Source organism: Papio anubis, chromosome 1 (genome assembly GCF_008728515.1).
Source record: "Papio anubis isolate 15944 chromosome 1, Panubis1.0, whole genome shotgun sequence".
Classification (NCBI taxonomy): domain Eukaryota; kingdom Metazoa; phylum Chordata; class Mammalia; order Primates; family Cercopithecidae; genus Papio; species Papio anubis.
This window is the reverse complement of record NC_044976.1, coordinates 103,617,392-103,689,480: the sequence shown is the minus strand read 5'-3', so window position 1 is coordinate 103,689,480 and position 72,089 is coordinate 103,617,392. Positions and strand designations below refer to the sequence as shown.

Sequence of the window (72,089 nt, the reverse complement as noted above, 5' to 3'; positions counted from 1 at the left end):
ATCTAACTTCTAGTTATATCTGAAATCAGTAATTTATTACTTTTAAATTTGTCTATCTAGTTAAATAATACACATTCAAAAATTGGTGTTATATTCTACTTCCTTTTTAACTTCTGGAGAAATTTATAAAAGGATATATACTTTATAAAATCCTAAAATATTTATTATTTTTGGTTATGTACATGAGATACCTAATGCCAAAATAATAAGCAAGATCATATAGAGATGTATAGCTTTCTGATATTAAAAATGTGAAGTTTTTAATATCAGAAAGAATAACAATCTACTTTAGGTAAAAATAGGTAATAATAATCTGTAATTTATCAAAAGTAAATATGCCCTTTATTCAACAATTAAATTTTTATATATAAAATAAATCTATGTGGCTAAATAATGTGTGTGTGTGGCCAGGTCTTGTGGTTCACGCCTGTAATCCCAGCACTTTGGGAGGCCAAAGCAGGTGGATCACCTTAGGTCAGAAGTTTGAGACCAGCCTGGCCAACATCATGAAAAACCCGTCTCTACAAAAAATTTGAAAATTAACCATGCTTGATGGCGGGTACCTGTAATCCCAGCTATGCAGAGGCTGAGACAGTAGAATCACTTGAACCTGGAAGGCAGAGGTTGCAGTGAGCCAAGATCAAGCCATTGAACCCCAGCCTGGATGATGAGAGTGAAACTTCCTCTAAAAAAAAATAAATAAATAAAAGTATGTATATGTTAATTCTTAATATGCTTTTTCAATAAAATGTTATTCTATCTTTATATTTTATTCTTATAATATTTCTGCTGTTTTAATCAATTCCTCTGAATATCAGTTTTGCATAATGTGTTATATATTTAAGCTTAAAAGAGCTAAGTAACAAAAGGCAACCTCCATGGTAAAATTTTTAAATGTTAAAAGTCCATCACTTTGAAGTCAATTCAGATTTAGCATCATTTATAATTCATTACAACTCCGTTTAAACACTGCTTCAAGCATCTCCTAGGTATTTATATTGGAGAAAGATAAAACACACAGATGCTTGTTGCTGCCTAATAAATCTCTTCCATGCTTTTCACTTGCAGTGACAGAATAACCTGACCTTGCAGAAGGGCTGTCATGTAGTGTCTTTATGGAGATGTGAGAGCAGCCCCAACAAGCAAAAGTTAAAGCCTAGATGATCTAGAACTCTTCTACCATTGTTTAATCTTCTTAATATACTAAGACAAATCCTTTTCTTCATTTTTATATTAACATATTTCAATTTTATAACCCAGTTTTTTAACTCTTAAATAGAGCTGTAAAGGATCTAGGAAAAATGCTAGGCAAGCACACTATTAATAGAGAACTCCCTAGCTTAAAAAAGCCACAGGAAAGCTGATTTTAAATCAACCCCAAATTACAGGAGGGAAAGATTAGGATGGCAAGAACAAACCCATAAAACTATAAAGGATGAGGCAATAAAAGTAAAGCAGTGAGATGAAAAGTAATGTTTATTAATTGTCTGGTGACTTTTCTTCCTATTGGGCCTCATCTCTTCGTTGAAAGGAGTCTAAATAAAAATCATAGCATCTGCTTTTATTTTTTTCTTCTTCTGCAGATGTATCAGTGGTGTCATATATTTGCAGTTGCCTTCCTGAATCACAGGTAATTGTGTATCTGGATTCTCATTTGCAACAAGCATGGTCTTTGAAGAAAAAGAGACATTTATTCATCAGTGCTTTTTACAGGCAAAGGCATGATTTTATTTGCCGAGGGTTTAACAAAAAACTTAAACACATTTAGCAGCTTGTTTATTCTATTCAAGAAAAAAAGAAGTCTCAAATATCATAGTCTCAATGGCATTTTTTTTAAATTACCTAGAATGCTTTTGTGCTAATGTTAATATGGCCAAAACATGTATTTTTTTTTAAAAAAAAGACTGTCTCAGTATATTTTCAAACTTCATCCACTAAAACTCCTACATGTTGTTTTAAAATTTTACTCAGTTTAATAGTTCCAACAAATAATAAGGCTGCCTTAAGACTGCCTTACTGAATTTTCTATAACGTGAAAAAAAGGGTATTTCGCAATATTGTACTGTTAAATACTTTAGTAAAGGAGCACTAAAAACCTTTATCATTTTAAAGTATAAACTCATGCTTAAATTCTGTTTATAATGCCTTTCTAAAATTTATGCTGTCAAAATCTCTTGGCAGCCCGTCTACTCTATGGGTGCTCCATGCTTGCTTCAATGCTATCATACACATATTTTAATATCATTTGATGTTAAATAAGGAATAGCTATTCATTTTACACATGGAATAAAAAACAAAAACAGACATATTTTTCATAATAATATTTCAGATAGTATTACATGATCTAAATTGATCTAACCAGAAGGATAATATTTTATTCCTAATTATAAGAAGAATAAAAATAAGTGGTGCATTACCATCTGTTTCTGTAATGGAAATCTATCACTTAGTATTAATTTCAGCTGGAAATAATGAAGATACAAAATTACACGGGCTGAAGCAAGATAACATATTTATATCTTGTATAAAAAGCTGGAAGAAAGCAGTCCAGAGCTAGTATGAGAGTACAATTTCAAAAAGTCCCTGAAAATCCAGGCATTCTCTGGTATTCAATTGGCCATTCCCAAAGTGAGTGCATGCTGCCGCCCAGGTCCAAGGTAATATCTAAAGATACAGCTGTCATACCTTATCTTTGGTAGCAAGATGGAAGATCAGAAAATAGAAAATTAAAAAGACTTTTACATCTGTTGCAGGACGTTCACTCAAGGAGTCAAATAACGCATCTAATTAAACTCCTATAACCAGTATATGATCATATTCACATCAAGCTGCAGGAAGATTTTATCCTGAGTGACCGTGTATTCAGTTAAAAATGTAAGCATCACTTTCCTTTTCACTCTTAAAGTTGGTGTGCACCAGATCTTGGCTTTGTTTCCTTTTTTACCGACAGGCACAGCTTAGTGATCTCATGTTGTCTCAAGGATACACATACTATCTATACTCCAAGAAACATTATATTTATATCTCTAACGTAGACTTCTCTCTGGAGCACCAACTTGCTATATCTAACTCCTATATTAAAGCTGCACTTTGTTGTGTAGTAAATATTTTAAACTCTACATATTCAGAACTGATTATGTCAATCTTTTTTTTTTCCAAAACATAATTCATGTATTCTGTATTTCAGTAACTTGGTCATTGAACCAGGGAACCTTTCTTTAATCTTTTCTAATTCAGGTTAAATTATTTTTGGTCTTTCCTTCTAAATATATCCCAAATGTAATTATTGCTCATCACCTTCAGTGCTACACCTATGTCTGACGCAGAAACATCTTTGACTTGAACTATTGCAATGGTCTTCTATCCGTTTTTTCTTCTTTGAACCTTGTCACTCTGCAAGCTATTCTCAACATATTAACTGAGTAGAACTTCTAAATTGTAATTCTGATAATTTAAGTCTTCTACTCAAAACTCCAATGTGGCTCTTCATTGCACTAATAATTAAAGCCAAACACCCTTTCTAAGTTGCCCCGTCCACTACCTTATTGACATATCTCTCTTTTACAGCTCTCCTTAGGACTCCAAACACACTAACTCCCTTGCTGTTCTGACATACCTTCAATTTAGGACATTTATTCACCTGTCCCTCTGCTTGAATTGCATGTTTTAGCCTGGCTATCCACTTGGATCTGTTATGTCTTTGCTCAGGTACTACTTTCTCAATGAGGACTGCTTTGTATATGTTATTCAGCACTAAAACTTCATCCCCACAACACTTCAGCATTTCTCATTAACTTTAATATTTTTTCATAGCACTTAATAATTTATAGTATACTAAATAATTTATTTCAATAAACTACAGTATACATATGTGTGTTTGTGTATATATACGTATATGTATACACACACACACACACACACATATATATAGAAATGTGGAGCAAAACGATTTAAGCCACCCACAATTTAGTGACTTAAAAACTAGAATACATTATTACTCATAAATATACAGGTTGGCAGTAATTATGCTAATTTAGTCCAGCTTAACTGATCTTGGCTGTGCTTTTGTGACTGCGGTTTCCTTGCAACACCATGCATCCTGGATTGTCTAGCAGGGCCTCTATGACATACTTGGTTGTTGACCAGCTGCAGTCTAGGATTAACCAACATATCATAGAATAATTGACCAATATAACATAGACCAATGTAATGTGGAAAATGCGGTAAATGTAATGTGGTGTTCTAATAGCTTTACTTCATTTAATTCTCAAATACCTTCAAGGTATAGCTGCCATTGTCCTAATAAGCTAAGGCTGCTGTAAAATAAATACCATTATCTGGGCGGCTTCAATAACAGACATTTATTTCTCACAGTTGTGGAGGATGAGAAGTACAAGATCAAGGTGTCAGCAGATTCAGTTTCTGATGAGATCCTACTTTCTGACTTCCCGGTTTGTAGACAGCAGCCTTCTTTCTGTATTCTCACATGGCTCCTGTTTCTTCTTTATTATTATTATTATTATTATTATTATTATACTTTAAGTTCTAGGGTACATGTGCATAACGTGCAGGTTTGTTACATATGTATACTTGTGCCATGTTGGTGTGCTGCACCCATCAACTCGTCAGCACCCATCAACTCATTATTTACATCAGGTATAACTCCCAGTGCAATCCCTCCCCCCTCCCCCCTCCCCGTGATAGGCCCCAGTGTGTGATGTTCCCCTTCCTGAGTCCAAGTGATCTCATTGTTCAGTTCCCACCTATGAGTGAGAACATGCGGTGTTTGGTTTTCTGTTCTTGTGATAGTTTGCTAAGAATGATGGTTTCCAGCTGCATCCATGTCCCTGCAAAGGACACAAACTCATCCTTTTTTATGGCTGCATAGTATTCCATGGTGTATATGTGCCACATTTTCTTAATCCAGTCTGTCACTGATGGACATTTGGGTTGATTCCAAGTCTTTGCTATTGTGAATAGTGCTGCAATAAACATACATGTGCATGTGTCTTTATAGCAGCATAATTTATAATCCTTTGGGTATATACCCAGTAATGGGATGGCTGGGTCATATGGTACATCTAGTTCTAGATCCAAGAAAAAAACAAACAACCCCATCAAAAAGTGGGCAAAGGATATGAACAGACATTTCTCAAAAGAAGACATTCATGCAGCCAACAGACACATGAAAAAATGCTCATCATCACTGGCCATCAGAGAAATGCAAATCAAAACCACAATGAGATACCATCTCAAACCAGTTAGAATGGCAATCATTAAAAAGTCAGGAAACAACAGGTGCTGGAGAGGATGTGGAGAAATAGGAACACTTTTACACTGTTGGTGGGATTGTAAACTAGTTCAACCACTATGGAAAGGAGTATGGCAATTCCTCAAGGATCTAGAACTAGAAGTACCATATGAACCAGCCATCCCATTACTGGGTATATACCCAAAGGTTTATAAATCATGCTGCTATAAAGACACATGCACACGTATGTTTATTGTGGCACTATTTATGATTTCAATATCAAAAATATAAAACAGAATTTTTACATCTATATTTTTGCCATGTTTTCAGATTTTGCATTATGACAAGTAAAGTTACATTCTATTATTTTATGTTTACGTTGTATCTATTTGATAGTTTATTATCGATAAGATTCTAAATTTTAAAAAATAAATGCATGTGTAATTTTGTTAGGTATTGAAAAATCTCCTCCACAGAATTGTACCATTTTGCATTCCCATCACCAAACGTTTGAAAATGTATGCTTATTCAGAGCCCTGACAACAGAGTATATTGTCAAATGTTTCGCTTATTGATAATTAGATAGGTGGAAAATATTCTGTAAGCATATTATTTTCTTTTATTACAAATTAGGTTTAAGCATTTTCATGTGTTTAAAGGCAATTATTTTTGAAAAAATGTTATATATACTTTATTTTTTCGGTATATTTGTTTGCCATTTTCTTTCCAATTTTTGGAAACTTAAACAGAAGTGTAAAAGAATAGTCATTAGAGAGAAGAAATATCATTCCATATGGAAAGTCTGAGATGGGAGAAAACAAAGATGAAAGGGTTTATTCATTGATAAGTTAAACCAGTTCACATGTAGTAGTAATAGTCTTACATATGTAAAGAAAACAATATAATTTAAAATATAAAAATAACAAGAAGTTTGGAATGGTAAATACGTTACCTAAGATGACCTAAGATGATTGTATTATCTAAAAAGAGAACAAAAAATTTAACTTAAATGTACAAATTCAAATATTAACAATGTTTGATTTAAATTTTAGGCTAGACCTTAAACAAATGCAAAGTCATAATTTTCTACTTAGTGGACGGAAAATGAAATATAAGTAGATGCTGGATTTCTCAACAATAATAAGGAAAACTAGAAGAGTGTGAAATGATGTTTAAATTATAAGAAAAGATTTGTCAACCTAATATTGGCTTTGTTGTTAAACAGTCTTCCAAAAGCAAAGGTCAAAAGATACTTTAACAAATAAAAACTGAATATTCACCATCAAAATCTTCTCACTAAAAAAGCTTCTAAAGGTTATACTTTACAACAAAATAAAATGATCCTAAGCCAAAAATTTGCAGTGAAGAAAAACAATTAATGAACATAAGCAAATATCAGTGTATAATACAGGAAATACATCATCTAATTTCTCGCCATTTAAAATTCAAGACAGAAATAAAATATGCAATAGCTTACAAATTAAGAAAATGATCATTAAAATTATACCTAGATACATTCATATTGATAAATTTTATATTTAAATTAAATACATGAGATCAATTTAAGAGATAAAGTAATGACAAAATGCTAATAAATGTTTTGGCAAAATTGTATCTATCAAATAGAAAAAAATAAAATTTATGAAGTGAAATAATATCAATTAACATTAACACTAATCTTTAATACTTAAGATAATAAGGAAAACATACTATGAGAGGTACTTTTTTAATAAGAAATAAAGCAGTTTGAAAAGACAATATAGCAGATATATAGTGTAGAAGCAATAAATATGAATAGATAATATAGACGAAAATGTAAAGATATATCAATGTATTAAATTTGTAATTAGACAAAGCCATAACCTGTGATACAGATTAATTAACGTAACAACGTTATTTATGTGTTTATACTCTTTTTTTCTTTTTCATAAGATGTTGTGGTACAGGTGGTGTTTCATTACATCAGTAAGTTCTCTACTGGTGATTTGTGAGATTTTGTTGCACCCATCACCAGAGCAGTATTCACTGCACCCATCTGTAGTCTTTTATCCCTTGCCCCCCTCCCACCCTTCCATCCTAGTCCCCCAAGTTCATTGTATCATTCTTATGCCTTTGTGTCCTCAATGTGCAACCTTTTTTATTTCAAATTATATAGTTTGATATGGTTTGAATGTTTGTCCCTTCCAAATCTCATATTGAATTGTAATCCCCAATGTTGGAGGTGGGGCCTGGTGGGAAGTGTTTGGGTCACCGGACTGGATCCTGTATGAATGGCTTGGTGCCCTCCACATGTTGTTGAAATCACACAAGATCTAGTTGTTTAAAAAGGAGCCTAGTACCTTCCTCTCACTGTTGCTCCCTGTCTCTCATTCCATCTCTCACCATATGATGAGTCTGCTCCTGCTTTACCTTCCATCATGAGTGAAAGCTCCCTGAGGCCTCACCAGAAGCTAAGCAGAGGCCAACGTCATGCTTCCTGTATAGCCTGCAGAACCATGAGCCAATTAAAAAACTCTTTATAAATTCCCCAGACTCAGGTATTCCTTTATAGCAAAGCAAAATGGAATAACACATAACTGTTTCAAGAAACAATTTTTCCCCAGTTGTAACACCTGCCCTTGTTCCAAATTTCAACCATGTCATTCAGGTATATAAATTATATAAATTAGTTAAAGTTGTAGCCAGTGAACCTTTTGAACATAGGGTTAGTTGTATTGTTTTACTAGTATACCATGTTGTTCCCCCCAGCAGTTAAAATATGTGTTTTTAATTTTTTTAAAGTTTTTAACCTTATATTTATTTCAATTATCCTTCTCTTCACTTTTTACTTTATATATCTATCTATCTAGAATAAATTAGCCAAATTCCCCACAGAATGTGTTGAAAAAACATTGGGCATTTTCACAGGCAATTTACCTTTTTTTTGAAAGGCAATTTACTTTTTTTACTTGATTTATAGTATCAATTTAACTCTTTCATAATCCTCTTCTAAACTTCATGTACTATATGTTCATAGCAAATTGATTAAATTGTTCTTTATTCACTAGTTCTCATGGCATCATGAATCAATGAAAAATAAAATTCTATGTCCATAATTTAAAGCATTCACATTTTATTAAATTGCATATTAATGATAAACAGACTTTCACACACTTTGGACATACACAGATATGATAAATGACACATGTATAAAATAAGTAATTACATGAGAAATCACTTCAAGCATTTCTGTCATCATTTTAAAATGAAAGAAAAAATAATATAGTTTAGAGGCAGACCTTGCTGCTCCATTTTAAACATAATCCATCTATTGGTTACTTTTAAGTCAGGATCAAATCATTTTATGTCATAAAAGTACAATCTGACATGCTTACTACCATTTAATTTTCTCTTTTAAAAACCAATCTTAGATTGACTCTCCAGCAGTAATTTATCTCTCAGTATCAGAAGACAGATATTTTGGTTTAGTGAGAAGAAAAAGTCCCATTGGTAGTAATTTAGTTTCTCTTGTGAGCTGACAGCACAGGAGTATCTACCTGCACTCTGCCTCCCAAGGCAAAAACAATAATTTGTTTCCAGAAAGTTTGGAAAATTGAACAAAGTATTTAAAAAATGCATGTGTAGATGTGGATATATGTATATTCATATATACATACAAACACGTATAAGTATATATATAAGATACGGAAGGAAAATTTACACAAATATAAAGCATATATTCAGGCATGCATTGGAGATAGTACAAATGCAATTCCAGACCACTACACACACACATACACACACAGTTGGCCCTCCTTATCTAAGGTTTCACATCTGCAGATTCAGCCAACTGCTAACTAAAAATATTCAGAAAGAAAACAATAAAAAATAACAAGACAGAAACTTAAAAAATGGAATAAGATGGAGGGATAGGAGGTAGGACTAGCTTGCAGCACCCGCTCAGGCAGACAGAGCAGTATGTGGTGACTCACATCATGAACTTTTGCTCCAATAAATACCACAACAACATACAAGGAAAGCTGAGAGAATCCACAGACCCTTTGAAGAAAGTGGATCACCAGTGCTAGTTCACTAAGATGCCAAACAAGTTGTGAGTCCGCTTACTTTCTCAGCATGGAGGCGGGTGGTCTGGGGCAAATACTCAGCCATGGTCACTGGCTGCCTGGAAATAGACTCCTTGCTGTTGTGGGGGCACAGTGGTAATAAGACCGGACCTTTAGGACTGCAGGCTGCCTGGGAGTTGGGTGAGGGCTGTGATTGCCAGCTTTCCCCTAATTCCCTGGAGACCTGTGTGACTCAGCAGAAGCAGCCAAAATCCCCCTGGCAACATAAATCCATTGGCCTGAGAACCACACCCAAATCCACCCCAGTGGCAAGCCCTGCCCAGGGAGAGTCTGAGCTCAGACAGGCCTATCCCTTCCCCCACCTGGTGTTCTTTCTCTACCCTCCCTGGTTGCCAAAGACAAAGGACATAATCTCTTGGGAGCTCTGTAGCCCCAGCCACCAGCCACCACGTATTCCTTTCTATACAACCGTAGCTGATGTACTTTTCAAAGTGCTACTGGCTGGAGGCCAACCAACACAAAACCAGCATACTAAACACAAATACAATCAAGGACCCTAAGAGAGTCCACTTCACTCCCCTGCTCCCTCCACTGGAGGAAGTTCTGGTATCTATGGCTGAAAGACATGAAGACAGATCACATCACAGGGCTCCTGGCAGACACTCCCCAGTCATGAATGGGTAAAATCAATCTTGTGAAAATGACCGCACTGCCAAAGGCAATCTACAAATTCAATGCAATTCCCATCAAAATACCACCATTATTCTTCACAGAACTAAACAAAATCAATCTTCATATTCATCTGGAACTAAAAAAGGGCTCGCATATCCGAAGCAAGACTAAGCAAAAAAGACAAATACAAAGGCATCATATTACCTGACTTCAAACTATGCTGTAAGGCTATATTCACCAAAATAGCATGGTACCAGTATAAAAATAGGCACATAGACCACTGGAACAGAAGAGAGAACCCAGAAATAAAGTCAAATACTTACAGCCAACTGATGTTTGACAAAGCAAACAACAACATAAAGTGGGGAAAGGACACTGTATTCAGCAAATGGTACTGACTTAATTGGAAAGCCACATGTAAAAGAATGACTGGATCTTCAACTCTCACCTACACAAAGATCAACTCAAGATGGATCAAGGACTTAAACCTTACCTGAAACCATAAACATTCTAGACAATAACATGGGAAAAACTTTTCTAGACATTGGCTTAGACTGAGACTTCATGACCAACAACCCAAAAGCAAATGCAACAAAAACAAAGATAAATAGATTGGGCTTAATTAAACTAAAAAGCTTCTGCACAGCAAAAGAAATAATTGCAAAGTTAACAGACATTATATACCTCAGCCATGCAAGGAAACAAAATAATGGCATTTGCAGCAACTTGGATGAAATTAGACTATAATTTTATGAAAAGTAATTCAAGAATGGAAAAATCAAACATTGTATATTCTCACTCATAAGTGGGAGCTAAGCTGTGAGAAGGAAAAGGCATAAGAATGATATAATTGACTTTGAGATCTCAGGGGAAATTGTGAGAGATTAGTGAGAAATAAAATACTGCACATTGGGTACAGTGTACACTGCTTGGGTGATGTGTAAACCACAAAATCTCAGAAATCACCACTAAAGAACTTACTCATGTAACCAAAAACCACCTGTTCTCCAAGAACCTACTGAAATTAAAAAATAAAACAAATTAAAAAAATACAAATTTAGAATTAATACAGTATAAGAACTATTTACATAGTTAGGTGCTTATTAGGTATATAAGTAATCTAGCGATTATTTGAAGTATACAAGAGGATGTGTGTAGGTTTTATGAAAATATTATGCCATTTTATATAAAAAACATGAGCATCCAAAGCAGGTGTTGGAACAAATTCCCTGAGTTACTGAAGGAGAACTTACACAAATAAAAAACATACATTCAGGCACACCTTGGGGATCTTATAGATTCGGTTCCAGATCACCATAATAAAGTAAATATTGGCCGGGTGCTGTGGCTCATACCTGTAATCCCAGCACTTTGGGAGGCTGAGGCGGGTGAATCACCTGAAGGTAGGATTTTGAGACCAGCCTGGCCAACATGGTGAAACCCCTTCTCTACTAAAATACAAAAATTACCTGGGCTGGGTGGTGCATGCCTGTAATCATAGCTACTCTGGAGGCTGAGGCACGAGAATCGCTTGAACCCGGGAAGCGGAGGTAGCAGTGAGCCAAGATCGCGGTCACGCCACTGCACTCCTGTCTGGGTGACTGAGCGAGACTTTGTCTGAAAAATAAATAAAATAAAATAAAATAAAATAAAATAAAATAAATTAAATTAAAGCAAATATCACAATAAAGCAAGTCACACCATTTTTTCTTTTCCCAATGCATGTAAATATTATATCTACAGTATACTGTAGTCTATTAATTGTGCAATAGCATTACATCTAAAACAATGTACATACCTTAATTTAAAAATACTTTATTGCTAAAAAATATTAACAATCCTCTGAGCCTTCAGTGAGTTATAATTGCTTTGCTGGTTGAGGATCTTGCCTTGATGTTGATGACTTCCAACTATTCAGGGTGGTGGTTGCTGAAGGCTGAGGTGACTACAGCAATTTCTTAAAATAAGGCAATAATGAAGTTTGCCACATCAAATTTGCACTTCTCTTACCAAAAAACAAACAAACAAACAACAAAAAAACAAAACAAAAAATATCTGTAGCATGCCAAGGTGTTCGATAGCATTTTACCCATAGTAGAACTTCTTTCAAAATTGGAGTCAACCGGCCATGCGTGGTGGCTCATGCCTGTAATCCCAGCACTTTGGGAGGCCAAGGCAGAGAGATCATCTGAGGCCAGGAGTTCAAGACCAGCCTGGCCAACAGGGGGAAACCCCAACTCTACTAGCAATACAAAAATTAGGTGGACGTGGTGGCATGAATCTGTAATCCCAGCTACTAAGGAAGCTGAAGCAGGAGAATTGCTTGAACCCAGGAGGTGGAGGTTGCAGTGAACAGAGGTCATGGACTGCACTTTAGCCCGGACGACAGAGTGAAAACTGTCAAAAAGAAAAAAATTGGAGTAAATCCTCTCAAACTCAGCTCCTGCTTTATTAACTATGTGTGGAATAGTCTAAATCCTATGTTGTCACTTCACCAATGTTTACATATTCAACAGGAATAGATTCTATATTGAGAAATCACTTTATTTGCTTATCCATAAAAAGTAACTCCACATGAATTAAAGTTTTGTCATTAGATTGCGGAATTCCAATCTCATTTGCAGACTTCACTTGTAATTCTAGTTTACTTGCGATTTCAACCACATTACAATTACTTTCTCCACCAAAAACTTGAGCCACTCGAAACCATCGATGATGGTAGGAAACAACTTCTACCAATTTCCTGTTTATGTTCCTACTGTGATCTCATTCCATGAATGGCAAATGTTCTTAATGGCACTTAGAATGGTGAATCCTTTCAAGAAGGTTTTCAGCTTACTTTGCCCAGATCCATCAGAGGAATCATTGTCTATGGAAGCTATAGCTGTACAAAATGTATTTCTTAGATAATAAGACTTGAAAACCAAGATTAGTCTTTGATTCATGAATATTGTATTAGTAGGCATAACAATAATGTTAATCTCCTTGTACATCTACATCAGAGCTCCTGTGTAACTAGGTGCATTGTCACTGAACAGCACAATTTTGAAAACAATTATTTTGATAACATCTCAACAGTGATTTTAAAATAGTCAGGAAATAATGCTATAAACAGATGTACTGTCGTTCCAGTTTTGATGTGGCAATGATAAAACAAAGCAGAGTAGATTTAGCATAATTCTTAAGGGTCGTAGGTTTTTTTGAATGTTAAATAATCATTGGCTTCAATTCGAAGTCACCAACTGCCTTAGTCCCTAATGAGACAGTTAGCTTCTTCTTTGAAGTTTTGAAACCAGAAATTTCTCCTCTCTAGCTATGAAAGTCCTAGATGACATCTTCATCCAAGAGAAGGCTGTTTGGTTTACATTGAAAATCTGTCATTTAGTGAAACCACCTTCATCAATGGTCTTAACTAGCTCTTCTGGATATCTTGCTGCAGCTTCTACATTTGCACTTGCTACTTCACCTTACACATGGATGTTAGGAGACCACATCTGCTAGCTTCTTTACATTTTCTTCAGCTTTCTCACCTCTTCAGCCTTCATGGAATTAAAGCTTTCCTCTGGAGTAGGCTTTAATTTAAGGAAATATTCTGACCCATTTGTCTTTTTATTCAGACCATGAAAGCTTTTTCCCTATCAATGGCTATTCCACTTTCTTATTATAGGTATTTTTGCTGTAGTAGCATTTTTGATTTCCATCAAGAAGTTTTTCTGTGCATTCACTAGTTGGCTGTCTGGCTCAAGAGGTCTAGCTTTCTGCCTACCTCAGCTGTCAGCATGCCTTCCTTTCTAAGCTTACTCATATCTGGTTTTTGATTTAAAGAGAGAGACGTGGGACTCTTTCTTTGACTTAAACACTAAAAGAGTATTGTAGGGTTATTACTCATGGGCCTAATTTCAATATTGTTGTGTCTCAGGAAATAAAGCGGCCCGAAGAGAGAAAGGGAAATAGAAGGGGTAGTTGGTGGAGCAGCTAGAACACACACGACATTTATTTATTGAATTTGCCGTCCTTGACAGGCATGACTCATGGTGCCACACAAAATTACAATATAACGTCAAAGAGTATTGATCATAGATCACCGTGATAGATACAAAAGTAATGAAAAACTTTGAAATATTGCAAGAATTACCCAAATGTGATGTAGAGATACAAAGTGAGCAAGATGCGAAGGAATTGGCACCAATAGACTTCCTGAATACAGCATCCCCACAAACTCAATGTGTCAGAAACACAAGATCAAATGTAACAGAACAAACCACAATGAAATAAGGCATGTTTGTATATGGACATAAAATGTATGTGTTTACACATGTATTAATAAGTAAATATTTCTTAGCAATCATATACCGTCTCTATTTTAAACTTTTTTTCCAATATAAACTTAATACATCGAAACACTATATTAAAATTTTGATCTGTTTTATTCATATTTTCCTTCTTAAAATGTCACGCTCTTCTAGGCAATAGTCAGAGTGGGCTAAGTATGAGGCTGGGCATATAGATCTAAGCGTCAGGCTTCTAGTATCACTGGAATTCCAAGCCAGCTTCTGCTGAGAACCTTAAGCTACAACTTTTACTGTTTGAAGTTCCCACCAGGCAATGAAGTCAATCAGTAGAATAAGAAGTATAAAGATATAGAAATATAGTTGCTCAGAGAAACAACACATATGTGCTATACCTGGAAGCTTTCAAGTGCAAAGGCAAAACTGACTTTTCTTTTTTTTCCATTTTCTTTTTATTGTAACCAAATTCTTCCCCCTTCACCATACTTAAGGAGAATAAAACAGAGAAAAAAAATCCCCTTCAAGGATTCATCTCTCCAAAAACTTTATTTAAGCCAGAAGAAACTGGTATGAGAATTTTTTGGCACTTTGTTGAGAACAGCTTATGACAGGGAGCAGATAAACTATATTTAAAAAGGAAATTATGTTTCTGTTGCACATTTGGGTGTACAATATAAATTTTCAACCCAGTTTACCTTTACCATTTCTACTTTTCTAAAACAATGCCAGAAGATTATAATTTTAAAATAGCTTTCAGCAAAAGCCAAACGAGTTTTAACTTCTGAGTCCAGATTCAAGCCTTCCTCAGCATATAATTTATAGAGCCATAACACCTACAAAAAGCCTCTCTAAGTAAAATAATTTTTATATAATTTCATCTTTTGTATAGACTAAGGGGTACACATGCAAGTTTGTTACATGGGTAAATTGTGTGATGCTGAGGCTTGGATTCCTAACATCCTGTCACACAGGTAGTAAGCATAGCACCCAGCAGGTGGTTCTTCAGCTCTTCCCTCCCTCCTTCTTCCTGTCTAGTGGTCTCCAGTGTCTATTGTTCTCATCCTTATGTTCAATTTATTCAGTGTGTAGCTCTCACTTGTAAGTGAGAACATGAGGTATATGATTTTCTGTTGTTGCATTAGTTTGCTTAGGATAATGGCAGCTCCATGCAGTTTGCTGCAAAGGATGTAATTTTGTTCTTTTTTATGACTGAATAGTATTCCATTGTGTATATGTACCTAGTTTTCTTTATCTAATCCATGTGGATGGGTGCCTAGATTTATTTTGTGTCTTTGTTTTTGTGATTAGTGCTGCATTGAATGTGCAGGTACATGTGTCTTTTAATAGAATGAATTATTTTCCTTGAGGTATGTACCCAGTAGTGGGATTGCTGAGTCAAAAGGTAGTTCTATGTTAAGTCCTTTGAGAAATCTCCAAGCTGCTTTACACAGTGCCTTAACTACTTTATTTTCTCACCAACAATATATGTGTTTCCTTTTCTCCACAGCCTCACCAGCATCTGTAATTTTTCAACTTTTAAAAAATCATTATTCTGATTTGCGTGAGATGGTATCTCATATTTATTTTGATTTGCATTTCTCTGATTAGTGATGTTGAGCATTTTTTTCATGTTTGTTGGCCATTTGTATGTCTTCTTTTAAGAAGTCTTTGTTCATGTCCTTTGTCCAATTTCACTTGATCTGTTTTTTTTTTTTTTTTTTTTTTTTCTGCTTGGTGTTTTGTTTAAGTTCCTTGTAGATACTGGATATTAGACCTTTGTCAGATGCATAGTTTGTGAATATTTTCTTTCATTCTGTGGGCTTTCCATTTATTATGTTGGTAATTGTTGTTTTTGGTGTTCCTGCTGTTATTTTGTTTTTACTGTGGAGAAGCTCTTTAATTAGAACTCATTTATCAGTTTTTGTTTTTGTTGCAATTGCTTTTGGGTATTTAGCCATAAATTCCTTACCAAAGACTATGTTGAAGGGTATTTCCTAGATTTTCTTCTAAAATTTTTACAGTTTTCTCTCTTATGTGTAAATTTTTTAATCCATCTTAAGTTTTGTATAAAATGAGAGGTACAGTGTCTTTTAATCTACATATGGCTAGACAGTTATCCCAGCACCATTTATTGAAAAAGGAATCCTTTCCCCATTGCTTATTTTTGTTAATATTTTTCAATCATCAGGTGACGGTAGACTTGAGGGTTTATTTCTGAGTTCTCTAATTGTTCTACTTATCTATGGGCCAGTTTTTACTGCAGTAGCATGTTGTTTTGGTACTGCAACATCTTAGTGTATTTTGAAGTCGGGTAATGTAATGCCTCTAGTCTTACTTTTATTGCTGAGGATTGCTTTGGCTATTCTGGCACCTTTTTCCTTCTAAATAAAATTTAGAATAGTTTTTTGTTTGTTTTTTTTTTGTTTGTTTTTTCTAATTCTGTTAAAAATAAGGTTGGTATTTTGATAGTGATAGTGATAGTGTTGAATCTTTCAATTGCTTCGGACAGTATGGCTATTTTCCAATCCATGGTATTGCTTCTTCCAATCTATGAACATAAAATATTTTTCCATGTATTTGTGTGATCTCTGATTTCTTCAGCATTTTGTACTTCTTTTTGTAGAGATCTTTCACCTCCTATATTAGGTAAATTCCTAGGTATTTTATTTTCTTTGTGGCCACGTTAAGTGGGATTGTATTCCTGATTTGGTTATCACCTAAAATATTATCAGTGTATAAAAAAGCCACTAAATTTTGTACATTGATTTTTTTTTTAATCCTGAAAATACTGAATCTGTTTATTAGTTCCACAAGTCTTTTGGTGGACTCTTTAGGGTTTTCTGTGTATACCATCTATCATCAATGAGAGATAGTTTGACTTCTTCTTTTTGGATGCTTTTTATTTCTTTCTCTTGTCTGATTACTCTTGCTAGGATTACCAGTACTGTGTTGAATATGAGTAGTGAGAGGGGACATCTTGTATTTTTCTTGTTCTCAGGGTATACCAAAGAATTTCTGAACATTAAGAAGAAAGGCAACAGACACAGATGGGAGAATTGGTACTTGGTGAACTCCCATTTCACTAAAAAATGGGTGGCTTTAGTATCATGAAAAAATTAAATATTATCTCATTCAAAAGTATATTATCTCATATACTTTTACGTAGTATATGAAAAGAGAAACATGAAAAAGTTGGTTTATGTACTCAAGATCTTAAAGCTGATTCAAAGTCAATTTCACACATCTAGTTTGTAGTATAACCAGGGTTGACATCAAAGCAGTAAGCCTCTATGTTAGGTACCAATTTCATCTTCTCTAGGAGTTAAATTTGGGAATCATAAATAACCCTAAAATCAGCATATCAAAGAATTTCAACTAGGTAGTAGAAATATTACACACTATTTATATAGGAGTCACCTTAGCCTATCTGCTTTGGTCTGTGTACCATGCCTACAGGCTTCACACAGACTTGAGGGAAGGTTAAAAAACAAACATGTGGCTATTTATCTTATTTCTTACCAGAAGAATTATACCAGTTATAAAATATAATCAAGTTGAAATAATCATAATAGACTACAAAGTAGAAACTTATGTCAAAAATTATCCAATTATCAAAAGCTATCAGCAATACGGTGAGGAGTAAAAATTTTGATTATTAGATATGTTTTTTAAGAAGACACACACACACGTGCACACACACAGAAAGACAGACAACATATGTGTGATATATCTACACTCCATTGTTTATTACAGCACAATAGGTAACACATAGACTCAATCTATGTGACCTTTAATGGATGAATGAATAAGGAAAATGTAATACATATATATATATATATATATATGCATGTGTGCATGTATGTGTACGTAAATACACACATACACAAAAAAATAAATATTACTCAGCTGTAGAAAGGGATGAAATACTGTCATTTCTTACAACACAGATGAACCTGGAGGACATTTTAAGTGAAATAAGCCAGATGCAGAAAAATAAATACTGCATGACATCATTCATATGTAGAATCTTAAAAGGTAATGGCATGAAAGTAGACATTAGACTGGTGTTTACTGAAAGCTGGGATGGTTAGAAAGGAGAAGAAGACGGGAAAACATTGATTAAAAGATATATAATTAAGTTGTGGGGTTCTGGGCAAAGTGGCCAAATAGGAACAGCTCTGGTCTGCAGCTTTCAGCGAGACCAACAGAGAAGGTGGGTGATTTCTGCATTTCCAGCTGAGGTACTGGCTCACCACATTTGAACTGGTTAGACAATGGGGACAGCCCACAGAGGGTGAGCTGAAGCAGGATGGGGCATCGTCTCACCCAGGAAGTGCAAGGGGTTGGGGAACTCCCTCCTCTAGCCAAGGGAAGCCATGAGGGACTGTGCCTTGAGGGACAGTGCTATCTGGCGCACATACTATGCTTTTTCCTATGCTTTCACACAGTTTTTGCAACCCGCAGACCAGGAGATTCCCTCGGATGCCTATACCACTAGGGCCCTGGGTTTCAGGCACAAAACTGGGTGGCTATTTGAGCAGACACTGAGCTAGCTAGCTGCAGGAGGTTTTTTTTCTTTTTTTTCTTTTTTTCCCCCCCAGTGGCACCTGGAGCCCCAGCAAGACAGAACCATTCACTCCCCTGGAAAGGGGGCTGAAGCCGGGACGCCAGGCCAACATTCAAATTCAGGAAATACAGAGAACACCACTAAAATACTCTTCGAGAAGAGCAACCCAAGACACATAATTGTCAGATTCACCAAGGTTGAAACAAACGAAAAAATGTTAAGTGCAGCCAGAGAAAAAGCTCGAGTTATCCACAAAGGGAAGCCCACCAGAATAACAGCAGATCTCTCTGAAGAAACCCTATAGCCAGAAGAGAGTGGGGGCCAATATTCAACATTCTTAAAAAAAATAATTTTCAACCCAGAATTTCATATCTAGCCAAACTAAGGTTTAAAGTGAAGGAAAAATAAAAACCTTTACAGACAAGCAAATGCTGAGGGATTTTATAACCATCAGGCCCGCCTTACAAGAGCTCCTGAAGGAAGCACTAAATGTGGAAAGGAAAAACTGGTACCACTAATATACTAAAATACAAAGAACAACAACGCTATGAAGAAACTGCATCAACTAATATGCAAAATAACCAGCTAGCACCATGAGAACAGGATCAAATTCACACATAACAATATTAACCTTAAATATAAATGGGCTAAATGCCCCAGTTAAAAGACACAGACTGGCAAATTGGATAAAGAGTCAATACCCATAATTGTGCTGTATTTAGGAGACCAATCTCATGCAAAGACTCACATAGGCTCAAAATAAAGGGATGGAGGAATATTTATCAATCAAATGGGAAGCTAAAAAAAAAAAAAAAAAAAAAAAAAAGAAAAAAAAGAAAAGAAAAGAAAAAGAAAAAGAAAAAGAAAGAGAGAAAGAAAAAGCAGGGGTTACAATCCTAGTCTCTGATAAAACAGACTTTAAACCAAAAAAGATTTTAAAAAAGACAAAGAAGGGTGATACATAATGGTGAACGGATCATTGCAACAAGAAGAGCTAACTATCCTAAATATATATGCACCCAATACAGGAGCATCCAGATTCATAAAGCAAGTTCTTAGAGACCTACAAAGAGACTGAGCCTTCCAGACAAAAATAATTGGAGACTTTAAAACACCACTGTCATTATTAGACAGATCAATGAGACAGAAAATTAGCAAGGATGTTTAGGACTTGAACTCAGCTCTGGACCAAGCAGACCTAGTAGATTTCTACAGAACTCTACACCCCAAATCAACAGAATATACATTCTTCTCAGCACCATATAGCACTTATTTTAAAATTGACCACATAATTGGAAATAAAACACTCCTCAGCAAATATAAAGGAATATAAATCAAAATAAACAATCTCTCAGACCACAGTACAATCAAATTAGAACACAAGATTAATAAACTCACTCAAAACCATACAACTACATGGATACTGTACAACCTGCTCCTGAATAACTACTGAGTAAATTACAAAATTAAGACAGAAATAAATAGGTTATTTGAAACTGATGAGAACAAAGACACAATGTACCAGAATCTTTGCAACACAGCTAAAGCAGTGTTTAAAGGGAAATTTATAGTACTAAATGCCCATAGGAAAGATCTCATATCAACACCCTAATATCACAATTTAAAAAACTAGAGATGCAAGAGCAAACAAATTCAAAAGCTAGCAGAAGACAAGAATGAAAGAGGCAGTAATTAATACCCTATCAACCAAAAAAAGCCCAGGACCAGACAGATTCACAGCCGAATTCTACCAGAAGTACAAAGAAGAGTGGGAACCATACCTTCTGAAACTATCCCAAAAAATATAAAATGAGAGACTCTTCGCTAACTCATTTTATGATGCCAGAGTCATCCTAATACCAAAACTTGGCAAAGACAAAACAAAAAAAAATGAAAATTTCAGGCCAATATCCCTGATGAATATCAATGTGAAAATCCTCAATAAAATACTGGCACACCAAATCCAGCAGCACATCAAAAAGCTTATTCACCACAATTAAGTCAGCTTTATTCCTGGGATGCAAGGCTGGTTCAACAAACACAAATCAATGAATGTAATCCATCACATCAACAGAACTAAGGACAAAAACCACATGATTATCTCAATAGATGCAGAAAAGGACTTTGATAAAATTCAACATCCTTTCATGATAAAACACTCAATAAACTGGGTATTGATGGAACGTATCTCAAAATAATAAGAGCTATTTGTGACAAAATCACAGCCAACATCATACTGAATGGGCAAAAGCTAGAAGCATTCCCTTTGAAAACTGGCACAAGACAACGATGTCCTCTCTCACCACTACTATTGAACATAGTATTGGAACTTCTTACCAGGGCAATCAAGCAAGAGAAAGAAATAAAGGATATTCAAATAGGAAGAGAGGAAATCAAATTGTCTCTCTTTGCAGATGAACTCATTGTATATTTAGAAAACCCTATTGTCTTAGCCCATAAACTCCTTAAGCTGATAAGCAACTTCAGTCAAGTCTCAGGATACAAAATCCATGTGCAAAAATTACATGCATTCATATACACCAATAATAGAGAGTCAAATAATGAATAAACTCCCATCCACAATTGCTACAAACAGAATAAGATATCTGAGAATATAATGTACAAGAAATGTGAACGACCTCTTCAAAGTGAAGTGCAAACCACTGTTCAAGTTCGTAAGAGAGGACACAAACATATGGATAAACGTTCCATGCTCATAGATAGGAAGAATCAGTATCATGAAAATGGCCATCCTGCCCAAAGTAATGTATAGATTCAATACTATTCCCATAAAGCTACCATTGACGTTCTTTGGAGAATTAGAAAAAGCTACTTTAAATTTCATATGGAGCCAAAAAAGAGCCCGTAAACCAAGATGATCCTAAGCAAAAAGAACAATGCTGGAAGCATCACGCTACCTGACTTCAAACTATACTACAAGACTACAGTAACCAAAACAGCGTGGTATTGGTACCAAAACAGATATGTAGGCCAATGGAACAGAACAGAGGCCTCAGAAGTAATGCCATACATCTACAACCATCTGATCTTTGACAAACCTGACAAAAGCAATGGGGAAAGGATTCTCTGTTTAATAAATGCTGCTGGGACAACTGGCTAGCCATATGCAGAAAAGTGAAACTGGATCCCTTCCTTACAAAAATTAACTCAAGATAGATTAAAGACTTAAACGTAAGACCTAAAACCTTGAAAACCCTAAAAGAAAACCTAGGCAATATCATTCAGGACATAGGCATGGTCAAAGACTTCATGACTAAAACACCAATAGCAATGACAACAAAAGCCAAAATTGACAAATGGGATCTAATTAAACTAAAGAGCTCCTGCGCAGCAGAAGAAATTATCATCAGAGTGAACAGGCAACCTACAGAATGGGAGAACATTTTTGAAAACTATCCATCTGACAAAGGGCTCATATTTGGAATCTACAAGGAACTTAAAGAAATGTACAAGAAAAAAAATAAAAAAAAAAACAACACACCAAACAGAGGGCAAAGGATATTAACAGACACTTCTCAAAAGAAGACATTTATTCGGCCAACAAACATACGCAAAAAAGCTCATCATCACCGGTCATTAGAGAAATTCACATCAAAAGCACGATGAAATACCAACTCACACCAGTTAGAATGGCAATCATTAAAAAGTCAGAAAACAACAGAAGCTTGAGAGGATGTGGAAAATTGGAATGTTTTTACACTGTTGGTGGGAGTGTAAATTAGTTCAACCACTGTGGAAGACAGTGTGGTGATTCCTCAAGGATCTAGAACCAGAAATAACATTTGACCCAGCAATCCCATTACTGAGTATATATACAAAGAAGTATAAATCATTCTACTATAAAGACACACGCACATGTATGTTTATTGCAGCACTATTCACAATAACAAAAACTTGGAACCAACCCAAATGCCCATCAATGATAGAATGTATTTTAAAAAATGTGGCATATATACACAATGGAATACTATGCAACCATTAAAAGGATGAGTTTGTATCCTTTGCAGGGACGTGGATAAAGCTGAAAACCATCATCCTCAGAAAACTTACAAGGAACAGAAAACCAAACATTGCATGTTCTCACTCATAAGTGAGAGTTGATCAATGAGAACATGTGGACACAGGGAGGGGATCGTCACAAACTGAGGCCTGGCAAGGGGTTGGGGCAAGGGGAGGGATAACATTAGGAGAAATATCCAAGGTACATGACTAGTTTATGGGTGCAGCAAACCACCATGGCATATATATACCTATGTAACAAACCTGCAGGTTCTGCACATGTATCCCAGAACTTAAAGTATAATAATAATAATAAAAGAAAAAAATACATAATTATGTTAAACAGAAGAAAAAAGTTTCAAAAGATCAACTGTAAAGCAAGTTGACTCTAGTTGATAATTATATATTGTATTCTTGAAAAATGTAAAGAGAGGGAATGCTATGTGCTCTTACCACCAAAATGATAACTATGTGTAGTAAGACACTTGTAACTGGCTAGATTTAACTATATCACGATGTATATGTACTTCAAAGCCATCATGTTGTATACAATAAAACATACAATGCTATCTGTCCTTTTATAAAGTTATATATGTATATAACTGTATATATATATAACTATATTCATATATATAACTGTATATATATAATTATATATATATAACTGTGTGTGTGTGTGTGTGTGTGTGTGTGTATATATATTTTACAGTTGATCCTTGAACAACACAGGTTTGAACTGCCCAGGATCACTTATATGTGGACCTCCTTCAATAAATATATTAGAACATTTTTAACAGATGTTTAAAAAATTGAAAAAACTCACAAACTGTAGCCTAGAACAATTGAAAAAAAAAAAGAAAAAAGTTAGAGATGTCATGAATGCATAATATACATGCACACATCAATCTATTTTTTCTTACCATAAAATATACACAAATCTATTATAAGCAGTTGACATTTATCAAAGCATATACACACAAACACTTCAGACCATCCATGGCACCATTCACAGTTGGGAGAAATGTAAACAAACATAAAGATACAGTATTAAATGACAGCATAAAATTGACTCTATTCCATACAGTACTTCTGTAATAATTTCACAGCCACCTCCTGTTGCTATTCTGATGATCTCCCATTGCGAGTATCTGCTTAAAACGCTATGTGATGCTCATCATGGCCATGTGAGCAGTTCCTCTTTCCAGTAAATTACATTTTGGAGTAAAAAGTGATCTCTTGCAGTTCTCGTGTGTATTTTTTAATCATGTATAGTGCAATACCATAAACCTTGAGTAACACCATGGGACCAAAATTAAGTGCCACTAATGATGCTGGAAGTGTTCCCAAGAAGCAGAAAAAAAGTCATGACAATACAAGAAAAAGTTGAATTGCTTGATATGTACCATTAATTTGGGTCAGCAGCTGTAGTTTCCTGTCATTTCAGACAGGTATTACATCTTAAAAATGGGCAAAATACACTTATGGTATTAATGATTAAAAACATTACAATACTGTAAATGTATTTTTTTCTTATAATTTTCTAAAGAAGATTTTCTTTATTCTAGTTTATGGTAAGAATACATCATACAATACATATAAAATACAAAGTGTGTGTTAATTTACCATTTATATTATCAGTAAGACTTCTAGTCAACAGTAGGTTATTATTCGTAGTTAAGTTTTGGGGCAATCAAAAGTTATATGTGGATTTTTAACTGCATGGGGATTTGATGACTATAATTGTGTGTCGTTTCAGGGTTAAATGTAGTTTTTTTAAATTTTTAAATATAAGATCAAATAGCAGTTCAACCAGTAGGAAACTAGTTTTCATTGTTAGTGTGACATCTTTGGTTGTATGTATCAAATTCTGAGTATTAGGGTAACAAAAGGATAATTCAACAGTGTGAACAGTTCATTTTCTTGAACTCTAGTTTTCTTTTATTTTATTCAACATTGTCATCATATATAGTATGATCACAGAGATTTTCTAGCCTCTTCTAACGTCACCAAATTTTTTACATTTCTATAAATGCAGGTCTATGGGAATTTTTACCATTAAAATGCGTCTGTACACAAACGCGTTTCAAAAATTTAGATTGAAGAGAAAATTGAACATGTGTTCTATTCTTTAGTTGGTTTTCTAAATTTTGAACGCATCTTTTTTGTACCTATATCTTTCTGTATGTCATACCTCTTACTCCCCAAAAGACACTCTTTAATTTTAAAAGTTATCATATTTGTTATTAATATCAGAGAACATATTCAAAAAATATAGTTGGGGTGATGGGTTAGTATACAGAATGTCAGAAGTTTAACAGTAAAAATACAAACAGTAGAAATAAAATATTAAGAATATTTCACCTTGTTAAGGATTTCTGTATGTGCCAAGAGTTTTCAGACTACAATGGTGACTACGAAGGAAGCCAATGATTAAGGGGGAGACAAAGAAAAAAAAAAGAAAAAAAAAAACATAAATGGCAAGGCAGATTGTATTTATTAAAATTCTTTGGGGAGGAAACAAATAGAATTTTGGGACAGTGACAGTTTCTAAAACATATGAAAATAAATTTATTCATGTTTACAAATTGTTTTCTTCCAAGCTTCTAATATATTTAAAATTTTAAAAGAAAATAATGTTTTAAAGGTAATATATTTCTTAAATACATAGAAAGTAGTTCATTTGAGATGGTAACCATATACAGATCTTTCAGGACACAAAGATTTCTCCAGCAGATTGTCTTAATGCAAAATCTCTAGAGTTTTACAATAATAAAGATGGTTTCTAAAAGATTCAAATTAGCTCTGAAATCTAAAGATATACAGGGAATATCTCAAACAAATAATATATAATTTGAAAGTTGAATATTCACTTTTGAGTCTGCATTAATGAATGATTTGAAAATAATTATTTACATATATATGTAAAGACTCATATACACACATATAGGCATACATATGTACATATATCTTTAAAATTATAATTGTGTCATAATTTTAAATTCTTAAGGCATTTTTTAATATGGGAGTCATTATTTTATTTTAAAAATTACAATACACCTTTTTAATTTTTGTTGGAAGTTGTATATAGAAAAAAATGATTAAGAGAAAATCCATGTAAAGCACTTCACTCCCTATGATATTTTATTCATATGTTCGAAATATTTTTCCAGGGTGAGCTTTATACTGGTAAAATTCTTTCACTTAGTACACCTTTTATATATTACCTGGAATTACTTAAAGTTATTCAGAGTGATAATAGCTTGCATCTAAGACACTTTTAAGCAGTCCTTGCATGTAAGACTCATTATGAGGAAAGTCTTTGTTTTATGTAATCTGCTTTTGTCAACATATACTTCTGAAAAAAGATGAAAAATTGACTGGAAAATGATTTCTGGACAATTATTGTAGTATTGATTGTTTATAATTCTATATATTTAAGTTTACAGATGATATTCTATTTTTATAAATATTAGAAGGACCGGGACTTTTCAAAAGGCTCAAAATAAGGAATCACTTACAGTTATTATCTCATTTTTTTAAATTTAAAAGCCTCCTTATTATTTAGACTTAGGGCCCCCTTTTTAGTAATCTCATTAGCAAAACACACACACATATACAACTATTTTGAAGCAACATCTGTTCATGTGCTTTGCAGCAAGAAAAATTTAATTTTTCAGATTAATTGTATCTGTATTTTTAATTTTTAGAAAACCATATTAATTGTGAAGGCAAAAAGGAATTCCTTCCTTTTACATTATTACATTTGGACAAGTAATATTATTGGAAAATTATTACATTAGAATATTAGTCACATCCTCTGACATTTGAAAATGCGAATAAAATAATTATTAATTCATAATAAAAGTATTAAGTATCATCAAGTTTCAGATAGTTTACTTTTACTGGAGAAGACAAAAGTTTTAAAACGAAATATCCATTTGAGGAGGTATTTTGATTTTTGGCACTTCTAATCAATAACAAACAAATATACCTATATATGTTTATACATTTTAAAAATAATATTTTAAGTAGGCGCATAAGAAAACTTACAGCAACATTTTTCTTACTTATTGATTTAATAATTTTGAAGTTGGCCTACCTAGAGATGGATAATCAATTACTGATTACTTTTATTCAATTGCTGCATATTTTTATAGAACTACTTAAAAATTCATATTTTTCCAACTTCTATTATATAAACACAGGTGTAAATATTTTTTGCTGGAAATAATTTTAGGAAGCACCAATAAATTGTTTAAGAAAACTTAATGTTACATAAAATTGGATCATATGTACAATTAAGATGCAGTTGGAAAATAATTTGATCTAATTCTCCATGCTATTAAGTAGATAACGCACAGTGGCAGCATATTTAATGGACAGTTGTCTATAAATTCTACTGCACATTTAACTTGTGAATTCAGTCCACTTTCTTTTATTCTTTAAAAATTCACGAATGTCCTAAAAATAAGTACACCACTCTTCCTAATTAGAAACTATGCATAATTCATTCAAATATTGCTATGGTTTAATTTGTGGCATTCTTTTAATTGAAAAGAAAAGGCCATGCCGATGACACAGCGCATTTAAACACAATTCATTGTGGATTTGCTCAGATTAATCATGTGCTTTATGAACAAAGAAGACATTCTATAACATTAGTTATGTTTGTAGTTTGAAAGTACTATAAAAAGGGACTTTGGGGCCTTGCCCATCTTTGGAGGAAAAAAAAATGTCTGTTTTCTTCCAATAAGAAACACAAACACAAAAATCATACTAATCTTCCTATTTTCAGTAACCCCACTCCCACAGGATCACCCTATTGAGTTAGGGGTTTTATACTTTATTAGTACATTATTATTCTCTTTTTCACATTTGATTTATCAACTGATAAAAAAAGAGTTTATTAAAGCTAACTAGACGTAAAAAACACAAAAACAAAACCAGTTAGTCTTTCTGTTTTTCTATCTATTTTTTCCTCTCTCTTTCATCTTTTACTTCTCTCTCTCTCTCTCTCTCTCTCTCACACACACACACACACACACACACACACACACACACACCCCACTCCAATTTGCTAGGAGTATGACTTTCTCCTGTACTCCTCTAATGTGGTGGCCTGATTTATTGAGGCCTATTTTATAATGTTATTTATTTTTCTTGTACCTGCGAAGTCTATCTTCTCTATACTTGTTTCTTTTACTTAAGGGCACCAATATTGGCTGGGTGTGGACGCTCACGCATGTAATCCCAGCATTTTGGGAGGCCGAGGCGGGCGGATCACCTAAGGTCAGGAGTTTGAGACCAGCCTAGCTAACACGATGAAACCCCGTCTGTCCTAAAAATACACAAAATTAGCTGGGCGTGGCGGTGAGCACCTGTAATCCCAGCTACTCAGGAGGCTGAGGCAAGAGCATAGCTTGAACCCAGGAGGCAGAAGTTGCAATGAGCTGAGATTGCGCCATTGCACTCCAGCTTGGTCAACAAGAGCGAAACTCCATATCAAAAACAACAACAACAAACAAAAAAACAAAAACAAACAAACAAAAATATTCCCTATTCTCCTTTTCTGAGGTATATAGACTCTATTCCTTCATTCAGCAGAAAATGAATCCAAAATACTCTAAAAACTCTCATAACAGCTCAAGGTAAAAACACAAATGTCATAAGGCAGGAAGACAAACAATTTACAAGAGTAAGAAATTTGGGAAATGAAAATGGAAAAATTGGAGAACTGTATAACCAATAATGTTAACAAGGTGTCATGTAAATAGAGTAAAGATTAAGTGGCTTTTTGATTAATAGTTACTCTGGAACTGGTTAATTGCACTGTGTGAACAAGTCAGAAAGGACTGAAAGTTTAATTTATTAGAGGAATGAAAAAAGTTATTCCAGTATTCATTAATTCAAATGAATAGAGAGCACTGTTAATGGTGATTGAAATACTATGGAACAGAATTTTAATATAATAATTGAATATGGAGGTAGATTTATGAAAAAACATCCATACAAAAAATTTGACAGCTTCTAAACAATCTTTCTTGTTTTTCCTTTTCTTTTTCTCACATTCCATGCTTTCCTTTAAAAATCTAGTCTTGTAGGTAGATTGTATTTGCATGAAGTTTTATGATTTGTCAACAGTTATTTTTCTTTCAACAACTTTTTATTAGTCTTTGGAAATAATTCTCTAATTTGGTCAATTTACACGTTTGTATGTAATTGAACAGGATCTACGTTCTACTAATTCAAGTAGAGACTATGAAAAATGTGTGAAAGAGGAGTAACAGTTTTCCAAACATAAAAAAAAAAAAAAAAAAAAAGACTTGATTTGTAATACTTGGCGGCTTTGTCTCATCTCACTGTATAGGTCTAGACTCAAAAATTGGCCAGACTTTCATTCATTTCTATCTAGATATGCTATGCAGATTTGGAATCAATTCTTCATAGTCTAGAACTGAAAATAAAAATGATCCCCAGGTTATAAGACACAACAAGGGTGGTCAGTAAAACTTTATGTTTTTTTGTTTGTTTGTTTAATTACAAACAATTCTCACATGAAAGGATAATTTTCTGCTAATTTTTCCACCATAAAAATTATTTATAAATAAAATTAAAATTAAAGATAAATATATCAGAAAATTTTCATTTATGAGCTGGTGACCACTGTTGATAATTTATATATGAATAATTAAAAATTGACTATTTGGCAAAACATTTAAAAAATAGTGGAATATTACAAGTTCTTGAGTTTAATGAGACCAGAACTTCAAATTCAGTATTATTGCTTTCTACCAGTGTAGCTTCAAATTTTTTGCATCATTAATTATCTTGTCTATCAAAACCACAACTAAAGTACCTGGCTTGTGGCATAGTTGAATGAGTTGATTAATCTACAATGCATGGAAGCACATTTTCTTTTTCTAAAGCATGATGTAGTAACATGTGTGTCTATAGAATGATATTTGTGTTTCCAAAACTGTAATGCAGATACATACAGCTTAGTTCACAACATCCAAATCCTTTTAAATATCTAGATAGACTTTCCAAGAAGACCAGGTAAAAACAAACCCAGGCTGTGAAGACTGCAATAAATACATAACTATTCAATGTCTAAACACAGAGGAACATCCATAAGTATAAAACATCCATAAGTATAAAAAAATGTCTAAACACAGAGGAACATCCATAAGTATAAAAAAAAGACCTCTGCAAATGAACCAAATTACCAGGGACCATTCCTAGAAAATAGAGATATGTGATCTTTTAGTCAGATAACTCAACATAACATTTTGAGGAAACTAAAAGCAATTCAATATAACACAGAGAAGGTATTCAGAATTCTACCAGGTAAATTTAACAAAGAAATTGAAATAATTAGAAAGAATCAAGCAGAAATTCGATAGTTCAAAAATGGAAGGATATACTAACGAATACATTAGAGTCTTTTAATAGCAGAATGGATCAAGCAGACAAAAGAATTAGTGAGCTTGAAGACAGGCTACTTGAAAATACAGTCAGAGAAGACAAAATAAAAAAAGAATAAAAAACAATAAAGCATGACTACAAGATCTGGAATATAACCTCAAAAGGAAAAATCTAAGATTCATGGCCTTAAAGAGGAGGTAGAGAAAGAGATGGGGTAGAAAGATCATTCAAAGGAATAGTAACAAAGAAAGTCCTAAATCTTAAGAAAGATATCCATACCCAAGTACAAGAAAGTTATAAAACATCAAGTAGATTTAACCCAAAGAAGATGGCCTCAAGGTATTTATTAAGGAAACTCCCAAAGGTCTAGAATAGAGAAAGAATTCTAAAAGTGGCAAGATAAACAACAACAACAACAACAACAACAAAACATACAATGGAGCTCCAACATGTCTGGCAGCAGACTTTTCACTGGAAACCTTACAGACAGGCAGGAGAGAGTGGCATGACATATTTAAGTTACTGAAGGAAAAATACTTTTACCCAAGAATAATATATCCAGGGCAAAGTTCCTACAAACATAAAAGAGAAATATAGACTTTTCCAGACCAAAACAAATATACAAAAAAGCAGAGGAATTTCATTAACACCAGATCTGTCCCACAAGAAATGATAAAGGGAGTAATTCATTAAGAAAGTAAAGGATATTAATGAGCAATCAGAAATTATTGAAAAGTGAAAATAAATACACAGAAAAACACGGACTATTATAACACTGTAATTGTGATGCATTAACTACTCTTAATTAGAAAGACTAAACAATGAAAAAATCCAAACTAACAACTAGAATAATTTTTCAAGGCATAGAAAGTACAATAAGATATAAATAGTAAAAAGAAGAAGATAAAAAGCAAAAAGATGATGTTACAATGTAGAGTTTTCATTAGTTAACTTTATGTTTGTTTGTTTATGAAAATATTTTAAAGTTGTTCCCTCAGATTAAAATGATGGGTTATAAGACAGTATTTAAAAGCCTTACGGTAACTTCGAATCAAAACACATACAATATTTTTACAAAAAAAATGAAAAGCAAGGAATTTAATCATATCACCAGAGAAATATTATCTTCACTAAATGGAAGACAGGAAGAGAAAAAAAAAGAAGAGAATGCCAGAAAACAAATAACAAAATGAAAGGAATACATTCTTACTTACCAATGTTAACATTGATTGTAAATGAACTAAACTTTCCAATTAAAAGATGTAGAGTGGTTGAATGGATTATAAATAAAAAAAGACCCAATGATCTGTTGCCAGCAAGAAACACACTCCCCTAATAATGTCCTTCAAAGAATAAAAATAAAGGAATGTAAAAATATATTCCATACCAGTAAACACTGAAAAAGAGCAGAAGTAGGTATACCTGTATCAGAATCTATAAAAAGAAATAAATAAGTTTACCACATAACAATAAAGGGGTTAACTTAGAAAGAGGATATAACAGTTGTAAATATACATGTTCCCAACACTGGAGCACCCAGCTATATAAATCAAATATTATTAGGGTTAAAGAGACAGATAGACCCCAAGGTAATAATAGCTGGAGACTTTAACACCACACATTCAGCATTGGACAGGTCATCTAGACAGAAAATTAACAGCAGCAAAAATCAGACTTAATGTGCACTATAGAACAAACATATCCAATAAATATTTAAAGCTTTCATCCAACAACTGCAGAATACACATTATTTTTTTTCTCAGCACATGGATCATTCTGAAAGACAGAACATATGTTAGGTCACAGAACAAGTTTTAAGAAACTTTCAAAAAAAATGAAATGCTATCAATCGAGCATCTTCTCTGACCACAGTAGAATAAAAGTAGCAATCAATAATGAGGAATTATGATAAGAATACAAACACATAGAAATTAAACAATATGCTCCTGAATGACTGGTGGGTCAATGAAGAAATAAAGAAGGAAATTTAAAATATCTGGTGAAACACAAGATAATGGAAACATCACATACCAAAATGTATGGGCTACAAAGAAGCATTACTAAGAGGAAATATTATATTATGTTATAAATATCTACATAAAAAAGAACATTTCAAAAACAACTTAATAATGCTTCTTAAAGAATGGAAAAAACAATAACAAACAAATCCCCAAATTAGTAAATGAAAAAAAAGAAATAAAAAATCAGAGCAAAAATAAATGAAATTGAATGGAAGAAAACAATACAAAATTCTACAAAACAAAACAAAACAAAAAAAAAAGATTTTTTGTAAAAGTAAACTACACTGAAAAACCTGTAGCCAGATTAACTAAACACACACACACACAAAAGGGAGAGAGAGAGAGAGAGAGAGAGAAGACCCAAACAAATGAAATCAGATATGAAAAAGGAGACATGACAACTGAAACTGCAGAAATTCATTAGTGGATAATTAGTGGCAACTATGAGCAAATATATGCAAATAAATTGCAAAATCTTGAAGAAATAGACACATATAACCTACTAAAATTGAACCATGAAGAAATCCAAAACCCGAACAGACTAATAACAAGTAACAAGGTTGAAGCCATAATAAAAAGTCAGTAGTATTTTCGTATGCCAACAGTGAACAATCTGAAAAAATAATAATCTTATTTACAACTGGTACAAATAAAAAAAAATTTAAGAATTAACAAAAGAAGTGAAAGACCTCTACAATGTAAACTATAAAGCATTGATTCAAGAAATTGAAGAAGACATCAAAAACTGGAAAGGTATTCCATATTCATGTTTTGGAAGAATCAATATTATTAAAATCTCCATGCTACCTTAAGTACTCAAGATATTCAAAGCAATCCCTATCCAAATACCAATGATATTCTTCATAGAAATAGAAGAAACAGTCCTTAAATTTATGTGGAACCACAAAAGACTCAGAATAGCCTAAGCTATACTAAGCAAAAATAAGAAAACTGGAGAAATCATGTTACCTGACTTCAAATTATCCTACAGAAATTTAGAAATAAAAATAAGATACTATAGTATAGTACTGCCATAAAAACAGAAACATAGACCAATGTAACAAAATAGATAACCCAGGAATAAATTCATACATCTACAATAAACTCATTTTTGACGAAGTTTCCAAGAATATACATTGGGGAAAAGACAGTCTTTTCAATAAATGGTGCTGAGAAAACTGAATGTTCATATGCAAAAGAATGAAACTAGACTCCGTCTCTTGCCATATATAAAAATAAACTCAAAATGGATTAAATACTGAAAGACCTGAAACTACTAAGAGAAGACATTGGGGAAGCTCTCCAGGGCATTAAACTGGACAAAACTTCTTTAACAATACCCCACTGGCACAGGTAACCAAAGCAAAAATGGACAAATGAGATTATATCAAGTTTAAAGACCTGGCATAGACATTTCTCAAAAGAAAGCATACAAAGTGAGGACACAATCCAGAAAATGGGAGAAAATGTTGTCAAACTATCCATCTGGTCTTCAGAGAAATTCAAATCAAAACCACAATGAGATATCCTTTATCTCCAGTTAAAATGACTTTTATCCAAAAGACAGGTAATGACAAAATGCTGGCAAGGATGTGAACATAAAGGTTTAACCCCTAGCACTTTGGAAGGCCAAGTGTTGGTGGGAATCACATGAGATTAGTAGTTCAAGACCCACTATGGGTGAATAGTGATGGAGACCTTATCTCAACTAAAAATGCAAAAATAGAGCCACCAATAGTGATCCATGCCTATAGTCCCAGCTACTAACGTGTAGACCCCAAAGAAAGGAAATCGGTATATCACAGAGGTATCTGCATCTCCATGTTTACTGCAGCACTATTCACAACAGCCAAAATTTAGAAGCAGCCTAAGTATCCCTTGATAGATGAAGGGATAAATAAAACATGGTACATATATACGATGGAATATTATTCAGCTATAAGAAAAATGAGATTCCGTCATTTATAACAACGTAGATGAAACTTGGTGGTCATTACGTTAGGTGAAATAAGCCAGTAACAGAAAGACAAACTTGCTATGTTCTCACTTATCTTTGGGAGCTAATAGTAAAACAATTGAATTCATGGAGATAAGTAGTAGAAGGATGGCTACCAGAGGCTGGGAAGGGTAGTTGGTAGTTGGGAAAAGAGGGGAATGGGGGATGGATACTAAGACCTACTATTTGAAAGCACAACAGGGTAAGTAAAATTAACTGTATATTTTAAAATAACTTAAAGAGTATAATTGGATTGTTTGTATCTCAAAGGATTTATCATTTTGCTTGAAGGGATGTATACTCCATTCTCCATTCTCCATGATGTGCTTATTTCATTTTGCATGCCTGTAGCAAAACATTGTATGTACCCCATAAATATATACACTTACTATGTACCCACAAAAATTAAAAATACAAAAATAGAATAAACAAGACCTAATATTTGCCAGCACAACAGGGTGACTACGGTAAAAACAATGTTATTGTTAATTTAAAAATGACTCACAGTATATATAGTTTATTGCTTGAAACACAAAGGATAAGTGTTTGAGGTGATGGATACCATATTTGTCCTGATGTGATTATTATTCATTGCAGGCATGCATCAACAAATATCATGTAACCTATAAATATATATACCTACCATGTACCCACAATAATAAAAAATACATTAAAAACAGTAAAGGGGAAAATAACAGCATTAGAACGAAACTGTCATTCATTTTGCCTGCAAGATGTTGACTAACAATCAGTCGTATAGACTAATACATTGAAGACACTTTAAAAAAAAAAGAAACAAATTATCTTTCTTCAACAACACTATATCTTATGTGTTTAAACATTAAGTTCTGTGAGTTTATAATGTTTTTATTTAATGAGGGAATAATTTAGAATTAATGTCATTGCAAGTGGCTTTATGAATAATGCATTCAATAATAAGTAGTAAGATAGTTTCTATTATCCTTTGGGTTCATCTGAAAAACTGCATTTATTTCATCCATGGTTTTGTGATAAATAACAGTAAAACAAACCATTCAGGCAATTAAATTAAAAAAGAAAGAAAGAAATACTAATGCATACCCTTCAGGTGGAAATGAAAAAGCGTTAGACAGTAACTCAAGACCAAACCAAGAAATAAAAAAGACTGGAAAATGTACCTACACAGGTAAATACAAATGCTATGATAATTAAATTTTTGGTCTATAATTCCCTTCTGGATATATGATTTCAAAGCCAATGAATAAACCATTATTATAAATAAGTATTCATATGAACATAATCTATAAATATTTAATGCAGGACTATAACAACATAGAGAGGCAGTTTCAGAGATGTATAAGTGCAGAGTTTTGTATACCATTGTAGCTAAGGTGGTAATAATATAAAACAAATTTTTATAAACTTATAAACTCATGAATTTACAAGTATATGATATTTACAAACATGTGAAAGTAAAACATCACATTCGTAATCAGTGGGTCTTATTATCCATCCCCGGTTCCCCACTTTCCCCCACCACCAAATACCCTTCCCAACCTCTGGTAGCCATCCTTCTACTAGCTATCTCCATGAGTTCAATTGTTTTAACTTTTAGCTCTCAAAGATAAGTGAGAACATGTGAAGTTTGACTTTCTGTGCCTAGCTTATTACACTTAAAATAATGACCGCCAGTTTCATCCATGTTGTCGCAAATGATGGGATTTCGTTCTTCTTTTGACTGAATAACACTCCATCATATATATGTACTATATATTTTTTTAATCCCTTCATCTACTGAGGGATACTTAGGCTGCTTCCAAATCTTGGCTATTGTGAACAGTGTTGCGATAAATATGGGAGTGCAGATACCTCTTTTATATACCGATTTCCTTTCTTTTGGGTGTATACGTTAGAGTGGGATTGCTGGATCATATGGTGGCTCTATTTTTCATTTTTTGAGGAATCTCCATAAATCAAAAAGTTTAATTGTAGTTCTTCATTAAATCACTAAACAATCTAAAACATATATGAAAAATGAAGTTACAAAGGAATAAAAGTGGTACACTATAAACATTAAATACCAAAGAAAGGAGCAATGGAGAAACTGAGGAGCCACATATATATATATTTACAATAATCACTAGAGACTTCCATGCCCTATTTTAAGTAATAAATAGAACAAGACAAAAGATAAATAAGGAAATAAAACATTGAATAACACTGTAAAACAAGTAGACCTAACAGACACTTGTAAGATCCTTCACCCAAAGCCACAAGAATATGCATATTCTCAAGTGCACATGGAAAATTCTCCAGTATAGGCCACAGAGCAAGTGTCGGTAAATTTAAAAATATTTGAATTATACCAATTATTTTATCTGACTATAAAAAATAAAACTATGATCAAGAACAGAAAAAAAGTGGAAAATGTACAAATATAATGTAAGTACAGCATTACATTCTTAAACAACCAATGGGTCAAAGAAGAAATCACATATACACCATGGAATACTATGCAGCCATAAAAAAGGATGAGTTCATGTTCTTTGCAGGGACATGGATGAAGCTGGAAATCATAATTCTCAGCAAACTAACACAAGAACAGAAAACCAAACACCACATGTTCTCACTCATAAGTGGGAGTTGAACAATCAGAACACATGGCACAGGGAGGGGAACATCACACACCAGGGTCTGTTGTGGGGTGGGGTCCTAGGGGAGAGATAGCATTAGGAGAAATACCTAACATAAATGACAGGTTGATGGGTGCAGCAAACCACTATGGCATGTGTATACCTATGCAACAAACCTGCACATTGCTATTAAGTGTTAATTTTTTCCTGCATTTATGGAGTAGGCTGATATTGGCTATCATTAATCAGAAACAATCTATGGAGCTAGAAATAGGATCATCTTCGCTTCAATCACATATTATGTAATTAGAAACCTGAACAAAATTAATGGAGATAATGGTATTGAATTTTGGATAGGAACCAATGACATTCATTCATCTAAATTTCATCTGAAGCCTCTTCTACTTCCCCAAACTTATCTAGCCAAAATTTATGCATCCAGAATATATTATTTTAGGCCTCTACCTTTGAATATTCTGTTAAATATATTCAATTTACACATTTTCAATGTTTCTATTTTCATGATATACTTATAGCCATACTTCAAAACTCAAAAATAAGTTAAATTCATTAGGAGAATTTTTATATGAAGAGTTACCTGCTCCCTTTCTAAGCTTCCACATAGAAACACAAATACAGTATTATTTTTAATATAACCCATTAATACTACCATATTGATAGTATTTGGGGAGTTGGGGACAAGACATCATAGTATTAATCAGGAGCTATTTAATATTTTTCAGAATGTTCAGGACTGTTTTATGTCTTTGGGGCTCATATTACGTCAGGTCATTCAGAACCATACTTTACAGAGTAACACATAAAATGCAAAAAGAAACAAAATTGGGAACATTTTTAAGAGAAACAAAAGATATCTTCCTAGAGGCACTAGAACCTAACTACAAAATCACTATATAAATTTCATTCTTATTAGTTTGGATAGAAATATCTTATTAAATGCTACTCTCTCATAATCTAATTTATGAGAATGTAAATATTTATTTTTGGATTAAATGTTAAATTAAATATCGTCAATGATAAGTGCCTATTGCAGAGAAAGTACCTGTAATAATTAACTTACCTCCAGAATTGAATTTTATTTATCCTTATTTTATACCTTTGCAAATTATCTAAATGAGGGAATGAATAGTGAAATTATATGATTCTTATGTGACTTGAAGAACAAAGTTTCTAAGTAACAAAATCACAGAAATATGAAATAAAATCATGGATTTTAAAGAATATCCTGGTGGCTAATCTGTATATATTAGAAATGATAATATATAAAAGACTTAGGTTAATTATGAACATTTCACAAAGAAAGGTGACAAAACACAGCCAACAAAAGAAACAAATACATTAATACAACAATAAATACAAAATGAAGAGATGTCTTGTACTCAGAATGGAAATTGATATTGTAATTGACGATACTGCAGCTGCAATATCGTGTTAATTCTGGTGTACTTCAATATCAGGCACATGTGGTAGTGCTGGAAAGAGTCCAGGAAACAAAAAACTGAATAATGAGAAGGGGAGTCTGATTTATGGGGGAGATTAAAGCAGTGTAAAATTTATAGCTGGCTAAGGTAATATGAAAATGATCTGCAAATATTTGAAAGATGTAAATAACAAGTAGAAAAAGAATTCAGGAGGAGGAAGCAGAGTTAGAGGCAATGCAATCTGAATGAAAAGTGGCAGGGTTTTTTTATGTCAAGTAAAGATTAAAACACACACATAACTTCCTGGCAGAATTACTAAACAGAAGCACAGTCTTTCTCCTTAAGCATTAAATGCCCTTCTGCATAAAACAGTGAAATGTGTTATTTTATGGATTACCCATGCGTTGGCAGGCAGAGTGCAAATTATTTTATCAAAACCAGAATGAAAAGACACACGATATGTTTTCTGATTCACTGTTTGAATCTATTGAGTAGGACTCCATTTCTTTCTCTTTATTTGGAAATGTAAAGACGAGTTTTCTGTTTTTAAATTTTTCACGTAAGAAGTGACTGGGATTGGCTCACCAGTAAAACCATAAGCAATCAAAAAAGCTGTGCCAAGAAAAGCTGAAAATATGGAAAACTGTGCCAAGATGTTGCTCAAAGAGGAGAGGATGAATGATTGTCATTTAAGTAGACCCACAGATGGTAACTTCTCCAGTGTAGTATTTCAGTGTGTACATCTGTGGAACTGGCCTCTCAGTTCCTTAAATTCTTCTCCAATTATGTTGTCTAGCAACATGAATTGACAATCCAGCCCTATGTATATTTTTTAGAATTCCTAATTACTATTTACACACCCTAAAAAATGATTTGAAGTGTTTCACTCTTTTATTGTCTCCTCCAGCATTCACATCCACTTCTATAAAACTGCTTTTCCTACCTTTTTTGTTTTTTCAGTTACCCTCAGCAGCAACCCCCTACATCCTTTTTATTTTACTCTTTCCAAAGCTTGGACCTTTTGCTTCAATATCATAATCACTTGTTTGCATGCACCCTCAAATTCCTTAGACATCTCTCCTTTCTTTTCACTTACTTTACACTTGAATGTGGATTGAGAAAATATTTTCAATGTTTTCTGTACATTCAAGGCACTGAAGTTTAGTTCAAATCTATTATCTCCCTCTTCTACAACAGTTGGATACCCAGTTAGATAACCATTGCATTATACTTTCAGCATCCTATGCCTGTATGGCAGCTGTGCTGATTTAACCGATTACATGTCAGCAAAAGCAATGTTTTCATTCTTTGTCATTTTACTTACGAAGGAATTTAAATAAACAGTATTCTGTGATTATTTGTGTATGTGAGTCATATTCGAATATGCAATTCAAGTCAGTCCCTAGAAAACAACAATATAAGTCTGCAAAGAAGCTGGATCGTTTAATAATCTTCTGTATTAGGAGCATAACTCTGCAACCTGGAGCTATCACCTCGGGTCTGTTACTTGAAAGACAGATAAACATAGTCACTTTGTTTACAAGAGACAAATTTATAAGCCATTTTATTTTGAGAATTTCTCAATTACAATTGCTTATCTTTTAACTGAAATTATTCACTAGGATTCCATACTATTCACTATCATTATCCTTAGTATGATTCTAGTGTTTCCAAGCTGTCTTTCCATTTTTGACTAGTCTTTTCATCTTTTCACTTCTCTGAATCTCTGAATAGTGATTTCAAACATTGTTTTCTCTTAGGCACATGACAACTTTTTCCTCATTCTATCTTTATTTTACAACTACTTTTGTTTCACTGAAAACATAAGTAAAAATAATCAATCAAAGGAGAACTTCCCAAATTACACACCACCAAGCCTACCCACTTGCATAGCTGGTATGCTTTTTGTTTATTGATTAACCATATGACCAATACCGCAAATCAAAGGTATCACTCAAGCAATTTTTCACTTCTCTACTGCATTATCAGTTTTTCTTCCATTTTTTAAACCATGCCAATCAGCACTAAAATATGCAATTAGATAGTCCATCTAAAATAACAACAGTAACAACTTTTTTGATGTATACTTTCCTCTCCACCAACTACTCCATATTTCTCTTCTCTTCTTTGGAGATAGTCCATTGCCTAAACCAAAGTTGAAAAGTGACCAGTAATTTATTCAAGTATTGAATGTTGACTATATGGCAAATTCTTTATTTTTACCACGAAAAAATAAAGAATACAATGACTTTTTTTCTTTGAGACAGGGTCTCACTCTGTTGCCTAGGCTGGAGTGCCCTGGTGTGATCACATTCGTTCACTACAACTTCAACCTCCCAGACTTAACCAATGTTCCCACCTCATCCTCCCAAGTGCCATGAAAAATGTGTTTGCCATTTCACAAGGCTATGTTACCAGTTATATTACTTATTTTATACTTCATTATAAACTAAATTAGGGCATCTTTGTAATTTCATTCAATCTCAGAAAGTATTATATCCCACATTCAGGGCACTAATTGGGAAGGAATATAACTTAGAGAATTGGAATAGACACGTAGATACATGCATCCAAGAAGTTTGAAATACCAGACTACCCTGAAGTCTTTGTAGTTCTGCAAGAATGAACTATTTCTCCTTGTTAAAGTCTAATACTCTCCCATTGCTGCAGACCACTATCTGCCTTGCAAGATAATGGATGACCTCCCTGAGATCTGGGTACACTTGACTAGGGTCAACTACATTATCACCTGACCAAAAACCTGCTCATTTGTTTACGATATAAAAGATAGTAAAACTAACAGAGTATCAGAATATATCCATTGTGAAGTAATAATACCTCAGAAAGACTATATTGACCTAAATCCTGAGTTTGATAGATAAAACTAATTAGAACATACAGTTGAATAAAAGTCTCTGGTCCCTGAATATATAATATAAAAGAGACTGTTTTATGGTTGTCACACTCTCACACTCTTACTTAATCCCTTTGCTTATGGGAGGAAAGCCTTTCTAAGGCACAAGACCAAGTGGAAGCCTATGAAATTGTTCACTTCCCTTTCAACTCTGAAAAAGATTACAAATAAAAAGCAATATGTCTTCCTAATACCAAGGCTAATACCACCAAAAAAAACTTAAAAGACGCAGAGATGGTGAATCTCATCGTGTCTGTATTTAATTTACCTACTAAGTCATTACAAATACCAGATGGATCCTAGTGAATAATTGTGAACTATCACAAATTTAATCATTTCTGGTGTGGCTACTTTGCCAAATATGACATAGTTATAGGAATCTATTGATCCTGTTGATCTGGTTAATGTTTTTTTCTGTATCCCTGTTAAAAAAAAAAAGGGGGGAACCAAAAGCAGTACATATTTAAGTAGGGTAGACAGTAGCATTCAAGATGAATCAGTTGAATATATAACAGGTAACTGAAAGTGGACAGCTGCTATAATATAGTCCCCAAAAGAGGTGGCTCTTAAAAACAAGAAGTGTGCTTTGTGTGAAGTAGAAAGTTGTCCTATGTAGTAATTATATAAAGTAGCTAACTGGGGAATGACTTAGTGAGTGAGTGAGAACCTTAAAGGAGAAAAATTAGAAAATCAGGGATAAAAAGATTAGGTACAAAAGCATACAGAGTCTTAGGTGAGTAGGTGCAGAGTGAGAGAAGATATTTACATTATTTGCTAACCCTCACCACACAGTACTGATCACAAAGTAGGATCAAACTAGCTACTTAGAGTAACTTAGGGTAGATAGAAATATTTAATGAGTGATGTCAACAGGGTTCTTATATGGAACATCCCAAGACTGTCACAATAGGCTGATTAAAGAGTAGCCATGGTGGCAAGGAGGTAAACTTTTCTTTGGCTCAACAGCGGTGATCCCACACATCAAGGCTGATCTATAGTAAACATATAACCAGTCAGCAATGAAGACTAACGTTGAGTCTGCCATATAGTATCATCCCATGAGAAGATCAACCAGTAACTTCATGGTGAATCTATTGAATTTGAACTATTTCATGCTGAAAGTTGGTAACAGTTCCTCCTGAATGGAATCTATACATATTTCAATCATATATCTTTCTATTCCACAGGGCCTCAGCCATCAACAATCTGAGGGCTAACAAAGTGTTGAATACACTGTCTTGTAATCATACATAACATTGCCCCAAACCAAAAAGCCCAATTTACAGCAAAAGGACTATGGTTGTAAATACATGGCCCTGGAATCCTCTAGTCCTCTTTTTTATCTCTCACTTACCAACCAGAGCTCTAAGAATTTCAGAGTAATCAAATAGTCTTTTGATAAGCCTTGAATGTGTATTTACTTCATCATTTTGGAAAAGACAGAATTTGAGGATGTGTCACCACTTACCTCCTAATCAGTAGTTATTTTAAAACCCTCTATTCCCAAATTGTAGAAAATATGAGTCTAAGAACTGACATTTGAAAGTGTATGTGGCCCCAGTTACCATCACTCCCAGTGACTGACTGTATGAATTTGTTCTTTCTTTTATCATCCCTTTAGCCTCCATTTTTCTATTTGCCCTTTTTCAGAGAGGCCAAGTATCTTCCAGGGGCAATCATGTGAATATATTGCCTTTACACTTTTAGCCACATCGGACTACTTCTGCATAAAGCCAGAGCAAGAAGAAGAGTCACTCTTACGGTTAGTAGTAATTTATCCCCACTGTAGGAGGTATAAGGGCTGCCATTCCAATGATGAGGGAGAAAATTCTGCTTGCTACTGAGATGATCCACTGATGTGTGTCTTGGTATTCCTGTGGTCAATTGTCTTATAGAAAGGACAAATGCAGCAGTCAAGGTCTGAGAAGTGTATGGTGCAACCTAGACCCCATAGGGGACGATGATGCAGGTCTCCCTATCAAAGTTAACCAATTTGGTGAGCAGAAGAAGTAACCAAGGTTGAAAATAATTCGAATGAGTAGTAGAAAAGGAAGATGATGACTATCAGTTATTTCCTCAAGACCAACTACACTGTCATGGTATGTAGTTTGTCCACTAACTTTCTTCTTTTAAATTTCGTTAGAAAAATACATTAACCAGGATCCTGGAGGCCTTTCCCCGCCCGCCCCCGGAAAAGTTAGACTTACCATAGGAAGCAAATAGATCTGAGTGGCACAATAGTGATATTGAATTCTGTGGTACACCACTCGGATCCCCTCTTTAAGAGCCAAGGCTTTCCTTTCTTCAGCCAGAAATTGTTTACTGCTAAAGAAGCTGCCTTACCCCAGGTTAAATTATTTTGTTAGGGGCAACCTGTGTCCAGTGACTGATGAAATGCCAGGATCTTAATTTATACTTCTCTGAATAGCCATTCAGCCTTCAGAACTCGATGTGGAGCTAAGTCTTCTGTTGCAACTTTATCAAATTTTAGCTTTAAGTAGAATTTAGGAATTTTATTCCAGTTTCATCTTCCAAAATTATACTAGCCTCTTGAATTCCTTGAATTCAGAAATGTAATGCTACATGTTAATATAATACTTTTCAATGTGTCATTGAATATAAAGGGAAACATATTTAAGAAAATAGAAAATATTAAAAATGAAAGATATTATTTTCAGAAAATAAATGGTTCAATTGTTCAATTTGTTTTTTTAAGAAAAATGTGGTTATTATTTTATCTGCCAGTTGATTATAATTATAGTTTAATATTTCAGTAAAACAAGTCATATTTTTATTAGAAAGAAATTTTAGCTTGAGAATTAACCCAAATACCTGAGAACAAAAAGTTTTAAAATCTCCATATTTTCACTGAATTAGATTATAAACAGTGCTACAAGGCTTACCTGCAAATAAATTATATCCTAAAATATTCTCTAGAAGCAGGCACCCAAGTATCTCATTTCTCTATGTATTGGCAAGATATTTTTAAAATTGCCACTTGAAAAGTCCATTTGGAATTTAAATAATAGGTATCTAGAGACAAAAGAGTTTGTAAAATATTATGCATTTACTTCCATTACAATTTATTTGTACTTAATGTCATATTCACTTATTCAAATACTAGCATGGTGGTCATGATATTACAACTTGTAATTTTGTATTTTGTCTTCATTTGAACACTTTTCAATGCAAATTTAGAGACTTTTATATTATGCACACTGTATAGATGTATATAAAATCAGAGATGCAAGTATTAGATATTATAACAACATTGTCTTGGAAAAAGATATTTTCAAAAATATAGATGTGTTTATTCATGTGTTCAAAAAATAAGTATAAAAATGGTATGAATGCATACTATATTTCCAATTATAGTAATTATTTGTCATGTCTGTAGTAAAAAGAATTGATTCTGTGCATGAGCCCATTAGTTGTTACAAAGAAAAATGTATTTCTTAATAGAGATTTTTGGTTTTCTTTCCTTTTAAAAAAATGCCTACAGCATTTTGTATTTTATTTTATTTTTCTCTACATGAAGAGAAGTCACCATTAAACTGGGATTATTAATAGGCTTCAAATGACATGAAATATATATCTCAAGATAAATTTCATCAGAGTAGAAAGAGATCAAAATTGAATGAACACTGAGTGGCGATAAAGCCTTTATCAAAATAAGACTATTTTATATGTGGTTGAATACAAGTTTACACATCACTTTGACATACTAATCTCATATAATATATTACTTATGTTATTGCATTATTAGAAAAAGAATGTGTATGTGTAGGTGAAAAACACCATATAAAGGCAATGTTAAAATCTATCAATGATTGGTAATGTTGTAAATGTTATATGTTTATTCAATAAACACTTACATACTGTGTACCAGGCCCCAGGCATCAGGAATGAGTATACAAAACGGCAGACAAAAATCTATTATTTAATTAGTACTAAATCACAATGTATTATGTGCTTTTTGACTTATTTCTTCTCAATCTAACAGAGGGGTCAGCAAACTTTTTTGGGGGAAAGAGCCAGATAGTAAATATTTTAGGTTTGGGGAACCTCATAGATTCTTTGAAGAACTGTAGATTCTTTGTTGCATTTTTTTTTCTCCACACTTTGAAATTGTAAAATATGTCTTTAGCTCAAGTACCATATAGAGACAGGACCCAAGCTGTAATTTGTCAACTCTTGTTCTAAAAACATAATGTCATTGTGCCTAATTCTTCTCATTATCGGAAGAATTTGGATGCCAGCTCAGTTTTTCCTACTCCAAGGATATTCATCATTTTTTTGCAATTCAAACAATTCTTTGCATGAGCCATTCAATACACTGGCTTTTAAGTGGGACTGGATATCATTGACAATCAACATTTATTTCCACCTTCTAGTTCTCTTTCTTGTGTTGCAGAGATAGGACATTGATTTCAGAGTCCCTTGATGTTACATTCTAAATAAAAGTAAAGTTTCACAAACTTGATCATTCCATAAAATCTGAAAGACAAGTAGTTAAGCAGAAGCCATATTGGATGTTTTATCTTGTTGAACAAGATCACAGATTTAAAATGCTGAGTCACTCATTTCATTTATATTGAAAGATACTTGTGGTGCTAAAAGCTACTAGATTTCACTGTCCAGTATTTATTATCTTGTGCAAGTTCTCACAGCAATTTCCTGACCTTGGGTTCTTGAATTTCAGGTTGAGCGTTCATGTGTTACCCCAGTAGTTCCAGCAATGATTTCTTAGTGCTCCGCATTCATCACTGGCAAAGATAATAACTCTAACAGGGGTCTGTCGTTTTGTTTTCTGGCAATTGCATAAGAAGCCTTAGCCCAGAGTCAACTCCTTTGAAATTTCTAATAAATTTTAACCATCTATTTTCTTGTTTTAAATTACATTCTACTAAGTACATAAAATAATTTCTGCTTTTTCTATATATCTTTATTGACAAACTATTACACACCCCAAATGCTTGTGAGCAAACATAGACTCAAAGATGAGAAACAGGTTGGTTTATTTGACATTGTTTAGTTTGCAGTGAGACTCATAATCACCCGGAAATGGGATGTTGCTAATCATAACATGCAAAAATAAAATATGTAAATTATTATTTGTGGTCACCTGTAATCAAATACTAATGTGATTACCACTATGTTGTAAATAAAGAATGCAAGGAACAAAGGGGTGGACTGGTAATTTCTGTCTGAATCAAAATATTTCAAGAAAGAGACAAGAGCAGAGCTTAAATGCTTAATTCATCACATGGTAAAGAACTAAGGGGATTTTATGACTATCCTGAAATAATTTCTTTTATATTAGCCACACAGATAACATAGCTTGAAGTCATATGCACATCTAATGTTTTAAGTTGCTAAATTAGAGAACAGTTGAATTCACAGATCTTTCTAGGCATCCTAAAAAAAACCAAAGTGGGGTTTAGCTTTAAAAAAAATGGGTATTCAAATCTCTGAAATAGCTGTATTTGGGTGGATTCAGTTGATGCCGAATACCCCAAACCATTCCAGCATAAGCAGGCTTGTATCCACTGTTAAAGAAGCTTGCCTCTACCTTGTGTAGAAACCCTATAAATTGCTTGAGGGAGTAACCTTTCAAAAGAGTTTTGTTTATGCTGTTTCCATTTCTTCTTCATATATAAGAAGAATTAGATAGAATATCCAAAAGAACAATAGGAAGTGCTCCTCAAAATGAGATGAGGTTTTATTAGGTCGTATCATATGAAATTAAAATTATTTCACTCTGTTGACATAAAAAATTACAATTTTTATATTTTATCCTAAAAATCAGCATGTGTATTAATAGTATATAGGAATGGCTAGTAGGTGAAGCTAGAACAGGGAGCATAAATTCTAAATTTAGTTTGCTATAAATATGTTGATATACATACTACATTCTGAATTCAATGTGATACCTTAAGCAGCTCAGAGTGGTTTTAACTGCTTGCTGGTTGACTGATCGAAAGCTCAATCTAACAATGATCTAGTCTAAAAACATTTGGATGTCAAAGGTACCTTGGCTTAAGTTGAGGAAGAAACATTAAAAGATAGGAACACAAAATGTTTTTGTGACCTTAGTTTATCCAACTTTTTCTTTGTCTGAGATAACTCTGAAGAGAATAAATTCACCAAGGCACTAAGATTAAACTCTGTAGTAACTGTCCTTATAGGCTGGTGATGAGGGTAGGAGATGCTGCCTCATATTAGTTCTCTGATTAAAAGGAGTAAATGTTTTGATGGTGATAAAACCCAACTGGCAGCACTTAGCCTGCAGAATAAGAATAATTATTGTAGCATGGCTGGAGAGGTAAAAGGAAGAAACTTTATCCCAAAAGAACCATGGATTATTTTCCATGAATTTAAAGATACTTATAAAAGATATAGATGAGCAATGAACAAAAGCTCTAAAATAGCTATAAAACAGTAGCTACAATAAAATATAAATATGATAAAGGGAAAGTTGAATAATTACTGTGATGAGGATTCATGTGTCCTCCTTAACTATCTTGAATGATATGAACAAAAGTTTTAACATACTTATTCCTTCTTGATTTTCTACAAAGCCATTGCTGACCATATACTGCAGTGATGGTTCTTGGAGGAAAAGTGACATTTGGGAAATGACTGGATTCTGGTTCTGAAAATTTCCTGCATTTTGTAATGCAGGAAACCAAATGGTCCTTCCATCAGAATGGACATCATTGAATTAAGAAAAGGAATGGAATTTGGACACAAATCTATCTTGTCATGCATTCTTGAAGTGGCGCTATGAAAATTCATCCACTCTGAGTATGCTCACAATTCTGGGATATTTGTCAGAAGAAAATATTTCTGACATTTAAATCTACTTAGCTTGTTTCGTGGGTCTATGAAAAAAGCATATGGATCTTGAAATAATAATAATGTATTATTATAAATATAATTAGGTGATAAAAGTAATACATGATGCTTTCCAGTTGTCTCATATAATGGAGCAAATCAGTCTACATCATTCTGTGTGGTTCACAACCACCGAGCTGGCCAATAAGCAGAGAACAATACTCAATATATGATTCAACCTGTAAGAGACAGGGACGCAACCTCATTCTTCATCCTTAAATCCACTAAAAATGTGTACTTCTCTGTTATAATTTAGTCGCATACTTTCTTATACTTGCATTTACGTTGATGACATCCACGTTATGTAACCTGAGGAACAGTGAGTAATGAGTAGTTGAGAAGACTCAATAAGATTCATGCATTTTAAAAGATAAGAGTAAAGTATTACAAAAATCTGAAGAACTATATAAGTGCAGTTTTTAGCGTATCAGAAGTCTTGAGCATGCTAATATACTCTTCCTAAAATGAAAAGATTTTTTTAAAAATGTACTTTTGTTTGGTCTATCTGTACACAATAGCCAGTGACCCCATTGAATTTTGGAGGATAAATATATCCCCTCATGCGTATGGACCTAGCTTATAAGATTTCTAGATTTTTGGGAAAATGGCCCAGAGGAAAGTGAATTTCTCCATGCATTTCAGACCATGACACAAGCAGCTCTGACCTTGAGTAGATACAATGTTGTTTGAAGTATCTGTGGCAGATCAGGTTGCCTTATGAAGATTGAAACAATTACTAACAGGAAAACTATATAACACGTTTCTATAATTTTAAAGCAAAAGTTTTTTTTCTATAAATAAATTTTTTATTCTTATTTTGAGAAACAGCTGCTATACTGTTGTTGAAAGAAACTGAACACTAGATCTTACGACATCAGAATCTATACAAAATGACCTCCCTATCATGACTTAAGGGTTCTCTGATACAGCAAACCATAAGGTTGCGTTTGTGCAGCAGTGCTCCATCTCCATTGAAAACACTTATAAAGAAAGGTGTATGTTTCAGTTCCTAAAAATGCAAATAATGTAATGAGCACGTGATTTATTTATCTAATCATCTTACATCAGTAGTACTTTCACATTTTCCTCATGTATGTACTCATGAACCTGTACAAATATCCAGTTTCCTAAAGAAGGAAAAAGTCCTGGTTTATAGACAGTTTCAATGGATATATTGGCACTAGCAAGAAGCAATAAGTTTTTTTGTAATTCCTTCCAGTGAGTAGAATTTTCAGACCTTAAACTAAGGATGATAATCCTAAAAAAAAAAAAAAGGAAAAAAAAAAGAAATGAAAAGCTGGAAAATAAGTGCCTAAAATGAAGATTTAAACTTGATTTTCATTAATATTTGTAGATGTATTATTATAATTATGGCAAATAATATTGTTCAGTTGATTTATGAAGTTTATGTAATAAGATAAAAATTAACAAGTCACATCAAAGAATAAATAAATAAAAATTTAAAAATCATTAATTTTGAATAAAATGTTGTACAGGAAATTAAATACAGCTATATGTGAATGAAATAACTCACAGTTATTCAGTGATATTATCATCAATTTGACTTATAGAGTCTCAATGCAGTGGACTACTTTATAGCATTTGACAGTTTAATTTAATTTTTTAAATAAAAATTTAAAGGCCCCCAAAATCTAACCCACACTGAAAATAAGAATATATCTAACTGCTATACCTTGCTTGATTTTAGGACTTTTATAAAGCAAATGAAATAAACAAAATAACTAAATGAAGAAATAAACATGTTCAACATATTGAAGTACATTAAAAATCTTTTCTTAGTACCTAAGAAAAGGGCAGACAAAAATCATGAGGTGACACAAAATGTTCGTGGGAAATGGAATTAAAAGATAAAATTTAAAAATATAAACATTATTTCTCAACATGAATTTCATCAAGGTCAAGTAACTTCAATAAGTGATAGCACCAGCCTTTTAATCCATCCCCAAAGAACTGAGGAGTCTGAGAATATAACTGTATTAATGCAGCCTTTTCACATTATTAACTGAAAAAAAAATGAGTGGTCTTAAAGATTTTTTTAAGATTAGAAAATAAAAAGAAGTCAGAAAAAGCCAAATCAGGACAGTGAGGTAGATAAAAATAAATATACAAATAAATAAACCTAGGAATACATTTAATCAATCAGATGAAAGAAAAGACTTCTACAAGAAAAACTACAAAGCACTGAAAAAAGAAAAAACCAAAGAGGACAAAGAAAAAGAAAATTCATGCTCATGAATTGAAATAATTAACGTACTAAAAATAATCATAGTTCATAACGTGATCCAGCATTGTCATTTTTCAAAAAATAGAAAAAACAATTCTAACATTTTCATGAAAGAGCAACAACAAAAAAGAGCTCAAATAAATAGCCAAATAAATTTTAATAAGAGGAACAAAGCTAGAAGAATCACACTACCTAACCTTACAATATATGACAAGGCTATAGTAACTTAAACAGGATGGCATTGGCATGAAAACAGACAATATTTATTTATACTTTCCTCATCACTTTGTATTATTTTCTTTTTTGTCCTACCTTTACACATTTTAGATCAGATTCTTCTCGAAATGCTATTCTTGGAATTAGTCTTCTTTGATATTATATAATTATTGCCCAGGCAATAAAGGAATTTGCACCTATAAATCCGGCTCACAAAAAAAATTCCACCAATGCCTTAATTATCCTGCACTTCTAATTTTTGGATATGATATGAGAAAGAAGTCAATATTTTGAAAAAATTAGCATTATAAATCATTTTATTTTAATTGATATTACGTTGGTCTTCCACATTTCTGTTCTGATAACTTTTTTTTTTTTTTTTTTTTTTTGAGACGGAGTCTCGCTGTGTCTCCCAGGCTGGAGTGCAGTGGCCTGATCTCGGCTCACTGCAAGCTCCGCCTCCCGGGTTCACGCCATTCTCCCGCCTCAGCCTCCCAAGTAGCTGGGACTACAGACGCCCGCCACCACGCCCGGCTAGTTTTTTTTTTTGTATTTTTAGTAGAGACGGGGTTTCACCATGTTAGCCAGGATAGTCTCGATCTCCTGACCTCGTGATCCACCCGCCTCGGCCTCCCAAAGTGCTGGGATTACAGGCGTGAGCCACCGCGCCCGGCCTGATAACTTTTAAGTAATTACAAAAGATTAAAATCTTGATGAAAGCCATTGTTACAGTTCATGGTATGCTTTTACTAAATCATCAGATGTATTTAGTAGGTATTCAAGTGATTGAGTTTGCATATGTAAAAATAATGCTCTAAGTAATTTTAAGAAAAATTGGAATGTTGTATAGCATATTACACTCTAAAAAATGAAAGGTATTCAGCCAAATCATTGCTTCATTCAAATACCACTCGCATTTTTGATATGGATTATAAAGAAACATAATTTAAAGGAGTCAAGTTCTTCCTATAGTAGAAAACATAATGGTTCATATGTTGAAATTGGTGGTTTTGAACATAGTTTTTTCCAAAAAGTTTACTTGAATTTAAAAAATTGGCACTACAGATAAAATGATGCAATGTAATATAATTCACTAGAAAGTAGGCTGCCAGCTCTTCCTGTACATTGTATTTTTTATAGCTCTTTGAGAGCTTTAGAACTTTGTTTTATTCATGATTTTTTGCTCTCTTAAGCCTATAAATATTTATTTAATTTTATTTTAAAAAGCATCATTGTTTATATCACAAGGAGAGTTGGCTCCTGAATTAAGCTTAACGCCTACACTCCATATTAGGAAGCTTTAGGATTTTTCCATTTGCTCAGATCTCACAGATTTTTCATTGTATGTTGAGACCAGGAATAGTAGTATTGTGACAAAAACAATAAGATGCAAACTTTTTCTTGGCAAATATTTAGTTTTAAATGCTAAATATTAATTAAAAAATCAGTTTGTGTCTTTTATATTTGGCTTCTTCGTTTTCTTTTGTTTCTACTTGCACAATTTTTAAAATTGTGGTTAAATACATATGACTTAATATTTACCATCTGAATAATTTTTAATTGTACAGTCCAATGGTATTAAGTATATCCATACTGTTGTTCAGTCGTCAATACCAGCAATCTCTAGAACTCTTTTCGTCTTGCAAAACTAAAATCATATACACATTAAATAAATAATTTCCATTCATCCCTCCCTTCAACTCCTGGTAAGAACCATTGTACTTTAAAACATGGTTTATATTTGTAATTAGTATGAATATATAATAGTTGTACATGTTATGAGGCACATGTGATACTCTGATACAAGCAAATGTATTAATGTATAATAATCAAATCAAGGTAATTGGGATATCCATAGCCTCAAGCATATAATTTTTTCTTTTTTGTTAGAAGTGTTCCAATTCTGCTCTTTTGGTTATTTTGAAATACACAACAAAATATGAACTATATTTGCCCTATTGTGTCACAAAACACTGGATCATACTCCTTTTAACTATATTTTTCTACCTGTTAATCATCCCTTGTCTGTCTCTCCCTCATCACTATCCTTCCCAGCCTCTGATAACTGTCATTCTACTCTATCTCTAGGTGTTCAATTTTTTGTTAGCTCCCACGTATACGTAAGAAAATGCTATATTTGTTCTTTTCTGTTTATGGTTGAGGGAGTATGAGGGAGCACACACCCATGAGTCAATTATTTCCCACTGTGTCCCTCCCACAACATGTGGGAATCATGGGAGCTACAATTAAAGATGAGATTTGTGTGGGGATACAGTCAAACCACATCATTCCACCTCTGGCCCCTCACAAATCTCACGTCTTCACATTTCAAAATCGGGCATGCCTTCCCAAGAGTCTCCCAAAGTCTCAACTCATTTCAGCATTAACTCAAAGTCCATAGTCCATAGTCCGCAGACCAAAGTCTCACCTGGGACAAGGCAAGTCCCTTCTACCTATGCAGCTGTATAATCAAAAACAAGTTAGTTACTTTTTAGATGCAATGGGGGTACAGGCATTGGGTAAATAAAGCCTTTCCAAATGGAAGAAATTGGCCAAAACTAAAGGGCTAAGGTCTCAGGTAACTTCAAATCCAACAGGAGAGTCAAATCTTAAACTTCAAAATGATCTCCTTTGATTCCATGTCTCATATCCAGGTTATGCTGATAGAAGAGTTAGGTTCCCATAGTCTTGAACAACTCCAACCCTGTGGCTTTGCAGGGTACAGCCTCCCTCCCAGCATCTTTTACAGACTAGAGTTGAGTGACTGTGGATTTTCCAGGTGCATGGTGCAAGCTGTCAGTAGATCTACCAATCTGGGGTCTGGAGGACCATGGTCCTCTTCTGACGGCTCTTCTAGGCGGTACTCCAGTGGAAAATCTGTGTGGGGACTTCAACCCCACATTTCCCTTTCACATTACCCTAGCAGATGTTCTCCATGACGTCCCCACCCTTGCAGCAAACTTCCGCCTGGACATCCAGGTATTTTCATACATCCTCTGAAATCTAGGCAGGGATTTCCAAGCCTCAATTCTTGACTTCTCTGCACTTGCAGACTCAACACCATGTGGAATCTGCCAAGGCTTTGGACTTGCAACTTCTGAAGCCATGGTCCCAACTGTCCCTTGACCCCTTATAGACATGGCTAGAGTGACTGAGACACAGGGCATCAAGTCCCTAGGCTGCTCACAGCAGAGTGGTCCTGGGCCCAGCCCCTGAAACCATTTTTTCCTGCTAGGCCTCTGGGCCTGAGATGGTAGTGGCTGCCACAGAGGTCTCTGACATGCCCTGGAGACATTTTTCCCATCTGGCAATTAACATTTGACTTGTCATTACTTATGCAAATTTCTGCAGTCAGCTTGAATTTCTGCTCAGAATATGGATTTTTCTTTTCTATTACAGCATCAGGCTGCAAATTTTCTGAACTTTTATGTTCTGTTTCCCTTTAGAACTGAATGCTTTTAATAGCACCCAAGTCACTTCTTGAATGCTTTGCTGCTTAGAAATTTCTTCTGTCAGATACCTTAAATCATTTTCCTCAAGTTCAAAGTTTCACAAATCTCTAGGACATGGGCAAAATGCCACCACTCTCTTTACTAAAACGTAGCAAGAGTCGTCTCTACTCCAGTTCCCAACAAATTCCTCATCTCCATCTGAGACCACCACAGCTTGGATTTAATTGTCTATCTCATTATCAGCATTTTGGTCAAAACCATTCAATAAGTCCCTAGGAAGTTCTAAACTTCCTCACATTTTCCAGCCTTTTTCTGAGTCATTCCCACTGTTCCAGCCTGTTACCCAGTTTCAAAGTTGGTTCCACATTTTCAGATATCTTTACAGCAGCACCCCCTCTACTGTATATATATATTATATATAATACCAGTTTATGCATTAGTTCATTTTCATGCTGCTGATAAAGTCATACTAAAGACTTGGTAATTTATAAAGGAAAGAGGTTTAATTGACTCATAGTTCCACGTGGCTGGGAGGCCTCACAATCATGGTGGAAGGCAAAATACGCGTCTTACATGGAAGCAGACAAGAGAGAGAATGAGAACCAAGTGGAAGGGATTTTCCCTTATAAAACCATCAGATCTTGCAAGACTTACTCACTACCATGAGAACAGTATGAAGGAAATAGACCTGATGATTGAATTATCTTCCAACGTGTCCCTCCCACAACACATGAGAATTATGGGATCTACAATTAAAGAAGAGATTTGGGTGGGGACACAGCCAAATCATATAAAATAGTATATCTATATCTATACCTATATCTATACCTATATATAGGTATAGATATACTATATAGATATACTATATACTATATAGTATATAGATATACTCTATATAGCTATATATAGATATAGATATGCACACACTTAGAATATTTTATAGTTCATAATAGCCACACAATGAATGTTAGTTAAATATATAATTCATTAAGGCAGAGATTTATTAATGCATAGTTTCTATAATCATCACCCTGTATCCATCTTACATAAAACTCTAGTACATTAATATTCTTGTTGACAAATGAAGCTCTTATGTCTTTTTTCTGTTGTTCGTGCTTGGTCAATATTAGAAGAAAAATGTCTTATATCATTCTTCAGTATAGTGATATCAAAAGTTTGGCATCTGACTAGATCAAAACATTTTGTGCTATAAAATATATTTGATGAATACCCTAATATTTTTCTAGTATGTATTTGAATCAAAAGCCTTTAAAATATATAAAAATTGATTTAAAATGATATTCCACTTGATCAATTAAAAGTGGCACTTGGAAATTTCATTTGGATAAAATATTTTATGTGATCACATCAAGATAAGTGAATTAAACGTGTACTCAGCATCTGCAAAGTTTCTATTTTTAATTTTACTTAGTAAGTGGAAAGGAATACATAAAATGAGCAGGTTTTATATTTATGTTACTCTGTATATTTTCAGAGAGCAATAAAATAGGTAAATCTGATTTAAGCTATTATTACTATAACCCCATGGAATTATACATATCTTTTGATTATTATACAGTAAGCAAAAAACATGGATTTTATAAATATTTCAAAAAACTCTCATCATGTCACATTTATTTTAGAAGTCAAGCATGCCTCTGTGAAAAGGAAACAATATAATTTAGTCACAAGCTGAATTGCATACTGGTTAAAAGGACTCTCAGATCATCCCTGCTAGTTTGAATCCACCTAAAGAAAGACAGTCCAGCATCATGTCGTAGTGTTTTGACAGGGATGCTGTAATGTAGAAGATGTTTTTCAAAGCCCTTTCAACAATGTAAAATGCAATATTTTATTATAATCAGTGCGACAGGTATCGCTGACACATTGTACCTGAGAATCTCTCTTTCCTGAATTTTAATTCTTATAATGAGCTAGGGAATAGGGTTATAATATAACTGGGTGAGTGAAATAAAATTGTAGAAACATACAAAATATTTCTATATTGTTTAATGGATATAGATATGTTTTAATTATAAAGAAAAATATTACATTTACAATAGTTCCTCAGTATCCACTAGGGATTGGTTCCCGACCCTTGTGGGTATCAAAATCCACAGATGCTCAAGTCTTTTGAGCATCTAAAATGGAATAGTACTTGCATATAACCTACAAATATTCTCTCCTATACTCAAACCATCTCTAGATTACTTATAATACCTAAAACAATCTAAATGCCATGTAAATAGATGTTATACTGTATTGTTTTTAAAATTGCATTCTATTTTCTTCTATTTTTTATTATCTTTGTTTTTTTATACTTTTAATCCACAGTTGCTGGTTGGTTGAGTCCATGGATGTGGAACCCAGAAAAATGCAAGGCCAACTGTATATATGCTACAATTGTTTACTTAATCCATTCAATAACTGTATTCTTCAGAGATCAGGTTATGAAAATTATTTACCTGGGCAGCAACATGGGAATGACTGTGTTTTAGCCATTATCTTTCACACTTGTATGTCTTCAGGAGAAATTATCTGATAAATCTAGCTTGAGTGTTATATCCACTACTTGAATAGAAGAGGGCAGGACACCTAGTTTATAGAATCACAAATGTTATATACAATAAATAAGAGATAATTTCCACAAAGTTAGTTAGGGTTATTTTAGAGAGGGCAAATGGATTCTGTATAAGAAAACAAGCACACAAATGACAACAAATCATCACTAAAACTTCTCAACTTGACTATAAATTTAAAAACCATAAATAAAATATATGACTGATATATAACTATCCAAAATAAACATAAATATACAGAACCCCACCAACATAATTGACAGACAAAATATTAATACTTTAATAATATTCAAGGGCTTTTTGCATCTAATTAACCAGTCTCTTGAATATCTTCCAGTCCAATTTCATTGCCAATCTATGAAGAATTACTAAAAATTTTAATCTTGGAGTAATTTTAGAAATAGAGATAATTGTTAAGGTATAGGAAAGTCAAATAAACATGGCCAGCTCAAAAAAGTATTAATTGAGTTTTTTATTACTCCATAGTCACTAAGGCTAATGTCCCTGAAATAAACATCAATCGTCCTTTTGGTTGGTTGAAATTTCCGTTTCTCAGACATTGGCAAATTCTTAACTATTAATGTTTCTAGCAATGAGTATTATCATAAGTTTATACGTTGTATTTTGGTTATTTCAACGGGAGAGTGGGAAGGGACAAATCAGGGATTGTTAGTTATTATAAAAATCTTTTCAAAAGTACTTTAGATCTATTTTATCAAACACTGGATCCATGTAATCTTTCATATTATCAGTTTTTAAATATTTTTTCCTTTAGTTATCTTTACATTTTATTGACTATTTTCATTTCAGATTTAGTAATCATTATTGTAAAAAGTTAAGCAATACAGATTGTATGCAACAGAAAAAATAACTTTCTTTTTACCTCCTTTAGTAACATTCCTTAGCTTTAGGTATATTTATTATATATATTATGTATTATACCTTTTCATAATATCTCCACTTAAATTCCCAAATATCCATATATATGCGTATGCTTGTGTCCTTCTGTGTGAGTGCATAGAGAGAGAGTGTAGAAAGGGAGGAGGAAACAGAGAAAAAGAAGGAGATTTTTTTTCTTTATAGGTAGGGAATTCTATAACGTTAGTTTGCAACATTTTAATTCAATACATCATGAACCATGTTCTGAGCTAATATGCAGAGCTAACTAATTGTTAGTAATTGCTTAATGCATAAAAATAAGAATACATTATATGTTTCTTTTCCTTATGATATCTTATGGTATACACAAGGTTAACAATTTTTGTACTATTTTGTTCTGCAAAAACAAATATTGCTACAATAAACATTTTACCAAGAAATCTCTATATGCTGTTGCTTTTATTTTGGTAGGGAAAAGGTTTTAAAGTATAATTGCATACTAAATGGATAGAAACTTTTAAATTTTGGATAAAATTAACAGACAAAGTTTGTAAAATTTAAAAAATTGTCTATCTTACCAGAAATAAAGAGTGTAACCATTTCTCCATATCTTTGCAGTCACTATATTTCATCAGCATTTTTTTGCCTATCTAATTTCTGAATAATTGTATTTTATTATAATATGGTCTTAAACAGCATTGCCTATTATGCTTATTAAATCTGCTAAAAGATAAAAATGTAAAACGTAACAATGTAAAACATAAACCCTCATTTTCCAATACACTAAGCCAATAATTAATATTATTAAAATTGTCTTTTAGGTTAGAATTCAAGGATAGATTTTACTTTCCAGAACTCATTTTAAAAATCAACACCAATTATGTAAGTACTAAAACAGTTTTTTCCTTGACTGTCAGTGCAAGGTTTTTTCAGCTGTAGAATGGGTTAAGAGATTTCCTGTATCTTGTGGAGACCAGGAACAAGATTTAAAGAGAGGAACACTTGGGGGACATAAGAGAAAGTCCAGATAGGTGGTAGAAGCATAACAGGTGTATTCTACATGTACACAGATGTGCCAACAGACAAATAAGGTGAGATCATGAAAGCATAACAGAAGACCCTGAAAGCTTATCAAACAGACACCATCTAAAACTTCTTTCCAGATATCCTTTGTAACATCAAGAAACAAATATTAAAAAAAAAAAAATAGAGATTAAAGCATGATCGTTGGTGTAGGTGTATATGGCAAAAGAATGAAAGCTTAGCTAGTGTAATTGTGGATTCTGGAGCAGAACTCCAGAACTCAAAAAGACTTCAAAAAACAAGAGACACTCACCTAAGACAATTTTTAATTTTAGACAGAAATGAAGACAGGAAAGCTTCTACTGAAATCAGAGTACAATTTTATACCCTGGTCATTAATAATAAGGGGAAAATTCAATTTCTGGAATGGGATTCAAAGACAGGAATCCGTTTTGTGCCAACTGAAGAATTATGTTCTGTGTTAAATATAGAATGAGTGTGCCTTATGTTTAGTGAAGTGTGCTCCCCAGGAGCACACTTAAAATAATTTAAAATAGAGTAAGTAGCAAGAAATTAACTTAAATGAGTTATTCACATAGTGCCATCTGCTGAACAATTCCAACAATGAGAAATTCAGGTAAGAAGAAAACTTATATGATCTGTTGACTTTTCTAACATAGGACAGTTTGTGATGTATTCGTAAGAAAGTAAAAAAATATTTAGGAATATGTCTGTGCTATACAAATAAGAGTCTCAAATCTGTTTTGGTGAAAAGTATTATTTTGATTTTTTTAAAATCACATTTGGGAATCTATTATTTTGAATAAACTAAAACTGCATTATTCTCCTATAATATTGTTTTCTTCACTAACCACACCAAAACAATCACCTGAAATTATTATTTCCAGTCTTCAATTTCATTAGGTTTTCTATGTGTACCTAAAATAGTCATATAAATTCCACAAGATTACTGTGTTGTAAACAAAAGAATACATATAATTCCAATAAGATATATAATTAATGCTTAATTGGAGAGAAAAGTTAGGCAAATGTAAAATGTCAGCTAAATAATAACTTAGAGATTAAGAGGAAAAATATAAGCGCCAACTGAAATTAAAGTGGAAGTGTTTAAAACAATCAGAGAGCATTAAATCTCTGTCACATATGCACTCTAAGAAAACTGATGAAAACCCTGAGTTAATATTGGGTAGTAAAATAATGCATGAACCCTAATAGACATGTACAGAACTCTCCACCCCAAGTCAATGGAATATATACATTCTTCTCAGCACCACATCACACTTATTCCAAAATTGACCACATAGTTGGAAGTAAAGCACTCCTCAGCAAGTGTAAAAGAATAGAAATCACAACAAACTGTCTCTCAGACCACAGTGCAATCAAATTAGAACTCGAGATTAAGAAAGTCACTCAAAACCGCTCAACTACATGGAAACTGAACAACCTGCTCCTGAATGACTACTGGGTACATAATAAAATGAAGGCAGAAATAAAGATGTTCTTTGAAACCAATGGGAACAAGAACACAACATTCCGGAATCTCTGGGACACATTTAAAGCAGTGTGTAGAGGGAATTTTATATCACTAAATGCCCACAAGAGAAAGCAGGAAAGATCTAAAATCAACACACTAACATCACAATTAAAAGACCTAGAGAAGCAAGAGCAAACACATTCAAAAACTAGTAGAAGGCAAGAAATAACTAAGATCAGAGCAGAACTGAAGGAGATAGAGACACAAAAAAAACACTTCAAAAAAATCAATGAACCCAGGAGCTGGTTTTTTGAAAAGATCAACAAAATTGGTAGACCGCTAGCAAGACTAATAAAGAAGAAAAGAGAAGAATCAAATAGACCAAATAGAAGCAATAAAAAATGATAAAGGGGATATCACCACCAATCCCCCAGAAATACAAACTATCATCAGAGAATACGATAAATATCTCTATGCAAATAAACTAGAAAATCTAGAAGAAATGGATAAATTCCTGGACACATACACCCTCCCAAGACTAAACCAGGAATAAGTTGAATCCCTGAATAGACCAATAACAGACTCTGAAATTGAGACAATAATTAATAGCCTACCAACCAAAAAAAGTCCAGGACCAGACAGATTCACAGCTGAATTCTACAAGACGTACAAAGAGGAGCTGATACCATTCCTTCTGAAACTATTCCAATCAATATAAAAAGAGGGAATCCTCCCTAACTCATTTTATGAGGCCAGCATCATCCTGATACCAAAACCTGGCAGAGACACAGCAAAAAAAAGAGAATTTTAGACCAATATCCCTGATGAACATCCATGCAAAAATCCTCAGTAAAATACTGGCAAACGGAATCCAGCAGCACGTTGAAAAGCTTATCCACCATGATCAAGTTAGCTTTATGCCTGGGATGCAAGGCTGGCTCAACATATGCAAATCAATAAACATAATCCATCATATAAACAGAACCAAAGACAAAAACCACATGATTATCTCAATAGATAATAGATAGGAAGAATCAATATTGTGAAAATGGCTGTACTGTCCAAGGAAATTTAAAGACTGAATGTCATCCCCATTGAGCCACCAATGACTTTCTTCAGAGAATTGGAAAAAAACTACTTTAAACTTCTTATGGAACCAAAAAAGAGCCTGCATTGCCAAGACAATCCTAAGCCAAAAGAACAAACCTGGAAGCATCACACTACCTGACTTCAAACTATACTACAAGGCTACAGTAACCAAAACAGCATGGTACTGGTACCAAAACAGAGATATAGACCAATGGAACAGAACAGAGTCCTCAGAAATAATACCACACATCTACAGCCATCTGATCTTTGACAAACCTGAGAGAAACAAGAAGTGGGGAAAGGGTTCCCTATTTAATAAATGATGCTGGGAAAATTGGCTAGCCATATGTAGAAAGCTGAAACTGGATCCCTTCCTTACACCTGATACAAAAATTAATTCAAGATAGATTAAAGACTTAAATGTTAGACCTAAAACCATAAAAATTCTAGAAGAAAACGTAGGCAATACCTCAGGACATAGACATGGGAAAGGACTTCATGACTAAAACACCAAGAGTAATGGCAACAAAAACCAAAATTAACAAATGGGATCTAATTAAACTAAAGAGCTTCTGCACAGCAAAAGAAACTCCCATCAGAGTGAACAGCCAACCTACAGAATGGGAGAAAATTTGTACAATCTAGCCATCTGACAAAGGGCTAATATCTAGAATCTACAAAGAACTTAAACAATTTTACAAGAAAAAAAAATCAAACAACCCAATCAAAAAATGGGCAAAGGATATGAACAGACACTTCTCAAAAGAAGGCGTCTATGCAGCCAACAGACACATGAAAAAATGCTCATCGCTGGCCATCAGAGAAATGCAAATCAAAACCACAATGAGATACCATCTCACACCACTTAGAATGGCGATCATTAAAAAGTCAGGAAACAGCAGGTGCTGAAGAGAATGTGGAGAAATAGAAAAACTTTTACACTGTTGGTGGGACTGTAAACTAGTTCAACCATTGTGGAAGACAGTGTGGCGATACACCAAGGATCTAGAACTAGAAATACCATTTGTCTCAGCCATCCCATTACTGGGTATATACCCAAAGGATTATAAATCATACTGCTATAAAGACACATACACACGTATGTTTATTGTAGCACTATTCACAATAGCCAAGAGTTGGAACCAACTCAAATTTCCATCAACAATAGACTGGATTAAGAAAATGTGGCACATACACACCATGGAATACTATACAGCCATAAAAAAAGATGGGTGCATATTCTTTGTAGGGACATGGATGAAGCTGGAAACCATTATTCTGAGCAAACTATCTCAAGGACAGAAAACCAAACACCGCATGTTCTCACTCATAGGTAGGAATTGAACAATGAGAACACTTGGACACAGGGTGGGGAGCATAACACACTGGGGCCTGTCATGAGGTAGGGGGAGGGAGAAGGGATAGCATTAGGGGTATACCTAATTTAATGACGAGTTAACGGGTGCAGCACACCAACATTGCACGTTTATACATATGTAACAAACCTGCACGTTGTGCACATGTACCCTAGAACTTAAAATATAATTTAAAAAATTAAAAGATTTACATTTTAAGACAAAACAAAACAAAAATTCATGAACCTGATAAGACTCCAGCTCATCCCACTGTAAATGTCTGAAACATATTTAACAGACACTACTCTTCATTGATTAACTGAGGTTGGATGTATAGACAGAAGATGAGATACCTTTGAAATAAATGTGTCTGCCCCATTTATTTTTGGATACATTTAATGCATACAATTCTACAAATATGTCTTAATTTGATATCAGCTTTTCTTTATTGTTAAATTACACGTATTTTAGAAAGATGAAACACTATAGCAGTTATTTCTCTCTTAAGTAAATTAAACAATATGAATTTGAAGTAAGAAGCATATAAATGAGAAATTTGTAAAGTGTAGCTATCTCAAAAGGTATGATGAATACTGCAAATATAAAGCTGAAAGAGTGCATTTTAGGAAATCAAATAGATTCCACATCTGTTTTCTACATGGGCATTAAAGCCCATCTCAACATTCTTTAAATCAATATTTTAAAAATGAGATTCAGGGAGGAGGAAAGGAAACTTAGTGTAATTGTGAGTAACTACATTTTCTAGAAATAGAGCTCTTATTCCCCATCCATTAATTCAAGGTTTTCTGACCAAGAAAGTTTAAGAACCATGGGTTTTAGGGCTCAGAAGACAAAATATTACATGTATTTCGTTTTAAAACATATTAAAACCTTAAAAATGTCAAATATTGCTAAAGTGCAATGTTTTAAATGTTTAAAAATGCTCAAAATATCTCTTCATACAAATACAAAATGAATAGTTTGAAATCATTTATTATAATAGTTCATTAATGAGAGAACTAATAAGTTAGTCAACCTAGAACAAAGGAAAATTAGATGCATTAGGGATTATATATTTAATCAGAAACGGTATTTCAAGTTGGAGACAAAACTGAATGATGTCGTACCAGAAAATATAATCATGATCTCCAAATTTATTTTTTTAGCTGACAAAACATGCTGCTATGGGAAGAAGTACAAGTTACTCTGAAAATTCACAGAATGAGAGTCTTCACTTAACAGCAAACAGCAAAATAAAACAAAAATTAACTCCCCTAGATAATTAAATATATAATTAGATAACATTTAGATGGAAGAAAATTAAGCAACACACAGCGTGAGGGCAGAACATGCTGTATTCTTTGCATTCATTATAAATTTGGGTAATTTATCTTATTAAAAACACCAACAATTTTTGTTTATTCTTAATAAGAAGTACCCTGATTAAATGTGGTTTAATCTAAATGATATAGTTTACTAATACTTGTCACATACATTGTCTTAAAGCATATTTTATTATATTTCTAGTAAATTAAATTATTTCACATTACAAAATTGTCTTATTCAGGTAGAACTGCTTATCTATTTATATTCAATGTGTGTTATTATGAATTAGCAAATCATAGCTCATTTAATTAACTACCTGATTTTGTAAATAAAGTTTTATAGGAACACAGCCACGTATAGATTACCAATGACTGCATTGAAGCCACAACAGAAAAATTAAATAATTGCAGCAGAAATTGTATCACCCACATTCTTCAAAGATTGACTGTCAAGTCCTTTAACAAATCATTTGCTAATCCTTAAAAGAGTGGTTGAAAATTTATGTATTAGAACTTTGAACTTTCACAATTAAAAAAAAGTAAGCCAATACGTAAATAATTCTACCAAAGCTATGAAATAATTTTTTAAGAAATCAAATAATATGTGAAACAAAAACATTTTATCAGCACTAATTAGATAATTGAAGAGGGTCTTATAAATTTTTTTATCTAGAACCCCCAAATTTTTGTGTGTTATGCCCAATTTCCCATTCAACAATGTGAAGTTTTACTCTTGATTCACTTTTCTTACTCTATATCATGGCTACTCTTTAAAATTAGATTATAAAGACTCAAACATATTTCTGCCACGTAGTTTTCTGAACTTCAGCAAACCATTCACATTTTAAAATTTCAATTTAATGAAATATATATTATGAAGAAGATATGTATCTAAGGAAAAACATTATTGTGATGTTTGAAAGTAAAGCATTTACACTGTGAATGGCAGATACAAGTGGTAATGCTTGTTATTTATTTCTATTGAATTGCCTCAGCAAATGTAAACACTATTACTTCAGCTATTTCTTTTAAATCTCTTCAGCTATATAAACACTTAATTACACAGATACTGCCTTATATAAAAGATTAATCTGTCTTGCTTTGGTTACTGTGATTTTTAAAAACTGTAACACTATATTTATTTATTTTTCTTTTAATATTTACAATGTATTTTCTGCTGTGCAGACATAAGGGTGTGTTTAGATATTTATTTTTGGCATAATATCTCAACATATTTGCCTATTAATATTCACTTAATTCTTACTGTTCCTGATATTCGAAGTATTAATTATGCCTACAAGGCTGCTTTGTTATATCAATTACATCTTAATGTATATCCACAATTCTCTGATTATAGCTTCTTAAAACTCTCAAAGTTCCAAATATTATAACCTGACAATCTAACCTCCTTCTTCAATCCACAATTTGTTTTCTTATGTCATTTTTTAAATTTATTTATTTTACTTTAATTTCTTTAGGGTACAAGTAGCTTTCTGTTACATGGTTCAATTATACAGTTGTGAATTCTGACATTTTAGTGCATCTGTCACCTGAGTAGAGCACATTGTACCTAATGTGTAGCTTTTTGTCCCTGGCCCCCTTCTCACCCTCCCCTTTAAGAATGTATAAAGTCCGTTATATTACTCGTCATGCTGCTGTGTACTCATAACTTAGCTTCCACTTATAATGAGAACATACAGTTTTTGGACTTCTATGCCTGTGTTGCTTCACTTGGAATAATGACCTCCAGCTCCATCCAAATTGCTGCAAAAACCATTATTTTGTTCCTTTTAATGGTTGAGTATTATTTCACAGTGTACATATGCCACTTTTTCTTTACCCACTTATTAGCCAATGGGCACTTACGTTGGTTCCATGTCTATTCACTTGTGAATTGTGCTTCTCTAAACATATGTGTGCAGGTATCTTTTTCATATGACTTCTTTTTCTTAGGGTGATACCCAGTAGTGGGATTGCTGTATTGAATGCTAGTTCTACTTTTAATTCTTTAAGGAATCTCCACACTCTTTTCCATAGAGGTTGTACTTATTTACATTCCCATCAAAAGTGTATAAGTATTGCCTTTTCTCCATGTCCATGGCAATATCTAATGTTTTTTGACTTTTTAATAATGATTATTCTTGCAGAAGTGAGGTGTGATTTTAATTTGCATTTCCCTGATTAGTGAAGTTGAACAATTTTCATATATTTGTTGACCATTCACCTTTTTTCAAGAAATGTCTATTCAAGTTTTTATGCACTTTTTATTTGAATTATTTGCTTTTTCTGGGTGATTTGTTTGCATTTTTTATAGATTGTCGATACTAGTCATTTGTCAGATGTGTAGTTTGCAAATATTTTGTCCCATTCGGTGGCTTGTCTGTTTACTCTGTTGACTATTTCTTTTGCTGTGCAGAAACTTTTTAGTTTAATCATTAATCTCATTTATTTATTTTTGTTTCTGTTGCATTTACTTTGAGCATCTTAGTCATGAATTATTTTCTTAGGCCAATTTCTAGAAGAGTTTTCTTAATGTTGTCATCTAGAATTTTTATGGTTGCACATATTAGATTCAACTCTGATCCATCTTGCATTGATGTTTGTACATGATAAGAGATAGGGATCCAGTTTCACTCTTTGACATGTGGTTTGCCAGTTTCCCAGCACTATTTATCAAGCAGAGTTCCCATTTCTCAATATATGCTTTTGTAAGCTGTGCCAAAGACCAGATGGTTGTACTTATTTGCCTTAATTTCTGTGTTCTCCATTCTGTTCCATTGGTCGATGTGCCTACTTTTATATCAGCATCATGTTGCTTTGGTAACAAGTCTTGTAATATAATTTGAAGTCAGGTAATCTAATGTATCCAGATTTGTACATTTTGCTTAAGATTGCTTTGGTTATTTGGATTCTTTTGTGGTTCCATGTGAATTTTAGGATTGTTTTTCTAATTCTCTGAAAAATGATGTTGGTATTTTGATGGAAATCGCATTGAATCTATAGATTACTTTGGGCAGCATGGTCACTTTCACAATATCGATTCTTCCAATCTGTGAGCATGGAGTGTGTTTCCATTTGTTTGTGTCACCTATGATTTCTTTCAACTGTGTTTTGTTAGTCTCCTTGTAGAGATTTTTTTTTTTTTTTTACATCCTTGATTAGATATATTACCAGGTATATTATTTTATTATATTTATTTAAAGATTTTGTAAATGGGACCGAGTTTTTTATTTAATTCTCAGCTTGGTTGTTGGTGGTGTATAGCAGTGTTACTGTTTTGTGTACATTGACTTTGAAACCTGAAATTTTACTGTATTTGTTTATCAAATATAAGCGTCTGTTGAAGCAGTCTTTAGGGCTTTCTAGGTGTACAATCATGTCTGCGAACACTAATAATTTCAATTCCTCTTTTCCAATTTGAATGCTCTAGTTTTTTGTTTTTTGTTTTTGTTTTTGTTTTTCTTTCTCTGGTCTTATTACTCTAGCTGGTACTTCCAGAATTATTCTGAATAGAAGTGATGAAAGTGGGCATCCTTTTCTTATTTCTGTTTTCAGAGGGAATGCTTTCAATTTTTTTCACATTCACTAGGATGTTAGCCATGGGTGTGTCATATATGGCTTTAATTCTTCTATGCCTAGTTTGTTGAAAGTTTTTTATTTTAAGCCGTACTGGATTTTGTCAAATGCTTTTCTGCATCTATTAAAATGATTCCATAGTTTTGGTTTTTAATTCTGCTTATGCGATGTATCACATTTATAAACTTATATACATGAAACCATCCTGGCATCCTTGAGATGGAAATAAGTTGATTATGATGAAGTGCTGTTGGATTCAGTTAGCTAATATTTAGTTAAGGAAAGGATTTTTACATCTAAACTCATCAGGAAAACTGTCTGTAGTTTTATTTTGTTGTTGTTGTGTCCCTTTCTGGTTTTGTATCAGGGTAATGCTGGCTTCATAGAATGATTTAGAGAGGATTCTCTCCTTTTCAATCTTTTGGAATAGTTTCAGTAGGATTGGTATCAATCCCTTCCTTGAATGTCTGCTAGAATTTGGCCGTGAATCCATGTGGTCCTGAACTTTTCTTTAAATTAATGGCAATTTTTAAATTATTAATTCAGTTCCTCTGCTTGTTATTAGTCTGTTCAAGGTTTCTATTTCTTTCTGATTTAATCTGAAAGAATTGTGTATTTCCAGGAATTTGTCCATTTCCTCTAAGTTTTCTAGTTTGTGCACACAAAGACGTTCATAGAAGTCTCAAATGATTTTTTTGTCAAATGTAATGTCTTCAGTTATATTTCTAATTGAGTTTATTTGGGTCTTCTCTCTTCTTGACTAATCTAGCTAATGCTACCAATTTTTTTTTAAAGAACCAACTTTTTCTTTCATTGATCTTATTATTTTTTGTTTGAATTTCATTTACTTCTGCTCTAATCTTTGTTATTTCTTCTACCTTTAGGTTTAGTTTGTTCTAGTTTTTTCCAATTCCTTGAGGTGTGACATTGAGTTGTCAATTTGTATTCTTTCAGATTTTTTGACGCAGGAATTTAGCACTATAAACTATCCTCTTAGCACCGCTTTTGCTGTATTCTAGAGGTTTTATAACTTGTCTCACTATCTATTATTCAGTTAGAATTTTTCAATATCCTTCTTGATTTCATTGTTAACCCAGATATCAATAAGAAGCAGATAATTTAATTTCTATGTATTTTTATAGTTTTAGGGGTTCCTTTTGAAGTTGATACCTAGTTTTATTCCTGTTTTCTGAGAAGATACTTGATATGATTTCATATTTTTAAAAATGTGTTGAGACTCGTTTTGTAGCCTATTATATGGTCTATCTTGGAGAATGTTTCATGTGCTGATGAGAAGATTCTATATTCTTCAGATCCTGGGTAGAATGTTCTGTAAGTATACATTAAGTCCACTTTTTCTAGCTCGTCATTTAAGTCCATTGTTTTTCTGGTGACTTTCTCTCTCAAAGGTCTGTCTAGTGCTGTCATTGGTGTATTGAATTCTCCTACTATTACTGTTTTGCTGCCTATCTCATTAATTAGGTACAGTAGTAATTATTTTATGAATGTAAAAACTCCAATGTTAGGTACATATACCTTTAAGATTGTAAAATCTTCTTGTTGGATTGTTTTTTTTTTATCATTATATAGTGATCATCTTTGTCTTTTTACTGTTGTTGCTTTGAAGTCTGCTTTGTCTAACGTAAGAGTAGCTATTCCTCCTTGCTTTTATTTCTATTTGTATTAAATGCCCTTTTTCACAATTTTACCTTGAATTTCTATTAATCCTTCTGTGTTTAGTGAGTTTCTTGAAGGCAGGAGATATTTGGATTTTAACATTTTATCCATTCCAAAATTTTGTATCTTTTAAGTGAAATGTTTAGCCCGTTTGCTTTCAATGCAATTATTGAGATATGAGGCACTGTTCTGTTTTTTTTGGTGATTGTTATCTTGTTTGTTTTTTTTTTCTTTTTTTCTTACTGTGTCATTGTTTTATAGGCCTGTGAGTTTTATCCTTTTAAAAGGTTTTGTTTTGGTGCGTATCAGGCTTTTGTTTCAAGTTTTAAAACTCCTTTTAGCATTTCTGCATTTTTTTCTTCTCTTTTTCTTTCCTACATCACTCTGTCACGCAGGGTGGAGTTCAGTGGTGCTATCTTGACTCACTGTAATCTCCGCCTCCTGGGTTGAAGCGAGTCTCTTGCCTCAGCCTCCTGAGTAGCTAGGATTACAGGTGCATGCCACCACACCCGCCTAATTTTTGTATTTTTAGTAGAGATGGGTTTTCACAGGGTTGGCCAGGCTGTTCTCAAATTCCTGACCTCAAGTTATCCACCACCTTGACGTCCCAAAGTGCTGGGATTACAGGTGTGGGCCACCATGCCCGGTCTAGCATTTCTCATAGTGTGCTGCTTTGACAGTGACAAATTCCCTCAACATGTTTTTGTCTGATAATGACTTTATTTCTTCATTTATAAAACTTAGTTTTTCAGAATACACAATTTTTGGCTAAGAGTTGTTCTGTTTAAAGAGGTTGAAAATAAGGCCCCAATTCTTTCTGGCTTGTAAGATTTTTGCTAATACATCTGCTGTTAGTCTGAGAGGTTTTCCTTTGTAGGTTATCTGATGCTTTCGTTTTACTGCTTTTAGAATTTTTGCCTTCATGTTGACTTTAGATAGCCTAATGATTGTATGCCTTGGTGAAGACCTTATTTTATTTATTTGTTTGTTTATTTTTTGAGGTGAAGTCTCACTCCGTCACCCAGACTGATGGGAAATAATTGGATCACGGAGGTGGTTTCTAATAATTTAGCATCCTTCCCATAATGCTTTCTTGTGGTAGAGTTCTTACAAGATCTGGTTGTTTGAAAGTGTGTAGAACCTCCCCCTTCACTATCTCTTTCTCTTGCTGGCCATGTGAAAATGTGCTTCCTTCCCCTCACCTTCTGCCATGATGGTAAATTTCCTGTGGCCTCCCCAGAACCACCTGCACTGCCTGCAGAGTCATATGCTAATTAAGCCTCATATCTTTGTAAATTACCCAGTCTCAGGTCTGTCTTTATAGCAGTGTGAGAATACTCTAATGCAATGGTTTTCTCATATCCTGGTGGTAGTAACAAACAACGTGTGAAAAAGTTTACTATCCCCTATCAGATTGAAATGATTGAGATCTCTGAAAGCTTAATCTCATTCTCCTGTGGTTTGCCCACTTTTATTTATTTATTTTCCCCTGTTTGAGGATTCTGGCTTCAGGCCAGTAGGGGAAAGTATCTCTGAGTGGGTACTGGGTGTGGCTAAAGCAGATGTGTAAATGAAGTCCCAGCCTTGACAGAGATGGCTGGAGTAGCTGTTAGTGAATTGCACTGAAGCCTTAGTAGGGGGAAGAGTTGGAGCCACCTCAGCTCCCCTGTCAGGTCAGCAGGAAAGTTATCGACCTCTCAGACATGTTCCTATCTCAGGACTCTTGCTGTTTAGATCAGAAAGGCACCTCTTTTCATCTAAAGTAATGTTGGTGTTCCAAATAGAGATGAATTGTGACTGTTTCTCATGAAAGCCTGAACCTCGAGGGCACTCCTCCTGTGGGATGGGGATGCAGTCACATGGATGTGTTTCAGAAAGGCTGTCTATAATTGCATCTGTGCCAAGCTCCTATGGGAGAAGCCGCAACTGTGCCTACAGTGGTGGACAAGGTAGAAAATACTTCCTCTTCTTCAAGACCCTTTAAGCACGCAAGGGCTGTCTGACTGTTGAAACAGAGTTGAAGAGTTTCCCCGCTGAGCCCAGCACTTCAATTTTGCCTCTGCTGAAGGAAGCTTTCTACTAGTAGATGAATCTGGTGGTCAAGGCCTGCCATCTAAATTCTTTTGTCCCACGGGGTGTTCTTTTGATAGGGTGCACTCCACCTAGGAGCAGGAGTCTCTGGGAGCCACACTACTGTTAGTGTTGTTGCTTATCTGGGTCTAGCTGCCCAGTGAGGTTGCCACACTCCAGGCTGCCATTGGTGAATGTCTGCAAGGAATCCGGTGTCGTGACCCATCCTCAAGTTTCCCAGCAATGGGTAGCAGCCCCAGCTCTAATGGAGTGGCAGGGGAGTGACACAGCCTCTGTGAAATTCCTTGTTTATTGATAGACTTAGTGTGTTGCTTTCTTGAATGCTGATTATAGTAGTAATAAACTGATCATATGTACAGACTCAGGACCTTCCAGTTAGCCAGAGTGGAGCAGGCGGTGGTGATAGGTGAGATTGTGCAGCTGTTTTCTCTTCCTTGGGCACAGTGTTATTTTACCAGGAGATACCATAATGAAGTGTTGTGGTTGTCTTCCAGCCAGGAGGTGGTGCTTGCAAAAGAACACTAGCTGTGGTAGTAGCAGTGGGATTTTTGCTTGTCTTACATTACTCAGACTGGGTACTCTGGTTTCTCAGGCAATTGGGTTGGGGGTGGCGGGCGGGTGGATGTAGCTCCCAAGGGATTCTGTCCTTTGTGTTAAGCTATCAGGGTGGGTGGTGGGGAAAAGCCAGGAGGGGACTGTAGAGGGTGGATTTGCACTCTGAGTCTCTTTGTGCAGGGCAAGCAGCAGCACCTCTGGGTGTTGGGGGATGGGAGTTTGTCTCAGAACACTGGGTTGATGTTCCAGAGAAAAGCGTTGCTGCCTCTGCTGCACAGAAGAGTTTGTGCAGGGAGTGAGGAGTAGCAGGTGATGGTCCCACAGTTATAATGCACTTGGGGAAGGAGATCCACTCCTACAGT

General features: G+C 33.7%; 2 long non-coding RNA genes across 4 annotated transcripts in view; one reads left to right on the top strand and one right to left on the bottom strand.

Moving 5' to 3' along the window:
- The window catches only part of LOC103887306, a 21,542-nt gene extending 20,937 nt beyond the window's left edge, over positions 1-605 (bottom strand). The window contains exon 1 of the long non-coding RNA XR_651364.3: positions 564-605. This is a non-coding gene — a long non-coding RNA (uncharacterized LOC103887306). The remainder of the gene's footprint in view (positions 1-563) is intronic.
- Positions 606-40,522: 39,917 nt separating this feature from the next.
- LOC108584429 lies at positions 40,523-57,121 on the top strand. 3 transcript variants are annotated; one of them, XR_001899483.3, is made up of 4 exons: positions 40,523-42,358; positions 42,895-43,035; positions 43,169-43,372; positions 45,976-46,387. It is a non-coding gene; the product is annotated as an uncharacterized LOC108584429 (long non-coding RNA). The 3 variants fall into 3 exon arrangements; XR_001899482.3 differs by lacking the exon at positions 45,976-46,387 and adding an exon at positions 56,418-57,121 and having other exon boundaries at positions 40,525-42,358; XR_001899485.3 differs by lacking the exon at positions 45,976-46,387 and adding an exon at positions 56,418-57,121 and having other exon boundaries at positions 40,526-42,358; positions 42,924-43,035.
- The last annotated feature ends 14,968 nt before the right edge of the window (positions 57,122-72,089 follow it).